The sequence below is a fragment of the Octopus sinensis genome, linkage group LG20 (assembly GCF_006345805.1).
Source record: "Octopus sinensis linkage group LG20, ASM634580v1, whole genome shotgun sequence".
Taxonomy (NCBI): Eukaryota; Metazoa; Mollusca; class Cephalopoda; order Octopoda; family Octopodidae; genus Octopus; species Octopus sinensis.
The window spans coordinates 20,161,657-20,233,745 of NC_043016.1; the positions used below are offsets into that span (position 1 = coordinate 20,161,657).

General features: G+C 37.8%; 1 protein-coding gene across 1 annotated transcript; it reads right to left on the reverse strand.

Moving 5' to 3' along the window:
* Nucleotides 1–9,945: 9,945 nt before the first annotated feature.
* Nucleotides 9,946–30,660, reverse strand: LOC115222647 (voltage-gated hydrogen channel 1-like). The gene is made up of 3 exons (XM_029792966.2): nt 30,422–30,660; nt 14,531–15,035; nt 9,946–11,379 (listed from the first exon to the last, which is right to left on the reverse strand). The coding sequence occupies exons 1-3, from the start codon at nt 30,425–30,427 to the stop codon at nt 10,796–10,798; spliced, it is 1,095 nt and encodes a 364-aa protein (XP_029648826.1). The 5' UTR covers nt 30,428–30,660; the 3' UTR covers nt 9,946–10,795.
* Between the last annotated feature and the right edge of the window lie 41,429 nt (nt 30,661–72,089).

Sequence of the window (72,089 nt, forward strand, 5' to 3'; positions counted from 1 at the left end):
GCGGTACTTACATTGGATCATAGGGCGACCTGCTGTGCTTGAGGAGACCTATTGAGTCAAGTACATTACCATCAACATCAAAAAATCAAATGGAAATTGTAGTTGTGATAACTGGGCTGGTGGCTCGTAAAGTGCACCATCCGTATGTGGCTGATGCCAGTGCCGCCTTGACTGGATTCTGTGCTAGTGGCACGTAAAAAGCAATGACCAATCGTGGCTGTTGCCAGCCTACAGTGGCATCTAAAAAAGCACCATCCGTATGAGGCCAATGCCAGAGCCGCCTTGACTGGCTGCCGTGCCAGTGGCACGTAAAAACACCTACCGATCATTGCCAGCTTCCCCTGGCACCTATGCCAGTGGCATGTAAAAAGCACCCACTACACTCATGGAGTGGTTGATGTTAGGAAGGGCATCCAGTTGTAGAAACACTGCCAGATCAGACTGGAGCTTAGTGCAGCCTCTTGGCTTCCCAGACCCCGGTCGAACCATCCAACCCATGCTAGCATGGAAAACGGATGTTAAAAATGATGATGATGATGATGATGATGCTGTGGTACAATTCAGTTGTACTGTGGAAGAATTCAGCCAATAAGAGCTGCAGGCGTATGAATAAAATGGCAGTGATCTGTCCTAGATAATGAACGCGCTACAGCAATAAAATGGCTGTTCCAAATTAATTAATGAATGAATACAATGCCCAAAAGTAACAGCTCTTTTTTAAAAATGTAAAAAAGTCAACCTCAGAAGAACTTGAACTCAGAATGTAAAGATGGACAAAATGCCTCTAAGCATTTTTCCCAGTGTGCTAACAATTCTGTCAGGTTGCTGCCTTCTTTTTCTCTTTGCTAGTGACCTGAGAAGGATTTGAACACCAAATGTAAGAACTTGGAAGAAGTGCCACTAAGATTTTGTCAAATGATCTGATTCTGCTTGCTGAGAGGACAGAGATGGTTGCAGACTTCTAAATTTTGCCTCTTTTAACGGATACACAGACGTTGTAAAATTACTACAGCAGAATGGTACTGATGTAAGAGGTTTGAAGAGGTGCCACTAAGCATTTTGTCCAATGGTCTGATTCTGCCTGCTCACAGGACAGAGATGCTTGCAGACTTCTACATTTTGCCTCTTTTAATGGATACACAGACACTGTAAAACTAGTACACCAGAATGGCACTGTTGTCAGCAAAGAAAGATGATGAGGGCACCATTACTTCTTGCTTGTTGGAATATTTTACTTTTCAATTTTTTCTTCTTTCCTTTCCATTTTCTCCCTCTTATTCCTCCCAAAGTTAGAGTAAAACTAGGTTTATATGCAGTCCTTGACCAAGCTGAAATGGAGATCCACAAAATTCTGCCTGCTCACAGGAGAGAGATGATTGCAGACTTCTACATTTTGCCTCTTTCAATGGATGCACGGACATTGTAAAACTACTACAGCAAAATGGCACTGAATTCAGTTGTACTGTGGATGATTTCAGCCAATAAGAGCTGCAGGTGTATGAATAAAATGGCAGTGATCTGTCTGAGGTAAAGAACGCCCTACAGCAACAAAGTGGCTGTTCCAAATTATTTCATGAATAAAAGGCTTAAAACTAACATTGCATTTTTTAAAAAGGTAAAAGTCAACCTCAAAGGAACTTGAACTTAGAATGTAAAGATGGACAAAATGCCACTAAGCATTTTTCCCAGTGTGTTAACAAGTCTGTCAGGTTACTGCCTTCTTTCTCTCTTTAGTAGTGACTTGAGGAGGATTTGAACGCCGAATGTAAGAACTTGGAAGAAGTACCACTAAGCATTTTGTCCAATGGAATAATGATTCTGCCTGCTCAGAGGACAGAGATGCTTGCAGACTTCTACATTTTGCCTGTTAAAATGGATACAGAAACGTAAAACTACTACACCAGAATGGCACTGATGTCAGCAAAGAAAGATGGCGAAGGCACCATTACTTCTTGGAATATTTTAATTTGCATTTTTTCTTTCTTTCCTTTCTATTTTCTCACTCCTATTCCTCCAAATTTAGAGTAAAAGTCAGGTTTATATGCAGTCCTTCACCAAGCTGAAATGGAGATCCACAACATTCTGCCTGCTCAAAGGACAGAGATGCTTGCAAACTTCTACATTTGCCTGTTAAAATGGATATAGAAACGTAAAACTACTACGCCAGAATGGCACTGATGTCAGCAAAGAAAGATGAAGGATTTGAACTCCGAATGTAAGGAGTCGGAAGAAGTGCCACTAAGCATTTTGTCCAATGGAATAATGATTCTGCCTGCTCAGAGGACAGAGATGCTTGCAGACCTACATATTGCCTGTTACAAGGGACACAAAGACACTGTAAAACTACTACAGCAGAATGGCATGGATGTCAGCAAAGAAAGATGGTGAGGGCACCATTACTTCTTGCTTGTTGGAATATTTTAATTTGCATTTTTTCTGTCTTTCCTTTCCATTTTCTCCCTCCGCTTTCTCCGAAGTTAGGCTAAGAGTCAAGTTTATATGCAGTCCTTGACCAAGCTGCAATGGAGATCCACAAAATAGATTTACACAAAGAAAAACATTGAACAATGAATTTCTAAAGCTCTAAATGATCTAGAAAGACAGGATTTCTATCAGGAAGTTGAAGATTGGAAAGTAGATCCAAGAAGATGACTTCACCAGACCTAATTAACATTCCAAGTTTAAAAGAAAAAATACCAACTCCATGTTGGATGTCGGAGAATACTTGGAGAAACATCCTCCACAAGATCGATTTAAAGAACAGATGGAATGATAAATTTGTAAAGCTCATATTGAGCAAAAAAAAGAAATTCTCTGGTGCAATATTTGCTAATAATGTAACACGATAGGAGAGTGCATTTCTCCTCATGAAGAATCCGGATCTAAGAAAGGAAATAAAAGTATTTTCCAGAGTCTTGATTAGGTACAAATAAATACATGTTTCAATTTTCATTAAAACATCAATGTCTTCCAATCTTTTTAGTGATCAATTAATGAATGTAAAATTGAGACTGCATTAAAGTCAATGCCTACATAGAATGATTAATACTCTATGGAACAACGTAAAGCAAACAAAACAGTAACTTCATAGATGGAGAGCATATCAGCTGTATGTGTAGGTTCTTGGTGAAGCTCAATCTAAGATCCACAAAATGAACTTGCACAAACAAAAATATTCAATTGGGAATTTGTAAAGATCAAAAATGAGCAAGATAGGCTTTCTAGTATAGTAGTTGCGAGTTACCTATTAGATCAAGGAGCCAATTTTCTCCCAAAAGAAGAAGCAGATTTCTCTGGAAATATAAGTTTCAAAGGGATATGATCCAGATTTAACAAAAGAAATAAAGACTTATTTCGCATCACTACAAGCCTGCACAGGCGATGGCAATCTGCTTCCATTTAGGGGGCTTATTAGAGAATCAGCCACTTCAAGTGGGCTGAGAACCAAACTGACATCCCCACAATGGCTCTGCACAAACAAAAATATTGAAACATGAATCTATAAAGCTCAAATTGAGCAAAGATGACAGATTTTTTAACATGGTAATTGCTAAATATCTAGCCAACCAGGGAGCGGAATTTATCATAAAAATAAGAATGTAATCTCACTGAGCCTCACCAACCATAAATGCCAGAAAACAAAACTGCTTGTTGCATCTAGAGCAAGTATCAATGAGGAAAGATAAGACAACATAGGTCAGGATACATCAAAGAGTGAACCAGAAAACCGTTGAAGATGTCGGCAATGCAAGAGTCAAACTATACATGTGCAGGAAATGCAAAGTTCCTATGCATGTCAAGCGTGCCTCTATCACAGAATGCAGTCTTAGTGAAGTTTTGGGAAGAAGTCCTGTGAATCATCTTACATTACATAATAACAGAAAAGAAAAAGGTTAGATTTAGACAGAATGTATATTTTAATGTTTTGTGATATTGTATTATGCTGTATTACAATGATAATTATAGTTTCAAAGTAAAATCTTCATAAAGGTTTCAATCAGTTCTATAGTTTGTTTAGTTTAATTATTATTTCAAATACTCGGTCATTCTCATCTAATCTCAATGTTAGCTTTAATTTTCACTAATCCAAATATTTTTCCTAGAAATAGAAAGAATGAGTGTAAAATGCTTCAATTTTATTTGAATTAGTAAACATTTTTGATGTAAGATGTTTTGTATAATGATACATTATGTTACCTGTGGCCCACCGTTGCACTAACAAAACATGTACTAGGGCTTGTGTGCTCACTGTTGCATTAATGTAACACACAAATTTGTAATAACTTCTTACCTGTTAAATAAATTAGGAAAAATAATCAAGTAGTATGTATTAAACATAATTGTCTACCATATATGTAAAATATAACTGATTCCTAAGACTTCATTGTTTTGTTTTTTATAAGCACATACGGGTGAATCAAGCCATTAATTATTACTATTTAAATCCACAAGAGGTACATACAGAATCACTGAAAGATGAATTTGTAAAGCTCAATTGAGCAAGAAAGATAGATCTTGTAGCACTGTAGTTGCTAATTTAGCTCATACAGAAGTCAAGTTTATTATAAAAACAATAAGAAGCAGACTCCACGGGACCTCATTGAAAGTCTAAATTTAAGAGTAAAATGTATCCCTATCACCATCAGTATTCATTGATAATGACAATGTAAATATGTACAAATTCTATTGGGTATATAATCATGTTTGTTTTAATTCTAACAATACATTAGACCATCACTAGTGTCTTCACTGAAGACCATGTGACAATAAAAGAATAAACAGAAAATATAAGGAAATGCAAGATCCTGAGAAGGAATGCCAAAAAATGTATGACATGTTGGCAGATTTGAATATATAACAGCCTTTGTGTGTAATGTTAAATGGATATGGAAAACGAGCCACGAACATTTGACTCAAGAACATCTAGGACTTCAACAATATCAAAATGAAACTATCCAAAATGTTGGTCAAGACAGTTCTGATGTATTATAACTTTCCAAGGTCCACGCGATTTATTTGTACAAACAAAAACATAAATGAATTTCTAAGGCTCAAATTGAGCAAGAAAGATAGATCTTGTGCTGTAGTTGTGAATAATCTAGAAAATATTGGAGCCAAGTTTATAAAAACAGTAAGAAGCAGACTCCACTGAACCTCATTAAGAAAAGAGCTTTGTGGATTTTTTGTTAGATGCTTTCCATTGTTCTTGGCTTTTAACCTCTGGCACCTGACGAAGCTCAACTGAAGATTCATAAGATGGATTTGCTCTAACAAAACACTGAAAGGGGAATTTGGAAAGACCAAATTGAGCAAGACTAGCACACTCGGCTTTGTCATTGTTGAAATAAGAGAAAACAGGAGAATTTGAGTTGAGGAAGTTGGAATTAGAATTTCAAAATGAAACAAAGAAAATGGAAATTGAAAATGAATTATAATTGAAAGAAATAGAGTTACAGAGTAGAAAGTTGGACATTCCTCGTGATCAGAAAGATTTTGATGTAGTCCAAATTGAGCAAGAGTGGCTGACTTTCTGATAAAGTATTTACGAATAATCTAGGATGTCAGGCAGCAAACTCTACAATAAAAAATATAAATATAAACCCACTGGGTCACATAAAAGATCCAAAGAACCAGCAACTTCAAAGTGGGCTGAGAACCAAACTGACATTCACAAGATGGATTTGCACAAACAAAAATAATAAATCATTCTTTAACCCTTTAGTGTTTAAACCGGCCATATCTGGCCCAGATATTCCACATGTTTTATATTCAAACTAGCCAGATCCAGCCTCTCCCATCTAACCTACATTGACATTCTTAATATTACATTTAACAGAATAATCTGAACACTAAAGGGTTAAAGTGGAAATTGAGCAAGAAAAACAGAATTTGTAGCGTGGTAATTGCTAATTGTCTAGCAGACCAAGGAGCCAAATTTACCATAAAAATAAAAATGTAATCTCACTTGTCCTCAAAAAAGATACAGATTTAACAAAGAAAATAAAAACATTTTTCCATATTAGTGAAATGGCAACTTCAAAGTGGGCTGAGAATGAACCTAAGATCCACAAGATGGATTTGCACAAACAAAACAATTCAAACATTATTCTTTAAAGTTCCAACTGAAGAAAGAAAGACTCTCAGGTGTAGTATTTGCTAATAATCTAGTACAATAGGGAAGTCAATTTGGCCTCATGAAGAACCCAGATCTAAGACAGAAAATAAGAGCATTTCCCAGAGTCAAAGAGGATTGCTCATTTCATACAACATTGACTAAAAACTAAGCATTTGGAGCAGGCATCTTTGCTTTGTAAGTGCTGCAGAAGTGGCCGTCCACTGTGCCAAAGTCGAAAGAGGTTGGTCCCTTCATGACATGAACAGTCACAGATTGAAGCTTTCAGATTTGAAGGGGTCAACTGTGTAGACACGTCCAATTCTGTCACCTTTGTACAAGGCTGAATCGAACCTCGTAGAACGGCCTTGTTTTCACTGTTGCCACTGGGAAGATGATTGATTCCATGTATAATAATGTGGCACTTCAGTGTACAAAATAGACTTTGCAAAGGAGTCAAGTTTGCATGGGTGAAAGAAGGCTGTGAGAGTGGTCTTTGGCAGAGCAGCTGCTTGTTCAATGAGGTTGTCTTGTGCAAAGTACTTTCACTGTCTATTTCCAACTGAACGCCAAGAGTTCAACAAAAGTTTGGAATCTATTTTGTTGATGTAACATAACTCAGTTGTGCTGTGGAAGATTCCAGCCAATCGCTGTTGGAAGCATATGAATAATAGCACTCACTGCAGCAACGAAGAAGCAATTTTTAACTAGTTTGACAATTTCTACAGAATGGATGTGTTTTTTTTTTCTGTTCTGTTTTGCTAGCTTGTTCAAATCCTAAGTTGTGAATTGTTTTGTATGTTTGTACATTTGTGAAACTGAACTCACTTGACAGCTGAAGTTTCACCAAACATGAAAGGATGACCCCTTTGGAGGTGAGTTGCCACCCCATCAGTATGATGGACAGTCTAACATTTTTGTTCGAAACACAAATAGCATCTGACAACATGGAAACCATGCTGAGAGAGGAATGTGCCTCCACCTTGTGGAGAGAGAAAGGAAGGGAACCCAGCTGTTTCAATAGCTAATACTATCACTGCAAAACTAAACACAATGAACACCAATCACTAACGAAAAAGGGAAAAATACCAAAAAAACATAAAACAGCAGCAGTCGCAGTTTTGCATTGGCAGCTACAATCAACCAGGAAAAGTTAAATATTTACACTGAAGATTTTAAAAAATTTAATAGCCTTCTAAAACGAGACAGTTGAAATGTAAACAACATTCTGCCTTCTGAAATAACGCAAAGAATTGTGTGAAAAATCAATATATAAAACGTATGCCCTAAAAAACAAAAAAAACAATTGAACATGCCAGTGGCAAGGGGGAAAAAATATTTGCCACTGTCGAGGTTTGATTCACTTCAGAAGGAGTAGCCAAAGAACACTCCACAGTGACATTAACAATGACTGAACTACTGCTACTACTAACTTATTTGAGAAGATACATGTAAAAAATAAAAATTGGGGAGGTGGAAAGCAGAAGCAGAGACTGATGATATCCTGTCTTCACTTACACTCTGAGACAGAAAGAACTAATTTGATTCAATGCTCTCAACAAGGACAGATGACGAAATAGGAGGAACACATAGTTGAAAGAGAAATAAATTGGAACACAATACGGAATTGGATTACATAATGTCTAAGTTTTCTAATTCATTCATCCTACGATGTCTTGGAACATATCAGAAAATGAAAAATGTAGATGTGGAAAAGTTGGAACATGGAAACATTCTTTTTAACTATTCACTGGCATTGAATACATGGAGACAGTCTAGTCTTTAAGATCATCTTCAATGCTATAAAAAACTAAATTGCTATCAACAGTAGCAAAAAGCCACTGAAGAACCAGGGATTTCATTATCTTCATGCATTCAGGACAATAGATCCATTTGAAGAAACTTCCTGTAAGCAATTAAAAGTGGAACAGCTACTGGGAGGTGGCTGCAGATTTACCAGGGTGCCAAGGATTCTTTCCCATTCCAGTTACGAAGAAACTGCATATCATATGGTGAAAATGAAGACACAGGCTGGAAAGCAGAGCATTTGCCAATCAAATTCAGATGCAGATGATTCATTGGTTGGACAGTGTGAGGAGACTTGTCACTAGGCCTAACTCATCGCAAAAAAAATATGAATGATATCCAAACTCCAATGGAAAATGGAAGCCACTGGATTTGATTAAAAAGAAATAAATAATGGCTAGAATATCGAGTGAAACCAGATAACCAGTTGATCTAGCAAACAGGACCCCATTGGTTTGCAATGTTGCCATCCAGAGGAAGGTCCTGAAACGCCATGCATTTTCAGATGATACCATGAACTTGCTAGCATCAAATATGCAGAGCTTTCAAGTTGTTTCCAAAAAAGAAAAAGAAAACAAAAAAAAGGGGAAAAAAGAAAGAAAAAAAACAATGGGGGAAAAAAACATAACTGAAATCACCTCTGCAAATGGTTTTACCAAAAAAAAAAGAAAAAAGTCTCAAACATTATCACATTTATAATGTGCTTGTGGAATATGTACATGCTTGTCTAAAACCTTCCAAAAAGAACAAAATAATTGGAAGGATATTTAGATGTTAACATTGCTCCAGTGAGTGAAATTAGCAAGGAGAGTAGATGAAGAAAATGCAGTCAAATAATATAAAGAAAATAATAAGAAAGTAGAAGAGAGATCTGAATCATTCTTGAGGTATTCTTTTGAAAATAATAAAAAAACTGAACTGACCTTTTTTTTTCTTTTTGATTGTTGATATTAAATGATAGAAGACAGCCGTTTTGGAGATCTGATGTATGCTCTCAAATGAAATATATAATGGACTGAATGATGATCAAGATACGGATGAAACTGTTCGTCAGTCAGTCAAAGCAGAGAGTCTTAGAGCACAGAATCCAAGTCTTATTCTTCAAATGTTGACTCCATCACATCTATCTATCTAAGCAGTATTAACCATTTTTTTTTTTAAATAAACATGTAGCTGTACAAATTTATTACCTGTCCAACTGATTGGTTAAATAATGAGACCCCATTGAAAGCAAAAAGAAATGCAAATATAATCAAACAATGGTTATGAAGCAATGGTTAGTTCATAAAGACAAAACAAAAGACAAAACAAAAATCTACAATCTACCAGCACTCACTTGGTCCTCGAGTACTTTTAGCAGAGTCCCTATATCAGCAAAGATTCATAATACAACCCCAACCTCAATATAATTTGGTATCGAAACATACAGCTAGGATAGGAAACCTTTGAGTCATGGTTTCTTCCCTTCCTCACTTCTCAGTTTTGCAGACCTTTCTCCTTTGTCAAGGGCGGGGGTGGGGGACATTGGAAAGTATAAGCATGTATGGGATAAAGACTGACTAGAAACATAAATGCAGGCAAAATAAATGATTGGATGCCTAAATCTCAGTTCACAAAGGACGGTGCATAACGTGTCCAATATTGCACACCATAAGTTATATATTCACAGAGAAATTTATGAGTATCAACCTAGTTTAACAGACTGTCTGTTAAGAAAATCACAATTCTACCAGCAAAACTGAGTTGAAAATAGTTTCAAATACAATACCTAAGTATTGTTTCATAAAAAAAAAGTATGGTTGTATGGTAAAGATGATTTTTTTTTTTTTTTTTACAATCATATTGGCACATTGGTATTTCTACTACAGACTTGGGTTGACCGAAATCTTCCAGTGGTAGACCAAAATTAAATGGAAACCCATCTGAGCATATGGCAAAGGATGTCAGAATCAGTGCATATTTGGTTTTCTCTCCTCTATATCCAATTAACTTTGCTTGATCCTTCACAAAGTTGATAAAAGTAGCAGCGACAAAGTACAGAAGGTAGTGGTGCTGGTGGCATTGAAATGTTCAACACTTGTGTTACATACTCTCACAAAACACACACAAACATCACTTAAGAAACAAGGATTTAAATGTTATTGGGCTTATGGAATTTGAACACTTGGACAATTTGTATATGATGAATACACATGTGCATTTATGTAGTGTGTAAACAGCCATAATATAGTTAGGCTGAAATGATAGATGCTATTAAAAGTAATAAGGACACTTGAAAAAGAATGTGTGTGTGTGTGTGTGTGTGTGTGTGTGTGTGTACTGGATGCCGTTCCTTAATTGGAGCAAGAAAGAGCCTAGTGGCAATTTTTAGTAACTCAAAGAAAATGGGAGATAATTTAAAATTAATTGGGGATTTTATGTTTATGTGCTTAGAGAATGGACAGTCAATTATGTACATGTATACATCCACACATGTATGTATGTGTGTGTGATAGATGGAAAGCAAGGAAAGGATAGCATGAGAAAGAGAAAGTTACTGAATAAAGGATGTGTGTGTGCACGCACATGTGCGTACAATTGCTCAAGAATGAAAGCAAACTGTTGGAAGGGTGAAACAGTAGGGAAAAAAAAAGTCACAAAATTTGGAAACAGAGGACATACAGATTTCATAAAAATAATAATGTAGAGAAAACATTGGCTCATCTACATTACAAAAAATTTTCATACATTTTTGATTAGTAAAGTTTTTGTTTTTTTTTGTTTGGTTTCTGTACAAAGGAAAATCTCGTTGGTGGGAAGTGGATGGGTGGTGGTGGTGGTGGTGGGGGTTAAGGTTTATCACGTTAAGGGAATAAGAATTCACCGCTGTCATCAGCATCACTTAGTTTGACTGAAATTAGCTGTGGCAGTTTTATCAAGGGTTGTGGTTGTTTGTATTGGGTGTGGTGGAGTAGGCGGTGTAGTCATGGCTGGTGTTAGTATACATGTTGAAACTGAAGTCCTTGACGGTGATCTGCCGTTATCTGTGGAAGAAATACTGCTAATTAATATGTTTGGTGCTGTTGTTGCTGTTGTTGTCGTCGTCGTCGCTGCTGTTGTTGTTGTTGTTATAGTTGTTGCAACTGTTGCTGATGTTGTTGTTGCTGCTGTTGTTGTTATAGTTGTATTACTAGACAAATTTTGGGAAATATTACTTCCATTGTTGTTGCTGTTAAGAATCTGGTGTTCCACTGGGTTAACTTCTGCAATGACAGCGATGGTACTAACTGAGGGTGGCTGTTCGTGTTTGTCGGCATCAGTAATCCCGTGTTTTCGCAGGAGTCCTTGCAAGAGTTCTATTTCTCCTTCTTGAGCAGAGCAATATTCACGGAACTTGGACAGTTCCTGTTCACAGGCTTCACGCAGACGGCGTTCTCGCTGCAGCTTCTTGTCTGCTTGTTTCTTCACAGACATAATAATACCTAAACAAAAGGAATTTGAAAAAGATGAAGGAGGGAGGGAGAGAGAGAGAGAGAGAGAGAAAGAGAGAGAAAGAGAAAGAGAGAGAAAGAGAGAGAAAGAGAAAGAGAGAGAAAGAGAGAGAGAAAGAGAGAGAGAGAAAGAGAGAGAGAGAGAGAGAAAGAGAGAGAGAGAGAAAGAGAGAGACAGACAGACAAAGAGAGACAGACAGACAGAGAGAGAGAAAGAGAGATAGAGAGAGAGAGAAAGAGAGGGATGGAGAGGGAGAGAGAGGGAAAGAGAGAGAGGGAGGGAGAGAGAGGGAGGGAGAGAGAGGGAGAAAGAGAAAGAGAGAGAGGGGAGAAAGAGAGAGAGGGGGAGAAAGAGAGATGGGTGAGAGAGAGAGAAAGAGACAGACAGACAGAAGAACTCAGTATATATATATAAAAAAAAAAAAACAATGCAATCTTCAGACTCTTGTACCTGAATTTTTTTTCAATGTCTTACACCTGTTTATTTCCTCTCCTCAAGCTAGCATGGTGGTGTAGCACAAGTATCAAAACAATTGTGTCTGCAGCTGGGCAGATGCCTTTTGCTATCTAGTAAACCATTCAAATATGGTAAATAAAGTCTTGCTCAATCAGCAGACTTATGTATTTAATAAGGAACAAAACTGTTTTTAATTTTGAGTTTGTGGTTGACAGCCAGTGCCGCCTCAACTGGCTTCCGTGTAGGTGATACGTAAAATGCACCAATCCGACCGTGGCCGATGCCAGCCTTGCCTGGCTCCAGTGCAGGTGGCACGTAAAAAGCACCCACTACACTCACGGAGTGGTTGGCGTTAGGAAGGGCATCCAGCTGTAGAAACATTGCCAGATAAGACCGGAGCCTGGTGCAGCCTTCTGGCTTCCCAGATCCCCGGTCGAACTGTCCAACTCATGCTAGCATGGAGAACGGATGTTAAACGATGATGATGATGATTAGGAAGGGTACCCAGCTGTAGAAACCATGTCAAATACTGCTATTGGAACATGATGCAGTTACTTCAATCTGCTGAATCCAGTCAAAGTGTGCAACACATGTCAGCATAGAACTAGATATGCATATGATACAACAGGCGCAGGCATGGCTGTGTGGTTAAGGAGCTTGCTTCCTAGCTATATGGTTTCGGGTTCAGTCCCACTGTGTGGCACTTTGGGCAGGTGTCTTCTGCTATAGCCCCGAGCCGACCGAAGCTTTGTGATTCAATTTGGCAGGCAGAAGTTACTGCCGTGTATGTGTGTGTAGGTGCTTGTGCCTCTCCGAAAGAGAGAGAGAGACTAATCTGTCACCATTCTATGGCCATCATACACATACATACTGAGAAGCAACCATGTTTGAGAAAGAGAAACAGAATGTTGCTTCTTTGTTGGTATTATCACTATAATTAAGAAATTAAATCGTTTTTTGCTTTGAAGGTTTGAAAGCACCCCTACTCAAGTAGTTCAAGAAATAATTCATCTCCACACAATGAAAAGATAAATTTCATACTTAAAATATCAAAACAAATCAAGGTTTAAAAAAAAAACCAAAAAAAAAAACCTTGTATTTTAAACAGAACTCTAAGTTTATATATCTGCAGTTGTTAATTAGATTTGACTTTCTCATTATGGGCATATACCTGTAACCAGTTTGATAACATTTTCCATGGGCCCTCAGACGACTACCTATCTGATTTACTTCATTTTTTTGGTGACAAAGCACACAATTTGGTCAATATTTACATCAACAGAAGCTTCACCGTTATGCAGTAATCTAAAAATGAATTTTCAGCTCAAGCAGTAGATTAGCATAACTTTAAAAGATAAAAGACAAGTCCTCCACCTCTGATATCATTGGAACTGTATATGTATCCCAGCATCCCATGTTGGTTTCCCAGGAATATTTCTGGACTCTCTATCATGCAGAGCTTCAACATACAGCAGTTTTCTGGCATTATGTTTCAATCACTATAATCTCAAAATTGTAGACTATTTTACCTCGGAGACCACCATTCACTTTTAATCAGTGCAGATGTTCAAAGACTTAATGTTGTATGTTCCAAAATATTTCTTGGTTTGCGCTGATGATGCTTTCTGCAAACTAATTCTCACTAATCACTTTAGAAACCTCCTTGTGTACTAAAATCACACAATCTTTGTGTACCAAAATCACACAATCTCTTGTAATTGAGAAACATAACCAAAAGCCAAGATCCTTAAATCTGGCTCATGTGGCAGTTTTTTTTTCCCCATTATTTGACAGCAACAGCTGTCTCCTGTAGGCTTTCCTTGTTTTATTCTTTTAATTTTTTTTACAAGATTACCATCATTCATGAAATATGGCCTCACAAAATGTTACCATATGCATGAATTTCTTTCAACAGTTTTGGTACTGTGTTTTCATTGACTTTTGGATGAATTCCCCTATATCAATCTCTTCCTTCTACTCAATAAGACAGATGACAAGACTAACTCAGCATATATGGTATACCGAGACAACCTGCCTTTTTCAATATTTCAGTGTACTGATGTATAACATACATCTTAAACCCTTCTGGTGAAATCTGTCTTCATTTGTTGATAAAATGACTTATCTGCATACAAGTATAGCAAGAATCATTACAGATACATAGCATGCCAAAGTTTTAAATTCCTGTCTGACCAAATTTAATTCTCTAACATCTCAAATGCAACTGAAACCTTTGAAATTCTTGAGGTCATCTACATATGGTAGAATGTGTTTTTATAAATCATTAAATTTTCTTTATTTTCCGGCATGAATTTACATTCTTATTTGGTGCTATTAGGGTTGGAAGAATTGATGGAATGGTTGGCAAGAGCAAATGGAGTGAGGTGGTATGGACATGTGTTGAGGAGGGATGAAGAGCATGTTCTGAGGAAAGTGATTGCATTTGATTGCGAAAGTGAGATAGACTGAGGAAAAGATGGGGGGGGGACAGGTGGAGGAGGAGATTGGGAGGGCTGGTTTGAAAAAGGATGCCAACAACTGGGCGAGGTGATGTGAGGGCAGTTGCTATGGCACTGAGGTAGATCTGGCCACCCTTGTTAATGGGGACAAACCCCAGATTTAAAACACTGGATGATGGTGATGTATTAAGGTTTTTTTTTTTAACAAATGTAAAATAAAACTTACCATTCAGGATTCTTGTCATTCTCCATAATCTAAGCACAATTAAAAGACCCACACCATTCTCAGGTCCGTCATGCTGTCTGAATACAATATCCAATACAAACGAAGCTATAACGACAACTGCATCAAACATTTCCATCTTATGCCTGAAGAAGTCAAGTCTCAATGCATATAACCGAAGAGCAATTTCCAGCAAGAATATGCCCAAAATAGCTAAGCTAGCATAGCGCAAGATGAAAGCAACAGCCATTTTGTCATAATCATGTACCTGAAGTATTTGAAGGTCTAGCAGAAGTTCAGAAATTACCAGTAGACAATCAAGAAAGACAAGGCAGATAATTCCAATTTGGAATATATTGGTGTTAATCAAGTGGATGACCCGTTCACGGATTGTGCGGAATTCTTGTTTGGTTTCATCAGAATCCGTAGTGACTGAACTGTTGGAATCTTCCTTCTCGATAACCTTCTCCAAGTCATCATGGAGTTTATGGAACCCTTCCATCTTGACCTAAATTTAAAAAATAGCATATTTAAATATACTAAATAAGAAATAAAGAAAGTTATAAAAAAAAATCTACATAAAATCTGCACAATGTTGACAAGGTCAGAGAGATCAAATTCGTCCCCTTTTCTGCAAACACACTATCCTTCCCCTAATCATGTAAATTAACTTGAAAAATTTATCGATTCCTAGAAATTATCTCCCCCTTCTCATAAGATTCAAATATCTGCTGCTAGGATTTTGCCTGTAGCATTCAGTATACCATTCCTTCATTTTACAATGCTTTATATTTCACTTCATACTTTTGTCGTGAAATCCTATCAATGTTGCTTTTGTCTTTAACCCTTTCATTACCAATCCGACTGAAACCGGTTCTGGCTCTGAGTATAAATGTCTTGTTTTCATAAGTTTTGAATTAAAATCCTCCACCAAACCTTAGTCACAATTTATGTTCCTAACACTAGCTTAATGATGACTAAGTTATTTTACTAAATTCTTTGTTATATTTAAAGTAACTGAAAGAAACACAGCATCTCAACAGAAATATGATAACAAAAGGGATAATCCTCTGGAATTAAATTACACAGGCGCAGGAGTGGCTGTGTGACAAGTAGCTTGCTTACCAGCCACATGGCTCCAGGTTCAGTCCCACTACATGGCACCTTGGGCAAGTGGCTTTTACTATAGCCTTGAGCTGACCAAAGCCTTGTGAGTGGATTTGGCAGGCGGAAATTGAAAGAAACCCATCGTGTATATATGTGTGTTTACGTCCCTGTAACTTAGCTGTTCGGCAAAACAGACCACTAGAATAAGTACTAGGCTTACAAGGAATAAATCCTGGGGTCAGTTTGCTCGACTAAAGGCAGTGCTCCAGCATGGCTGCAGTCAAATGACAAAAGGATAAAAGAATAGAATCTGCTTTTAATACTAATTGTTCAAATTTGCAGCCAACTAAAGTTTGAAGCTCAAAAGCATTCCAACTATGTATGACCATCTCAACTTATTCAAGTCACTGCCTGGAATCAAACTTGGAATCTTGAGGTTAGTAGCTTGTGCTCAACCACTACACCATATGCCTGTGGGCAATTATGGAGTGAATTTTAGGGCTTATAAATCTAATATTTTCCTATCTTTCTTTAATACCAGTTCCCATATGCTACTCCTATCTGCACTGGGCCTGCTTAAGAGGTTGCTGTCTTCTAGCATATTTACTGGCTCTTTTAGTTACCATATTTTCCAGTGGTGTCCTCTATTATTTTAACTTTATCCCACAGGGGGATGAAGTTAAAAGGAGATATTGATAAATTGGGAATAGCTGATCATGTACGGAAAAAATGGAGACCACATCCCTCTGTGGGATGAAGTTAAAATAAGAGACAGAACACAATTGGAATATACAAAAACTAAAAGAGGCAGCACAAATGCTAGGACATAATAACCTCCTAAGCAGACTGAGTGCAGATATGAGTAGCATATGGGAACTGGTATTAAGGAAGGATAGGAAACGTTAAACAGGATGAGGACAAATTTCCGTCAAACGTAAATAATGTGTATCTCAACTTATTTTAAGTATACAGTGTACTGAAGACAACAGAAATAAATCTGTTCTACACTGGGTCAAAATCATTTACAAGTTCAGATTAAGTGGTCCTTGCTCATGTTTATAAAAGGGTGTCATTTATGGGGAATCTGGTTGCTATTTCCAGTACAGAAGGCTATCACTTTAGCTTGTCTTGAAACTAATTGCTTAGCTTGTAGGTTAGCCTTGATCAAATTAAGGTATGATTGAAGAATTCAGAATATGACTTAAATATATACACACACACATATACACTCCGCCGAGTGGTTGGTGTTAGGAAGGGCATGCAGCTGTAAAAATCCTGCCAAAACAGTCACAGAAGTCTGGTGCAGGCTTGGGCCAGGCTGACTTGTACCACCCCACCCATGCTAGCATGGAACATGGGCATTAAATGACACACACATGCACATATATGCACACATATACAAACATACAAAGGTGCAGACAATATTTGAGGATAGATTTATGGTTAAAAAAAAAACTTGTATAATAAAAAAAAATTTTTTAATAAAAATAAACGTAAAACCAAATTATCAATTTAATAATTTCATTCAATAAAACCACCATAAACATCAATAACTGTCTCTACGCGGTGTCGAAATCATTTGCAAGTTCAGATTAAGTCATCCTTGTTCATATTGGATATGACTCAAAGTATGGCAGCTTTCAAAAATCTTTGGTACTATGGGGGTGACCATTGATAATTTTCTCAATGATGCTCCATATATAGTAGTGAACAGATCTGGTAGGCAGAAACTGAATGAAGCCCATTGTGTGTGTGTGTGTGTGTAGATGTCCTACCTGACAACCAGTGTTGGTTTGTTTACATTCCCATAACTTAGTTTTGCAAAAGGAACCCGTACCAGACCTTAAAAAAAAAAAAATCAAGTACTGGGGGTCAATTTCTCTGATTAAACCCTTCAATATTGCACCTAGCATGGCTGCAGTACAATCACTGACAAAAGTGAAAGATAAATGTCTGAAATATATAATGAAGCAATTATAGATGTGCGATTCATTTGATATGTTAAGTACCTATTTCAGCAAGGCTGTTTAATAAAACTTGAGAGGGTGTAGTTAACAGAGAGAGAGAAAGGTTATGATGGAAATTGGACACTAATCACTTGAAGATAGTAAAGTGTTGGTTATCTTATTTCTAAAATTTTACGTTTTATCTTATCTATTTTATTTACGCATTTAATTCAACTCTAGCACAGCTGCCAATCTGCTGATGACCTACTATGCTTAACTGAGTATCAGTTAATCAGAAATTTTTCATTCTTTTTTAATCTGGTGTCAGCCAGAGACAAGAGGTGAGTGGTAGATAAAAGACTGAACAGAGAGGTGGATGGACGAATGGGACAGTTCGGTACCATCAAGGATGAAGGAATTATTTAGTTCTAGGTCAGCAGTGCTTGAAACGATATGATTAAAAGGCATTCCAGCCATGACTACCCCATCTTTTCAAAGTGTATTGCTAACTACATTAATGTATCTGCAACAATTTTTATATATTTATAAGAATTCATTGTGGCTCTATATAGAGATAGTACGTTTGATGTCTGGCATGTGCACCTTGCCAGGGATGGTCAGGTGGACTGGCATCACCAGTTCTCACTCAACTCTTAATCTCTCACTCGATGGCTCAGAGTGCAACACCCTGGTACCCCACTTCAGCTGGTGAGGAGATGGTGTTAACACATCAATAAGCAAGATTCTGGGTAAGTCTTCTCAAGGAGTCATTGGCTAGGACAGAGGAACCCGCTTAGGACAACTCTCAGGTGTTCAAGTCCAAGACATGTCTCAGGAAGAGGAATATGATTGTGGATAACATCTTGCATTGGTGACATCATCAACCAATGCCCCAACAACCGCACAGTAAAGGGATAGGAAGGAAGTACATACTCATTCTTCCTTCACCCTTGAGCGGTTAAGTTCATTTTACAGTCCTGAGATCTTGGGTTCAATACCACTACTTTGCTTTTTGAACAAGTTTTTTTTTCCCCCATACAATGACATTGAATGAAACCTTGTGAAAGAAATTGTGTAAGCAGAAGCAGAGAGAGAGAGAGAGAGAGACAGGCAGAGAGAGAGAGAGACAGACAGACAGACAGACAGAGAGAGAGACAGACAGAGAGAGAGACAGACAGACAGAGAGAGAGAGACAGTGACAGAAAGAGAGAGAGACAGAGAGAGAGATAGAAAGAGAAAGAGAGAAAAAGAGAGACAGAGAGAGAGCATTTAAGCTCATCAGAGGGATTGAATCTGTAATTCAAAAGGATCAACTACAGTTTCTGTATTGATTCAATTTTAGAAGTAGCATGTGTGGAATACTCAGCCACAAAGACAATCCAAGTGATAAAACACCTTAATACTTTTTTTTTTGATGATACATTCACTGTTCACTTTGTCAGTGCATTATTTTATTTTATGTACTATACATGCACTATTGGCTACCTTCTTTGATGAGTTATATTTTACCTGAGCACTGTATACAACGGTTTTATTATTTTAAATGTGCACCGTCACAATTGATGGAGGATATCTATATAAAACAGGTGTGTGTGTCATGTCAAAACTTGAGATCCACCCAACTGATTTTAATGAAATTTTACACATGCATTACATGGGGTCCATAAAACATGGGGCAGATAAACTGCATTTTTTTTAAGCATTTTCGCAGCATTAAGGCCTACAACTAGAGTATCCAGTTGCTTCTTCCAAATTTGCAACAAACATTAATCAGGCTCCTTGAATTGCTGTGGACTAAAAAAGATTCAAATGCCACCTATGTATGCCCCCCACCCACCCAAATGCAGATTAATCAGATTTGAGTATACTGCACTGGGTTTTATCTTTGTTTTAGACCATTTTCTGATAATAAAATATTGACACTACTTATGTATTATAAGCAGCATATAATATTTCATGAAAACCTTTCCATCCAATTTGGCTGAAGAAATGAGAACATTAAAATTTTTGTCAGTACCCTGTTGATGCTTAATGTTACCATCCGCACACCACCAAGCCATGTGCATGTGTGGTGTGGTTGGGTAAAAGCACAACAAACCCATTCATCCATTCTCCAAAAGTACCCTGTTGATGTTTCACGTTAACCAATCCTGTGCAATGCAGCATGTCAGCTTTCTATGTCATCCATGTCAGAACTATATAATGCAAAATGTTCATACAAAAAAATTTGCTGTTGTGACTCACAGCTATTTGAGTTTGATTGATTGACCACTTCTGGAAGCTACGCTTGCCACCTGCAATTAGCCCCCTCCCCACTTCCTGTGTTCCCTCCCTCGTTTTGTCGGATGAGTAAATACAGAATTAATGAGGATTTGAGTGAATTCAGATGCATTGTTTTAAAACTCACCTTTATGTATGTTTATCATGTTTTGTGTGTGTTAAAAGTGTATAAATTTGAATTTAAAAAATTCTATTTTCATTCCTGTTGGACACCTTATTTGTCCACGACAGCTTTTTTTCAATTTGGCAGCAATCATTTTCTTTACCCTCCATCCCAAAGATGGAACAATCATTCAGCTGAGCATAAAGAACACATTCAGTTAGCAGTCCAGGAGCTAACTCCTGAAATGCTTCAAAATATGTTTCACAATGCTAAGGAGAGATTTCAAGTATGCAGGGATACAGACATGTTGAAAATTTTCAATAACAGTTTGATGTAAGATTTATAAATCTGTTTTGGTAATAAACAAAATTCTGTCAGTTTTAAAATTTGCTCAATTTCATTGAAACAGTTAATTCTGGAACACCCTGTATGGTGTAGCATTGTTAGTTGTGTTGCTCAAATAAAAATTAAAATCAAAAGGTCATCTCACTGTTAAGAATAAGAATATTGTACCAAGGAGTATATTATTCAAAATGTATCTCCTTTATAGGTGTGGCAGTGAGGTTGAGAAGCTTGCTTTCCAACCATGTCGTCTTGGGTTCAGTCCCACTGTATGACATGTTGGGCAATTCTTTCATTACAGCTCCGTGCCGACCAAAGCCTCGTGTATTATATAATTGCCATTACTGTATTGGTATATTAAATAACACATACAACTCATTGTCATATAATAAACAAATTCATGTATGAAACTGATCTTTTCCTGCTTCAATTATTGTTTTTGTCTTATAAAATACACACATACAAGAGGAGGAAATCTATATAATTTGAATGTGGCCCCCCGAGAAAGAGTAAAAGTAATTACCCGATCAATGACAGGTATTACTGCTATTAAGGCGGTGAGCTGGCAGAATCGTTAGCACGCCGGGCAAAATGCTTAGCGTATTTCGTCTGCCTTTACGTTCTGAGTTCAAATTCTGCCGAGGTCGACTTTGCCTTTCATCCTTTCGGGGTTGATAAATTAAGTACCTGTTACACACTGGGGTCGATGTAATCGACTTAATACCTATGTCTGTCTTTGTTTGTCCCCTTGTGGGTAATAAAGAAATAGGTATTAATGCTAGTATTCCATAGATAACACTGGTGTGTGGTATTTCTACAAAACCTGTGTGACCACACAGAAGTCCTCTTAAGAGAATAAAGAGGAAAAAAAAAGTTACAAATTTCCATTTGAAATAACCATACATACATTATATTTAACAGAAAATATTTTTGTTACACACTGACTGGACAGATGTATTACTTGAAGCTTTTGACAAAAAAGAGGATATAGCATCACAATGTGTAGGACAACTGGAGGTTTCTGCAGGACAATCTGTTGAGGACTACAAGCCAGATCTGTGGCTGGTGCAAAGTCCCCTCTTGACCTAAGGTGACATGATGGAACAATGTAGTTGGCAGGGCCATTGGGGAAAAGAAAATGTTCAGTTTGAATGATTGAAAGGATGAAAATACACACATATATATATATATATATGAGGAGGCAGATTAAGTCAAATGCTCAGTACAAAAAGTATGATATGCAAGAATAGTGGCAGTAGTTGTAAGCAGAATCAAGTGTGTTAGTTTGAAGTGTAAAAAGCTATCTAGTTCCTTTCTCTACCATCAAATACTCTCTTCATAATCCTTTATAAGCAAAAGGATATGCGCCAACAAAGAAACCTCGATACCTCGACACTAGGAAGAAAATTCATTTAGAATATACTTTCATTGTTTGATATTCCTTTTTCTATGCCAGCAGGAATTGGATGGTTTTTCTGAATGTTTTATAGTTGGATTGTCACGGATGATAGCTTTCTAGCTAAGAAGGAAAACCATTGGGGAAGAACGAGTTCTAATATATGCTACTTTTGCCTGTAGACAGGCTCCCACACTTTCCATTAACCAAGATTTACATAGGTCCTTGATTAACTCAAGACTATGGCAGAAAGCACTTGTCCCATCTGATAAGCAATGGAATCAAACATGAAGCTACTTGGTTGGGACATGAACCACAACTCAAACTACTCAGCAATGCTGTCACTGAAACAAAGTCAAACTAGTAAAAGATTTCCATGTCTTTACAGCAGTGGCTGCCATCATTCTACAGGCAGTATATCGTATTTGAGTCCATGTTTTAGTTCCCAGTTACCATTTCACATCAGTCAAGGTTTAAGAAAAACAACATTTCTCTCACAACTATAAATGAAATATATGAGCAACAAGATGCTCTCTCTCAGTAGTCATCAAGCCTGCTGGGAAAAAACAGCCGAATTATACCCTGTCTAAATAACAGATGTATTGGTCAAAATAACTAATAAACAGAAGGTTAGAACAGTGAAAGATGGATTGGTCAATTAAATCAATCTCAGTATTTTATTTTGCTGACCTTGAAAAGCAGCTACTGGAACATGATAAAGTCTTCAGACAGGTTGGATCTTGTCAAACCTTCCAACCAGTGCAAACATAAAATATTACCGTTGTGTCTGGGGAGAGTCATTTTCTTTTTGTGCCTTATAATGTAACACACTCACTAGTAAAATTTCCACTTTTTTCTTATTTTTATTTTCCTAAAATTTTCGTTGCATCTTGCAACCTTTTGTTTGTTTGTGCACATTTGTGTGGGTCAGTGTGTGTGTGTGTGACTATACATGCATGTATGTATATGTTTGCATGTGTATGTATTGTATATATGTGTGTATGCATATGTATATATGTACGTATGTGTGTGCATCTGCATGTACGTATCCTGCATATTTATGTGCTTGCATGTCCGTGTTTGTGTATTTTCTATGCATGTGTTTGTATATGTGTGCATCTCTGTCTCCTTGTGTGTGCATGTGTGTGTTATGCAACTTTGTACCATGTTTGTATGTATGGATGTGCATCTTTATATGTGTGGATCCGTGTCTCCATATGTGTGTTCTTAAAGCCTGTATACCTAGCCGTCTGTATATCGAACTGTTTATTTTCATATCTATATGCTTACATACAGGGAAAAAGTGGAAATTTTACCGGTGAGTGTGTTAAATTATAAGGCACAAAAAGGAAATGACTCTCCCCAGACACAACAGAATATACTTCAACACACGAACTCAAAGAATCTTGCAAACCAAATCCAAAAACAAAATATAAAATATTACTGTTGTATAAGAATGTTGGAAAGTAAAGTCGACCACAATAAGATTAGTAGTGAATTATTTAGTCACTAGCGCACACACATAAAATTGACTGAACTGAGAACAATGTATGATCTATTTTATTGGCCAATGAAATTACAAAGGTAAAAATTAAGCCTCACAGGATTAGGGCTCAGAACTAAAGGATGTCAACCATAAGTTATAAGTGTAACTATTTTAACCCACTGAATCTAATTCAGTGTATTACTAAAACTTAAATTTGTTTATCCAGGAAGGGTTAAATTATCTGAACTATAAAAATGCTGATAAGCACAATACTTAAAACTTAAGCAGTGGTGATAGTCACTAAACAATATATTTCTGTGTGTGTGTGTGTGTAAAGCAAATATTTCCTATTGTGGCCTCTGACCTATATTAGAGGAGTGAATTGATTGACTAAACTCTTGAAAGCTACGTTCCAAAGTTTGCTAGTATATTTGATAAAGTCAATCAAGAATGTTAAAAGTACACCTTTGGTAATGAAAATAATCATTAAATGACTAAGGAGGTGTCTTTAGTAATTGATGACGACAACCACAAACTTTTGTGTCTTACTCAAAGAGTTATAATTACAGTACTGAATGATGTGGTCAACAGATGATCATGTACACAACTGTTGAACTAATCAATTAGCAATTACAAAAAAAAATCTTTCTTCTCAGTTACAAAGACGTCTTAAGTGATTGACATCAATAAAAAGAAAAGACCTTTATTTGTATATAGTTTTACCATTGTTTACTAACAAACACATACAGCCACAATGTTTAGAACTATACAATATACAGAATTAAGAACATTATTTAAATTTTTGTTTTTGTTCTAAAATCTATAACCCATTAACTTGAGTTTTCACAAACCATCGGTAACTAAGATACACTTAGATGTTTACTTATTTTTCTTGGTGGCTGTGAATGCCACACTTACAATCGAGATAGTTTCATCAAATGGAAATCAATAAAGGTATTATGGGTTAATAGATTCACATTACAGTAAACACTTACTAGACAGCTTATATTGTTACAACACAAACACTGTTCCCACTTTTAAGACAATGCTGCTACCACAAACTTTCCTGACCACAAAAAGAATGAAAAAAGGCCACCTGATAGGGTTAAAATTGTTCATTCACACACTATAATCTATCTCTATGGCTAACAAACAATCTAACTAGTGTTCTTTTGTGTCTTGAAACTGGGTGACCATGTCAGCTCAGCTTGTCACCGGGTATTGTGTCTGGAGGCTTTATGGTTACTTGATTTGCTAGAAATAACAAGGAATCATGCCACCCACCCGCTTAACAAACTATCAACAATTAACGAACCATCTAACAATTTAATTTAATGCCACGTGTCAAATAAGTAATCAATCTAAAATACAGTTGAGAGGTGACAGTGCAATACGACTGTCAGTAATTAATGAGGATGTATAAATTTAAAAGTGCATATTATTTTCTTTGAATAATAATTTGATATATTTATAGTGGCGAGCTGGCAGAACCGTTAGCATGCCAGGCGAAATGCATAGCTGTATTTCGTCTGCCGTTACGTTCTGAGTTCAAATTCCACTGAGGTCGACTTTGCCTTTCATCCTTTCAGGGTTGATTCAGTACCAGTTATGCACTGGGGTCGATGTAATCGACTTAATCCGTTTGTTCTTGTTTGTCCCCTCTCTGTTTAGCCCCTTGTGGGTAAAGAAACAATTTGATATATTTATGGTAGAGGTGGTACAGGTAGTGAGTAAAAACACAAAGGATAGTCAAGCTGGAAGTATATGTCAGCTATCCAAATCTACAGTTTATACTGTCATTGATAGTACACTTGGTACTTAAGAATGAGGGACCAGCTACCTGACTCAACATTCCTTGGTAGATAAAACAATTAAGGATATGAAGACAGGGAAAGCCCCAGCCCATCAGGAATCACTGCTGAGATACTGAAAACATCTGGCAGCGTGGGTTATGGTCTAATCACCTGTATTATAAATCAGGTGGTTCATGAAAGAGTCATACCCAATGACTGGTGGAGCAATACCATAGTCAACTGCTACAAAGGTAAAGGTGATGCCATAGAAAGAAATAATTACAGAAGTATCAAGTTGTTGGATCAGGTGATGAGAGTCCAACTAACTAGGGAGAGAGTTAGCCTAGATGAGATGCATGGAGAAGCACCACTGATGCTATATTTCTGGTAAGGCAGTTGCAAGAGAAATACATAGCTAAAGATAAATCTCTGTAGTTGGCCTTTGTTGACATGGAGAAAAGCCTTTGACAGGGTCCCCCAATCCCTTTTCTGGTAGTCAATGCAGGAACTAGGGATAGATAAGTGGTTGGTGAGAGCTGTACAAGTCGTGTACAGGGACGCTATCAGTAAGGTGAGGATTGGCAATGAGTACAGTGAAGAATTCAGGGTACAAGTCAGGGTTCACCAAGGATTGGTGCTCAGCCCCTTTTTATTAGTCATAGTCCTCCAGGCAATAACAGAGGAATTTAAGAAGGCTCCTCTATGCTGATGACCTTGCTCTTATAGTCAAGTCACTACCAGAACTAGAAGTTCCAGGTATGGAAGCAAGGTCTAGAATTGAAGTCTTAAGAAGGAAGGCAGACAAATCACAAATTCCTTCAGATAGAGGGCCCTGCTTGATCTGTGGAAAAGGAGTAGGTAGAAACTCCATAAGATGCAGCCAATTACAGCAATATCAGAGGAAGAGTAACAGGGAAACTAGCTGTTGTATGTGGAAGATGCACATGTACAATAAATGCTGAAAATGTGCAGAAAACAGACTGCATCAACTGCCAGTGGGGCAAGCTAGAGATAGTAGATAGCTTCTGTTATACAGGTGATCAAGTTAGTAGTAGAAATGGACGCTCTGAGAGCATAGCTGTGAGAAAATTAGGTTGGACAAAAGAACTACCTCTGCTGGCAACAAAGAGCCTCTCTCCCCAGAGTGAAAGGTAGATTGTATGATGCCTGTGTGCGAACAGCTATGTTACATGGCAGTGAAATATGGGCTGTGACAGCTAGGGACATACATAGGCTCTGAGAAATGAAGCCAGTATGCTTTGTTGGATGTGCAATGCCAATGTGCATGTTCGACAGAGTGCAAGCATCTTGAGAGAAAAGTTAGACATAAGAGGCATCAGATGTGGTGTGCAAGAGAGACGACTGTGCTGGTATGGTCATGTGATGTGTATGGACAAGGACAGCTGTGTCAAGAAGTACCAATCTGCAACTGTGGAGGGAACCTATGGTAGGGGTACACCCAAGAAAACATGGGACAAAATGGTGAAGCACTTCAAACTGAGCTTCACAAAGGCAATGACTAGTGACCAAGACCTTTGGTTATATGCTGTGCTTGAGAAGACTTGTCAAGTGAAATCCTAGTCATGGCTGATGTAGGTGTCACATAACTTGCACATGTGCAGGTGGCACGTAAAGAGCATCTATCGAGTGTTGGGCCTCATGGAGGTAATGACCGAGACCTTTGGCATTGTTATGCTTGAGAAGACTCAAATCAAGTAAAATCGCAGTCAGGACAAATAGTGGTGTCACGTAAATGGTACCTGTACTGGTGGTATGTAAAAACATCCATTACACTCTCAGAGCAGTTGGCACCAGGAAGGGCATCCAGCCATAGAAAACCATGCCAAATGAGACTGGAGTCTGGTGCAGCCTTCCAGCTCTGGTCGAACTGTCAACCCATGCCACAATGGACAATTAAATGAAGAAAAGTTGGTGAAATTCTACATTTTTCCAAGCCATTACATTATGGTTTTACAAAGTACTTTATATAGCAGTGATAGTCGATTAACCACTTATGAAATCAATTCAGATAAAACTTCTTGTAACTCAACCAGCTCGGTAAGACAGTGACCCACCCCCCACCCACTCCAAATTAGCTGTACTGTAAATGAAAACACGACTACAGTGAACTGTCTTTTACCAAGAGCCTTTTTTAAAAATTGAAAGGTTTTTGTTAATGGTGCCAAACATTTCTACTAGCCAGCATATATGCTTTCTTTGGTTTTATATATATATGTGTGTGTGTATGTTCTTTGGTTATATATATGTCGGCCAGTATACTATTGGTTATGGAATATGTGACAGAATGCCAGATGGTTTTGCACTGACTACTGCACCTGGCAATATTGATGACCACTCAATTTCTTTAAGACTGCTTTGTTTCTCTGCCCCACCAATCGTGGACATATAGAACAATTACAAATCACTAGTTTTGCCTCAGTGTAACAGTTGACATGAAATTGTTGGTAACATTCAGTTCATTTATGTTCAATAACCAGTAATATACTGCTTGACTGCCTGTCATATATATATATATATATATATATATATAAACTTATAAGCGATCACAGTGCAATGACTAAAAATAGTCTATTAAAAGGGTGTATAAACCCCTCGACAGAAGAAGGGTTTCCCTGTATGCGTGATATTCAAATCCACATGTCCCACATGCATTGGAAAACTTTTCCATTGAAGGCTTACACACCCCATTATTAGACTATTTCCTATAGTCATTGCATAGTTATAAGCTTATAAAATTCTACAACTTAACAGAATTGTAAAAAAAAACCCCAATGTTGCTTACTATAACACATATCTATTGATAGCCTTTATGGCAAAGCTCTCAGTTCACAGATGCAATCCTAGGAATTTTTCGAAGGGAAGGCACAAGGTCAGAAAGAAATACAGTTCCAGGAGAAAAGGGCACACATGCCCCTCAAGCACACCCTTGGGTCTGCCCTGGTTCAGTTCACTGGGTATTGTCATGACAAACTGTGCTTCTGAGCATTTAAACCGGAGTGCAATTCTCTCATATATATATATATACATGCATACATACAGAGAGAGCTGATATGTGAGTGATATTAAAACATGTAAGGTGGTGAGCTGGCAGAACCATTAGCATGCCGGGCGAAATGCGTAGCCGTATTTCATCTGCTGTTATGTTCTGAGTTCAAATTCTGCCGAGGTCGACTTTGCCTTTCATCCTTTCGGGGTCGATAAATTAAATACCAGTTACGCACTGGGGTCGATGTAATCGACTTAATCTGCCTGTCCTTGTTTGTCCTCTCTATGTTTAGCCCCTTATGGGTAATAAAGAAACAGATATTAAAACATGAATTAGGCTTCATAACCTGGAAGCTCAGGTTATGCATAACCTGGAAGCACAGGCTGTCGAAGAAAAACCTAGTGCCAGCGGCAGCGGTCCAGAAGGCAATGAGTGGAAGAAGAAGTGGTCGTGGTGCTCTTGGAAGTGGCTATGCATGGGGTAGGGTTATGGCTGGCAAAATGAGTGGTAGCTGTACTGGCATCCGACCCTCATCTTGTGACAGGAATGTACCAGACAACTAAGTGGGTTGTGTCGACACTGATTTAAAGAGTTTTTGGTGCTTCATAAAAGTTTGCGAGTCAGACAGGAAAGAAAAATAGATTACAAGGTGCCTATGTCGAAGTTGTATCGTCTTGCATGTCCAAATGCCCACCAAAGAATCTGGGTGTACGTATTTTGTATCAACTTGTGGAAACCAAAATAATTAGTTTCGTATGCAAGTTTATGTGAATTAGTATATTAATAACAAATGAGAAAAAAACAAAACCTTACAATTTTTTTTTTTTATTAATACTCAACAAAGGGTCGGTCGTTACTCAAAGGCTGAAAGTTTCGTTCTTTCTACCGATTATTCAAAAAAAACAAAAAACGTTTTGAGTTTTATTTTTTCCGTCTGCATTACCAATTATATATATATTTATATACACACTCGCATACCAAGTATATGTTTAGTAAACTTGTAGAACGCTGTGTTTATTTTCATCTCGGTGACATTCCATCTTTCCTGTGTATTACTGTCCTGGTGTCAAAATTGAAACCTCATATAGGCTGTACTATTTATTTATAAATGGTCAGTCGACCAGTATAGTTTGGTCGCAAATTGATTCATCAGGCAGGAGACAACGTAAATAAATCCGAATCTTAAATATTCAGCAGTTTTGTTTACCATAGTCGGAATTCTCTGCATTTTAAATTGATTCAATAAAAGGAAAAATTGTTATTCACTTAGCTGTCCCATTCATGCAGATCGTGAAGTATAATGGTTTATATATATATATATATATATATATATATATATATATATATATATATAGAGAGAGAGAGAGAGAGAGATATATATATATATATATATATATATATAATATATATATATATATATATATATATATAGGTTCGTGGTAGAATTCGAACCTATATATAATGTATTGGTTCGGAGTATAATATATATTAACATTTAGCAGAAGTATGCGTTGGCATATGGGCATAAAAATTATCATGAACAATTTATTTTTTAAAGAAAGTATTATTCTTGTTAACAAATATCCGTTTTCTTTTTAAAGGAAAAGGCTTCACCTCATAAAAAGCATTCACAGAAATACAATTTTGAAAATAAGTGTGTGTGTGTGTGTGTGTGTGATTACACAACACAAATAGGCGTATTTGGTTAGTGGCTTGAATGGAATTCGAAAACTGTTCCAAGTTACCTATCGCTCAATTAAAGTAATTATAAAGAACTTTTTCGAATTAGATTATAATTTTAGGTCATAAGAAATAATACTATATACATAACGCATATTATATACGAAAGCTTGGTAAATAAAAAAAGTCAAATTTTTTATATGCGAAACAAACGATATAGACATTTAAAAAAAACATTTAGCAAGAACCCGACAATGTGTCGGATTAAAACACCCACAGCTTTAGTGGAATGTTACAAGCAAAACAAACATTTACCAATATTTACTAAATTGTAGGTACTTGTGTACATACAGAAATGCATATTATTTGCTCCATGAACCTATTACAAAATATTTAAAAGAAACAAATAGCAAAAGAATTTAGTCATATAAATAAAACAGTGAAATACAGAAAAAGAATATAAATATACAAACACCGTTTCTCTTTTTGGAAAGAGTTACGAAGTAATTTGGAAAGCAGCAAAATTATATTCTTCAAAAAAAGAACCAAAATTTTTGGTAAATAGCTTTTATAAACAGGAACCAGTCTAACTTTTATTTATATATATATATATATAAGTAGATAAATGGTACAACAAGGCACCAATATTTATTTATTTATATATATATATATATATTTCATATGTTGTTCGTTTCGAGGAATTTACAATGTAACATTTGTCTATTTTAAAAGTAAATAAATATTTACGCCTTACCTTCATTTGGGCAACTTTGAAGGGAATAATTTCGTAGTGGAAAGAGTTAGCAAAATGAACATTCAGCTTAATAAAATAGATAAGCTCTAGATAAGTGTGTGTATATGTATGTATGTATAGTTGCCCGCTCTGATGCCACAACAACAGCTCCAAGTGAGAACTGACGGAACGAAAGAAGTGCGTATATCGTTAATGGAAGAAAAGAATTAATGCCGTGGTGATGATAGTGATGGTGGTTGTGGGGGACATGGCCATAGACGGAGGGGGGAGAGGAAGCGGCGGCGGAATTGCAGCAGACGTAGAAGAGGTGACGGGGTAGCACGCAGAGTAGTGGTGACGGTATATACCGTCACAAACAAGGGGAGGAAAGAGGAATGGCTTACACACACGAGAAGCAGGCGGTGGCGGCGGCGTGGCCATACAGCTTTCACACGCACATGCAAAATAAAAGCGTGCACTAACATGTTCGCCGGAGTTTACAAACAAAAGGAGGGGGGGAAAAAAATGTAGTTTATTTATTGTAGATCTGACTCTATCACTTATCAGATATTACATATTTTCATTTAATTTACAAAAAAAATACAAAATACTATATATATACACTTAGATATATTTATACAAATACACATGGCGTTTAACCCCCGGTCAGGCCCTATTAATCAGAGTACCTCTATGATCAGACAATCCAACGACCACTGCCTGTGGGTTCCATAACCTCATGAGTACTTCCCATATTTTTTGGTGAGGTAAGGTATATTATTATAACTGTTTAAAGACGGTATGATATATACTGGACTACCGTTTTTAGCATGTGTTAACCTCTAAAGCAGTGGTTGTTAACCATTTTTTTTGCCTACGGGCCCCTTTGATTCCTATTTTACTGAAGGGTGGATCCTCATAGCCAGTCGATGTCTAAAAACTCCTATTATATTTTTACGATTAAATATTATTAGGTATTATAGAAAATGTTTAAATATTTTGTGTAGAAATATTCGTCATGTAGGCAACATAAGCGGTTTATAGCACATAAATTTTAATAATAAAATCATATATGGACCCCGGATGAGAACCTAGAATCTGCAGACTCACAGCGTCATACGCAATAAACCTTCGAGTCAGCTGCAGCAAAAGATTTATGTATACGGGAAGAACAATGGACGATAAATATTTCTTGTTAGAAATATTAGTATTTTGCTATATATATATATATTGGATATTTTCGCTTATATAATTATATTTGTTAAAAGTCTGAGGTTCTAATGGACTTTAATAAGTTAATTTGTAGTATTTAAAACATTTCCCATTTTATCTGCCAAGTTTCAATTTTCACATAACTAATTGCAATTGTTATAGTTGTTTAGGCTGCTACACGTCAGCCCTAAAATGCCTCCAAGAATGCATTATTCAATGTTTTCGTCTTTGTTATTCACCACTACCCCCTTTTTTTTTCGAGGGGGGCGATAAAATAAAGTATCAGTCAAATACTTGGGTCGATGTAATTGACAAACCTCTCCCCCGCCCCCCAGGTTTCAGGTCTTGTTACTATATAAGAAAGAATTATTATTGTTAAATGCGATAGGGTGAGATTTGAAGATAAGATTGCTGTTTTTAATAGGTCGAACGACCATCTGGAAGTCTCTTCGTTTGTACTTACACACATTTCCATTGATAACAATAAACTTTTAACAAATTGTGAGAAATCATTTCTATCATTGGCTTTATAAAGAATAAATAAATAAAACAATTAAAGTTATTGGTGTTTTTCATTTATATTTGTTTTGTAAAAAAAAATTTGTGTGTAATTTTATTAAATTTATTTATTCATTTATTTCATACCACAATTTAATAATTTTTAAAAATCTTTGAAACTCAGAGTTTTATCTTGACTATTGAGTAATGTAACATTATTTTATAGATAAATTTCCTCCATTTACATAATATTGAGGTCTCTTTCTTTCTTTTGTTATCTTACCGTTTTACCAATATATATATATATATATATATATATATATATATATATATATATATATATATTATATATATATATACACACGTACACACGCGCGCACCTACATACAAATACCCTATCTAAATTCGTGTTATCGGCACTCTATATATATGTGTGTGTGTGTGTGTGTGTGTGTCTATGTATGCGGAATATCTATTGTGTTTGTAAATATAGGGTGCCGCTTAGTTTATTCGTCTACGTGTAACTTATCTAGTAGCTTACCTTGACAATTGTTTACGTGGGTATGCCTTAATAGATTTTGTACCGACAAATCTTTTGCAAGAGATAAAACGCAAAAATAAATTTTTTTCTTTTTTTGGTTTAACTGAAAATTGCTGATATATTTTAAAATTAAGTTGTTCGTATTGCAACTTTAGCGAGTTTTGATGTAGGAATTGGAGATTTGTTTAGGCTGTGTGTCGTTCCCATATAAAACCAAGTTTTCAATTAATCTGTTGTTGCTCGTGTTGTCATTTTTCTCACTGGAAGTCATTAGACCATAGAGCGCTGGGATTTGCACTTACATAGCAAGGACTGTTGAGCACATTTTATAAAAATGAAACTGCCATGCACACATAAAAAGCAAAAATTAATCCAAATATATTCTTAGTATATATAATGGTGGCAAGTTTTACATCATCTGAAAAGTCATTAGTTGAACTATTAGTCCTCTTGCATTCTGGGGGGTATCGGAGCGTTTGAGTGACATTAGAACCCAACAAACGCCCATAAATTAAATGCATCTGTCTGGGCCATGATCGTGACCCGTCGCGCTTTACGTGCTAATGATTACTAGGGAGTGTTTATGTGCCAATGTTCGGGTAATAATTTCGCAACACAGAGCAAACATTTGAACATGATTTATTGTACGGTATTAGTATGGAAAGATGTTCAGGAGTGGCAATTAATATAAAGAAACAGTTGGGTGGAGATAAGTATGTGACCTGCAAAGAAAATGTTTGTTCAAAGTTTAACATCTGGACTGGTTTGGAGGGCTAATGCAGTTTCGCACCTCTCCTGGGAAAATGCTTTTTTTTTTTTTCTTGAAAAAATTTGCTTATTGAATTTTAAAGTTTCAAAATGTGGTTTCATGCATATCCGGAATCTCGTTCATCTAAAACATAGGGGGGAAAAAAATTCCAAAAAGGTCAAATTTTTAAATGGGTATTAGGAGTGGTGGTTGTTGGGTGTAATAAAAAATTTTTTTTGCACATTCATAATCTCCAACATCTAAAACGTAGGAAACTGAAAAAAGAAAAAAAAAAACTTTTCAAGGAGAAGCGCGAAGCTGCATTAGCCCTCTGGTTTTAACATATTAAGCAAATATACAGGTGCCGTGTCATGTCTGCCTCAATCGATATCCTGTTAAAACAGCTTGGGAGAACATGCAGTTCGAAACTTGACCCAAGACACTCAGAAATTGATGAGAGATGAGTCCATCACACTGGTTCAAACATTTCGAACCTAATAGATGCCTGTATTGATTTATAAGCCTTGCTCATGGAAAGTTCAGTAAATGATTGCGACAGCTCGTTCTAAAGTGGCAGAGGTAAAACTGAATTTCTCAAGAGTTAGGATTGTCCGTGGTTATGGTCAAGTGGCAGTACTACTAAAACTGATGTTTGGAAGTACCAAAGTGGTAGTTGAGTCAATATGTTGTCTACTGACAATGAGACAGTGAGTCTGTAACATTTTCAGCTGGCATAAAACGGTCGAAGTTGGTTGAGCAGCAATTTGTTGAATTCAGCAGGTTACAATGACAGACTTTGAGTTCCTGTTGCGTGTCTTGGCTGCTATTTCTCAGTTGATTAATAAACGCTGTCTGGAGATGGTGTCATAGATGATGAAAAAGTGTGGCAAATTGAAACCCAGTCAGAGATTAAACTGATTCTAATTTCTGACAACAGAGCTTTCCAGGTGCTGAAAAGATGACTTAAAATATAAGATTAAGGACTTTTGCATAAGTGAAAAAATCATTTTTGGGAACTACACCTGGACTGCAAGACCTTTCACCTTCACATTGGTTGATTTATGAGACTGGGCTAGATTGAAGGATGTCAAAAATAGAAATGAGGCAAGTGAAGATGAAAAGACACTGGCTGTTATTGAGTTTGTCAAGGTTGCTAATTATAGCCAGGTTTTTCTGAGTCTTCTGCTATTTCTTCCATTCTTTTACGTTTGGGTTCAGCAAATGTAACTTAGGTTATATGGTTGGATATTCCTTTCTACTCTAGGCACAAGGCCTGAAATTTCGGGGAGGTGCCAGTCGATTAGATCAACCCCAGCATGCAACTGGTACTTAATTTATCGACCCCAAAAGGAAGAAAGGCAAAGTCGACCTCGGCGGAATTTGAGCTCACAACGAAATACCAATTTCTTTATTACCCACAAGGGGCTAAACACAGAGGGGACAAACAAGGACAGACATAGGTATTAAGTCGATTACAATGACTCCAGTGCGTAACTGGTACTTAATTTATCGACCCCGAAAGGATGAAAGGCAAAGTCGACCTCGGCGGAATTTGAACTCACAACGTAACGACAGACGAAATACCAATTTCTTTATTACCCACAAGGGGCTAAACACAGAGAGGACAAACAAGGACAGACAAACGGATTAAGCCGATTATATTGACCCCAGTGCGTAACTGGTACTTATTTAATCGACCCCGAAAGGATGAAAGGCAAAGTCGACCTCGGCGGAATTTGAACTCACAACGTAACGACAGACGAAATACCAATTTCTTTATTGCCCACCGGGGGCCAAACATAGATATGGACAGTACAACTGATGGGATCAGTGAATCGATATGATTTTACATAAATGTGACATCAAAAATAAAATACAATACATAAAAATCGAATGGAATACACAGTACAAAAACAATACAAATGAAGCGATGATCAAGTTACGCTCCGATCCCACAAGCCCCGATCTACCGCTGATACCTTTTTATTTTTCCTTTTTTTTTTTTTTTCCTCGTCTATTCACACGGTTCCTTGCACGCACAACACTCGTGCAACATACTTCCATCTCTTTTGGAACGTACACTCTGACAGACACCTCTTCTCCAGCCACAGTTTCCTTTTCAAATGAAAAGAAAAAAGGATCGTAAATTGTCACCAGAGATAAAGTTGCCTGTCTTAATTCTTTTATCCTAGTATTCCATACAGCCTCTTTTGCTATTGCTACAACCGTGAGAAAACAATTCTTACCTTCGTTCGTTAGAACTCCCGGTGGGTCAACAGATGTTCAGCATAAGCCCACATTTCAGTTATCTCCGGACACTGAACAATAGCGTGAGGGACGGTTTCCCTGTCCCCACCGCATCTTGGACAGGTCGGCGACTGACGTTTACCATGTCTTGCGAGCTTATCCCAAACGGGCAAGGCACCTCTGTAGCATTGCCAGGTTAAGGACTTTTGGAAGTTGTCCAACGTTCTCAACCCGAATGTACGATGAAACAAGCTGTCCAGTTGAATAAATCCGAGACCTAGAGTCGACCCCAGGCCATCGTCGCATTCAGACTCTACCAACCACTATATAAAATCCGTGTGGAACCCCCACCGCTGGCGTTGCCGAGCGCCGGAACAGCAAGAGGGCCTTACGGCACTCTTTATGCCACTCACTCGACCTCGGTCTACGAGAACACCAGGCTTCCTGTTCGCAAAAACTCTTGAACTCAGGGAACATTTGTCTGGCCAGCGGAGACCACACCCGTTCACTATCCAGGAGAATCCAGAGGTGCCTCAACCTCAACGCATGTCTGCGCATCATTAACCAAGGCATCCCTAAACTCCATTTAAAGGCTTTTGACAGCAGACAGAGCGTTTCACAAGTGGCGACCTGCCCTTCCACAAAAAGCGAAAGAGCTGTCTCTCCAACCTGATCAACCACGAATCCGGACAGGGCACGACAGTCAGGCGGTAGGTAATGACCGATGCGATAAACACATTGGCCACTTCCGCCCTCCCTTTCAGGGATAGCCACCGCCAAGACCAAGTCTTGACTACTGCAGCCACCCTGCTCAATACCTCCGTCCAGTTCTTCTCTATCTGGAGGCCTGGTCCAAACCAGACTCCCAGCAACTTAACCGGTCCCTCCGTCCAGCGCCTAACAACACTGTCTGAAGGCATCGACTTGCCAACCCAGGTGCCGAGCTGCAAGCCGACCGACTTTTCCCGGTTAATCTTTGCTCCTGCTACCTCCTCGTAAGCCTCAATAGTCTTACCTACTTCACGTAGGCGTACCACTGTGGTTACACTGATAGTGATATCATCCGCGAAAGCCGTAACAAACTCCTCTAGTCCTGGTTCTCTCGGGATGTCACTCAACCTTTGCAGTAATGGCTCGAGAGCCATCACATACAAAAGTGGTGAAAGCGGACATCCTTGACGAACCGAGCGTCTGATGCAGAACGGCTTCGAAAGGAAACCGTTCACCCGAACTATCGAGTCAATGTTGTGGTACAAAGCGATAAACCACCTGAGGAAGCCAAGGCCCAGGCCAAACCGCGCAAGTACAGTCGCTAGGTATCGATGGTCAACCCTATCAAAAGCTTTAGACTGGTCCAAATGCACCAATGCCCCACCTTTGCCAGATTTATTACCAAACCTCTCTATGGTATAGCGAATAAGATGGAGGGTATCCTGAATGGTTCTGCCTGGGATGGCACATGTCTGTGCCTCCCCGACTATACCATTCGCGACACGCGCCAACCTTTTTGCTAGAACCTTGGCCAAAATCTTCACTTCTGCGTTTAACAGAGTGATGGGCCTGAAATTCTCTAGAACGTCCCCCTTGTCCGGGTCCTTTCTGACCAACGTCACTACTCCCCGGCGCACAGATCTGGGGATAAACCCATTCTGTTTCCAGTTCGCGTACACGTCAGTCAGTAGTTGCCCGAACAAGTCTGGCATACATTTATACAGCTCGTACGGAAGACCATCAAGTCCCGGTGACTTACCCGCTTTACAATCGGCCAAAGCCTCCATCACCTCCTCAAGTGTGATTGGCCCTTCGCAAGACTCCGCATCCGACCCCGAGAGGCACGGCAGCCCGGTAAAAAGTCCTCGAGGGCTCTCCCACCACCAGGACCACCGTCACCCCCGAACAGCTGGGCGAAGTACTCCCGAAAGACCTCACACATTTTCTCGGGTTCGTTTATCAAGACACCATTTTGATTCGTCAAAGACCGAATAGAGGAACTATTTCCTTGCCGAGCTTCCACCACTCGGGCCCATCCAGCGGCTTTGATTCCTTCACTTCCCATTGCACGTAACTTAGCTCTGGTAATACTTCCCATGTGGTGGGCTTCAAGATGCTGGTTTAACTCCAGTCTTTTCACCCTCGCTTGGTCTGTATTACCAGTCCTCCAGGCTTCTTCTAGTTCCTTAACTAGACCATCTCCTATTTTACGTCCCTTCTTAGCTAAACTTATGCTAACCTAATAGACTCATATTTGATGGCTCTTTTTAGGGCGTACCACCATTTGTTATTAATGATGGTACCTGTTAATGCCCTCTGTATTAACATCTTGATCCGCTTTCTGTACTCCTCAATCGCCAAAAGGGACGTATTGAGTTTCCAGTAGCCAGATCCCTGTCTATGCAACTTATCTACCGTCAGTTTACAGGTAACCATCTTGTGGTCACTGTAGCTGACTAGAAAAAACTGTGGACACTCAACTATGGACTTATCTTTTTCTCTAATTAAAATCCTATCTAGATATGTTCTGGTAGACCCGTCACTATTGACCACGTCCACTGTGGAGTGTTCGGGTGCTCCAACCTATATGGATCTGCTAGCTGAAATTGACTTAGCAGATCCCGAAAGCCTGTGTTACATTTTCTGTTCATGTTCGAGTTTGAGCCAACACAATCTGTGTGTGCTGCACATATTGTATTAGAGTCTCCTAACACTACTAGTGAATGCGACGTGGCTAGGAACTTTCCTAGGCCACAAAAATATTCAGTTTGCGGGCCAATAATGTTTGGTGCATAAATAGCGACCAGCCTGATTGTCTTGCCACAACTGAATGTCAAGTCGAGAACGACCAGCCTGCCTTCTGGGTCAGAAAAAACCAACTTTTTCTCGGCTACCCGGTTTCTTTTTAGTAGGACCAACACCCCACCCCCACCTCCCGCCCGACTCGGAGAAACGTATTTCTCGTAGCCGTTCAGGAGGGGAGCAGATCTCTTGGCCCCTTCACCCGGGTTTCCGTTGCAACAATTACATCCAGATTTCTCGACCTGATGTCATTCAGAAAGCGTCCTTGCTTCCAGCTTGACAACAGGCCATGAACATTTAAACAACCAATGTGAATAGCCATCACTTACCTGTTTAATTAGGATTGTCCGGTGGAGGGGGACCCTCCACCTTTTTTTTATCCAGGGTCGGAGGTGGACGGTCTTGGGAAATAGATTTGTCAAAATCCCGTCTCACCACCGACACAGAATTATCAGGTGGAGGGGGAATCTCCACCTTTTCCTTTTCTCGCGGGATCGGAGCTGGTAATCCATGAAATATCGACTTGTTAAAATCTAATCTCAATGAAGATACAGTCTTTCTGTACTTATTTTGTAGAATTCTATAAGTCTTATTTGAGACTTCATATATGTCGTAATTGATAAATTCCTCTGAAAGGTTATCAATTTTTTTACAGTCTTTATGAGTTGAATGTCTCTCATGAGCTCAGTATCTTTAGTGTATACGGCTATTATGCCTTTTTCTTCTTTTTCTCTTCTGGCAGTCTTTTTTGGTCGTTGTTCTGTAGTAGTCGCCGCTCTCGGCTGGGTTGCTGGTTGTATTTTTCTTTTGTTTGTTGTTTTTTTTCTCATCTGTTTCTTCTTTATCTTCTTCCTCTTTGTCTTTTTTCTCCTCTTCCTCCTCTTCTTCATTTTCCTTGCAGTTCCTTCGAATGTGGCCTAATTGACCACATAAAAAACATCGAGGTTTTCGGCCCTCAACAAACACCACGAGGTTCTCCTCCCCTACCTCAATTGTCTCAGGAATTGTTTGAATTATTTTAGGGTCCGCTTGAATGAGAAGATTAATTGTTTTACCATCCCAGCGTGGGTTTTCCGTAGCGGTAGCCTGGAGGAGAGTAATTTTTTCTACCTCTTTGATTAGGACTGCCGCCAACAACCACATAGGTTCGACCTCTGGCGGGACCCTTGTAATTTTTATTCGCGACGTCCTCATCCCCATATAATAGGGTATTAACTCCACGTCGTTCGTTTTCAACGTTTCCACTGAGTTCTTGTGTGCTATTTCTTTATTGGTGAACCTTACTTCCACCGTTCCGAATTTTTTTCCTCTCTCAAAATACTACGTCGCCCAATATTGGCTTTAAGCACTTTTCTATTTTCTCTTCTGACATTCTTTCAATTTTTCTATTTTGTAGACATATGTTTTGAAAATTATTGTTTTTTGCTTTTCTTCCTGTAATAACTTTTGCGGAGGTTCAATTTTCACACTGTTGTCATTTATTTCCATCATTTTGCTGTATTTCATAATTTCGCTTTTATTCGTCGACAGTATCTGGGTTCCACCCCCAGCAGCCAACGCAAAACTTTTTTTTCCATTTTTTGGTTCTATCTGGATGCTAGGCACATCAATTATTCTCTTCGACACAATGCCTTTGTTCTCTGGCAAAGTCGGAAACTCTTCTGGTGAAAGTTCTGACGAGCTCTCAGACACATCTCCAAAAATATCAAATATATTATCCTCTCTGCTATTCCTTCTTGTAGCGGGGGAAACCCCTATTTCCTTGTCTGTAGTTGGCTCCTCGCCGGACATGTATTTCCTCCTCTCAACAGGAGAAACAAGTATTTCTGCTCCAACGGTAGGCTCCATGCTAGACGACATTCTTCCCCCCAAAGGGGGAATGAACAACGCGTGCTACCACAAGCACTAAGTGTTTTCAATTGAAAACTCCAACAGTTAAGTTATTCAACAGTTTAACAAGAAACAACAGTTGTTAACAATATTAACACCACGAAACAGCAATTCTTACTTCACGAACACATGTGCGACAGACGAAATACCGCTACGCACTCCACCCGGCATGCTAACGTTTCTGCCAGCTTGCCGCCTTTAGATGGTTGGATCTTGCCAAATGTAACTTAGTTCACCAATTATGGCAAGATTTTGCTAGGTGCTTGAATATTTGTTGTTCCCATATAAAATCCCAAGTTACCATCTTAACTTTCCAATGAATCTGTTGATCCAGCATTGAAAGTCATTAGTGATTATTAGGTGTGGTGGTGGTGGTGGTGAGGTTGTGTGCCAATGTTGCTGGATTATGTTGTTGAGCAGAAAAATTCTTGTAATTACTTCATAACATTGAGCAAACATTTGAACATGGTTTATTGTGCTGTTTTAGTATGAAAAGATGTCCGTGTATTGCAATTAATATACAGAAGCAGTAAGGTGGGAACTACTTTTAATATTCTAGCATTCTGTACCTGCATTCGTCATTCTGTCGTTTCTTGTACTGTACTTTTCTAGGTTCAAATAACTTAACAATATTCTAGGATTCTGTACTCTTTTACTCTTTTAGTTGTTTCAATCATTTGGCTGTGGCCATGCTGGAGCACCGCCTTTAGTCGAGCAAATCGACCCCCAGGACTTATTCTTTATAAACCTAGTACTTATTCTATCGGGTTTTTTTTTGCCGAACCGCTAAGTTACAGGGATGTAAACACAACAGCATCAGTTGTCAAGCGATGTTGGGGGGGGGGGACAAATACACACACACACATATATGTGTGTGATGGGATTCTTTCAGTTTCCATCTACCAAATGCACTCACAAGGCTTTGGTCGGCCGAGGCTATAATAGAAGACACTTGCCCAAGGTGCCATGCAGTCTTAAATTTTTTTTCCAGGTAATCCTTCTTTTTATTATGAGTAAGTATATTTACCTTTATAATTTGGGGAAAAAAATGATACTATTGTAAATAGTTTTTAAATAAAGATTTTGTTCAAACTTAGAAATTAACTATGGATTAAAAGCAGCTTCTGAACACAAATATATATATTTTTTTAAACATTTTTTTAAATATTCTAATTAACTAATTAATAATTATTTTGTTTTTAATGAGTGAATATGTTAATATTAATATGTTTTTGATATGTACATATTTTAATACTTAAACAGATTGCTAGTTTTAGACATGGTTTTCCCCCAAACTATTTGTGTCAATGAACTTTTTCTACAAATAACAAAGGATTAATAACAGTATCTGAACACAAATATATTTTTAAACATTTTTTTTTTATAATTCTAATTAAGTAATTTATAACTTTCTTTTTAATGAGTAAATTTTTCTATTTTAATATGTACATATTATAATGCACAAACGAAACAACAAAAATGATTACAAAAATACAGAAAATCCCAATTTTCCAGATCAGTATTTGTTGGTGGGGGTTTTCCCCAAACTATTTGTGTAGATAAGCTCTTTCATTTTAATTTCTTAGAACGAGCACGATTTTTCTGTCAGTTAAAACACGTACCTTTTCTGTAGCTAATATTTTTTGATAAGATTTTCATCATGAGATTTCATCTCATAGGGCTCTTTCACTTGAACACAATTGTGTAGTTTGCCTTTACAATGGCTGAAATATTTTGATTCATAGTTAATTTTGGGGGTTACTTACCATTTTCTTGCTACCTAAGAGCACCATACGAGTGAGATCATTGCCAGAGCAACAAGCTGGCCTTTGTGCCGATGGCACATTAAACACACCATTCAAGTATGATCGTTACCTGCGTCGCCTTACTAGCACTTGTGCTGGTGGCATGTGAAATATTCGATCGAGGTCATCGCCAGTGCCGCTGGACTGGCCCCTGTGCAGGGGGATCATAAAAAGCACCATTTGGGCGTGGCCGTTGCCAGTACCACCAAACTGGCCCTCGTGCCGGTGGCACATAAAAGCACCCACTACAGTCTCGGAGTGGTTGGCATTAGGAAGGGCATCCAGCTGTAGAAACTCTGCCAGATCAGATTGGAGTTTGGTACACCAGACCTCAGTCAAATCGCCCAACCCATGCTAGCATGCAAAGCAGATGTTAAATGATGATGATGATGATTAAAGCCATACTATTTCTTTTGTAATTCTTTTTAATAGAGTTTCCATCAGAAGATTCTTTTCAATGAGCACATTCTTTTAAACCCAATTAATGTATAGTTTTTTTTTTAAATAACAGAGATATTTTAATATTTAAAGTTGATTTTTTGCATTACTCTCCCATTTTTGACCTCCCTTTTTTTATGAACCAAATTTCAATCATTTTACCTCCAAATGTAGTGTGGGACTGGACCATCACTGCTAAAAAAACCGTCTTTGATTTGGTTGAGAATGGAATTAGTGGTGAAGCCTAGAAGTGCTTGTGAGTGATATATCCACCCTCTACCATGGATAGAGGTTTGGTGAGCTAGGAGGTCATGTGTTTTTAGAGAACATAATCATGAAGATTGGCATGCATCCACACTTGGGTTGACCTAACCTTATGAGATGGCACAGAATCTTGTTGGAAGACATGTGGTCTTCCATTGCATACCCTGTTTATCCAAGGCCTCACAACTTTCTCCAACACGTCTATGTAGACAGTACCATTGAATCTTAAGCCCTAAAAAGGTGAGGAGAAATGACATTTCCCTCATTGCTGTTGAATCTCAGAACCATCAGAGTTGCTGGGAACTTTGTATGGCCATTAGGAACCTCATTTGGGTCTGTGCACAACCATCTGTTCTTCATTTGGTTTACCTTTTGGTCCTGATTAAAGTTTTATTCATTGGAGACAAAACATTCCTTTTTAACTTGTTAATCAAGGGCTTTGCACTAATCAGTTCTCTCTTGTCACATCTGACATAAACTGACCCCTCTGCATCACGTATGACTTGTACCAGAAACCCTCAAGCATAACTCTTCTGATGCAGTACTCTGAAACTTTGGGGCCCATTGCAATGGCTCTGATTGACTTACCAGGGTTTTTTATCAGTTATTTCTAGGGCATTTTGTATACATTTGTGTGTTCTGATGCTATTCGAATGCTGTGCATGTATTTCATGTTTAGCTGCTGATGTTGGATCCCTATCAGCAGCTTCTAGCCCCTTTCAAACTTTGACAATGAAAGATCATATTCTTTGTAAGCCTAGTACTTATTCTATCAGTCTCTTTTGCCAAAACGCTAAGTTACGGGGGACGTAGAGACACTAACATCTGTTGTCAAGTGATGGTGTGGGGGACAAACACACACAAACATATACAAACATGTACATACACACGCGCGCACACACATACACAACAGGCTTCTTCCAGATTCCATCTACCAAATCCACTTACAAGGCTTTGGTGGGAGACACTTGCCCAAGGTGCCATGCAGTGGGACTGAATCTGGAACCATGTGGTTGGTAAGCAAGCTACTTACCACACAGCCACTCCTAAACATATTTTAAAATTATTTTGTCTAGCCCCAACTTTCAGCATGTCTGAAACTTTAATATTGGTTTGGAATTCTGGCATAAGGCCTGCAAATTCAGGGTTTGGGTAAGTTGATTACACCGATTCCATTGTCCGCAATACATACGACAAAAACAAATGAAGAGCTTCCTTTTATTTTAAGTCTAGCAAGTTGTAACATTTGTAGAACTTAGTACAGGGCAAGAAAAAATGAAATGAAATGAAATAATTTCAAACAGGAACCAAAAGCGAGTTGCAGAATTCACTTGGTGAAGAACATGAATTCAAAAACTTCAATAAAGGACTACTCTCTTTTTACTCTTTTACTTGTTTCAGTCATTTGACTGCGGCCATGCTGGAGCACCGCCTTTAGTCGAGCAAATCGACCCCGGGACTTATTCTTTGTAAGCCCAGTACTTATTCTATCGGTCTCTTTTGCTGAACCGCTAAGTGACGGGGACGTAAACACACCAGCATCGGTTGTCAAGCAATGCTAGGGGGGGACAAACACAGACACACAAACACACACACACATATATATATATATATACATATATATGACAGGCTTCTTTCAGTTTCCGTCTACCAAATCCACTCACAAGGCATTGGTCGGCCCGGGGCTATAGCAGAAGACACTTGCCCAAGATGCCCCGCAGTGGGACTGAACCCAGAACCATGTGGCTGGTTAGCAAGCTACTTACCACACAGCCACTCCTGATTTAAAAAAAAAATATCTTTTATCCATTTTATTTATTTGTTTGTTAGTCCAGCTGTTAGGTTTTGAATCACTGCAAGAACTTATTCAAGATACACAATTTGGGTTTTTCCTTTTTTTCTTTTTACATGCATATCATTAAATGTCGTTAGGGCATGGAATCTTAGCTATGTTCTGTCAATTAGTGACTTTAAAAATATTCAATTACTTTTCCTATTGAGTGGCGTGCTGCTTTTTTTTGTTTTTCAAGAGAAATTCCTGGCATTTCCCCCATTCACCTATACTATATATCTCATATTTCTTCTGTTTTTTTTTTATATGTATGTGTGTGGTGTTAACGTCACTATCATATTAAACATTGTCAAGGGATGGTTTTCCCCCAAACTATTTGTGTCAATCAACACTCCCATAACACCATACAATTTTTCAAGTCAGACATAACTGGCACTATTCTATTATTCTTTTATTGATAAATTTACCTTGTAGGCCTCTTTGTAATTAAATACTCAGTATAAATCTAGAACTTTTTTTTTATAAACAATGTTATACATTTTTCCAGATGGAACTTAAGCAAAAATGATATCTAACTATGCCTTGTAAAAGATGAACTTTAATCCCAAGATTTATTAACAAACATAAAAAAATTGAGTTTTACTGAAAACTACCACTCTTTGAATATGAAAGGTATCAGGTTGTCTGTAAAGTTTGTGCCAGTTTATAGTAGCTTACCTTTCAACTTATTTTAGAACATGGTTGAGTTCATAAAATAGAATTTGACTACACCTCCATTTAGAGCACAGTTTAAGCTATCTTTTTGTGGAAGAAGGTTTATGTTCCTATAACCTGTGTTAATTCTGTAACCCTTTAAAATAGAAGATAAGGAAGTTCATTTTTGGCACTTGATGCTTTGGGAACCAGACAAAACTTGCTGCAGCTCGGCTGGGATGTGTTACCCCACCCTCCATATTCACAGATATTGCTCCTTCAGATTTCCACTTATTCAGGTCTCTGCAGAATAGTCTTAATGGTAAAAATTTCAATTCTTTGGATGACGTAAAAAGATACCTTGATGAATTCTTTGCCATGAAACCACCTCAATTCTGGGAAGATGGTATTTTCATGTTGAAGGAAAGATGAAGACGCATTATGCAACAAAATGGTTCATATTTGGTTGATTAAAAATGTAATGGCAAGTATTTATTGACCTTTTTCTTTCCTTTAAAAATTGGCACAAACTTTCTGGAAGACCCAATATTTCTGAGTGAGATGATATCATGGCTACTTTAGGTGTAACAACATCTTCTCCAATCAAAATAGGAGTCTGAATAATATGATGTATTAAGCTTTTAATGGCCAGCTTGTGCAGTTACACAACTGAAGTGGATGAAATTCACATATTACCATAACAGTAGCTTTATTTAGATTCTAAAGAATTAAAAATCTCAAAAATATAATTGACAGCCTCTACAGAATCTGCAACTAAATGTGTAGATTTAAGATTGTATCTTTTGAAATATGATCCAATAATTTAACATTTATGGTGTAATAATGATATTTTTGGTGCCAGAATTGACCTTTCAATGATCATGAAAATTTGAGAATACTAATTAGAGGTGTATGTAAATGATTATTATTATCAAGAGGTACCTCTTCCAAGTTTCAATAAATTTTGAGCAAATTCTTCAAACAAATTATTATCCCAAAAATGGTTCTCATATTTTTAGTTAGTTGCATCATTATGTGTCCCAACAAATAAGGTGAATTCAAGCAATAATATTCATTGGAATTACAGGCAAAATACTGTGAAATTCTTATAGTGGTACTCAACCCTCTAACTCTTGTGAGTTTCTTAAATTTTGTCTGTTTTATTTCAGAACTCCATAAGCTGTCTTGTTTGCCATTGTGCACACACCCCAAAACAATGATGTGACACTTCTTTAGTATTTTTCCTATCCCAGATGTTTTGCTAATATTGGTTTCAAATTTTGGCACAAGGCCAGCAAATTTGGGGTAGGCAGTAAGTTGATTACATTGACTCCAGTGCTTCACTGGTACTTATATTATTGACTTAAGTGCTAGACTAGTACTTTGGAATTTGATCTTAGAATGTAAGGATAGATGAAAAGCCACTAAGCATTTTTACTTGGCATGCTAACACCTTTGCCAGCTCGCCACCTTATACTTTGCTAATATTACAAACTGGTGTGTCATTGTCAACTAGATTCATGGTCAGTTTGAATGGGTTTTTCTTCTGCAAGTAAAAAACAACAGCAAATACCTGAACAAGCAGAAGCCCAAATTATTTTTTTTCCTGTTGTTTACTTTGGCAAATGTTTTGCTTGTTCTTGCTGATGCATCAAGGAAAAAAATTTCCTCCCCTTTGATTAAAAAAAAAAATCTTTCTCAAGTATAGTTTTGTAGAATGATTGTTTTTCAGAAGAAGTTTGGATTCAGTTCACATGTCTTTACAGGTCTTCAAGTGTTGCATGAAAATTTCTTTTAATAGTTCTGTTGTTAAATGATCAACTTCACAATCATACATTACATGCATACATACATATTATATATATATCATACATTACATGCATACATACATATTATATGTATGTATCTATATGTATATATTCACACACACACATTATGTTCATGAATTATCTTTACAACTTCCACTACTTACTCCTGAAACTATTAAAGTTGAGATCCATCAATCAACTTTTACTAGAAACATCAGAACATATGGAAGTGGTCTAATGTTTCTCATAAAACTTTGTTTTCCAATAAACTCTGGTGATTTATCTTTATTTTGCATTTTTCCTTAAGTTTTCAAATTGTAAAGGTAATTTAGGGACACCCACTATATACATATGTAGTGTGATGGAGGAAAAGGACAACAGAAAAAGAAGCAACGGAAGAAAGAAATACAAAAAGCCTTACCTCAGCGAAATCAGCGGTCACTCTCACGAATTCAACACGTCTGATCGCTCTGCACTCTTTGCTGGAACTGACCACACATGCTTGCTAACCACACGTGCTTCCTGCCCATGCACGCCCCTTTCACTCTTCCGCCAGCCCCTGCAAGCCTTACTTCCGCCCACCTCATCTGTCATCCTCTCCACCAACACCACTTAGCTCATCACAGCCCATAACACCGCTAACACCACAACATACACAGACACACATGTACATATATATATATATATATAGATGTAAATGGCCTTTATAGACCCTTCGAGGGTGATGTAGTGAACCCATAAAATGTTTTAATCAGTTATTAGTGAATGAAAATTTGGGTTTTTTAAGAAAAGGGAGGGAACTCTGAAGTCCAAATTGGTTAAAACTCGAATGAATTTGGATATCAGTGGCAGAATGAGTTTGAATTTTGGTAACTAAGATCAGAACTTTTGGTAGATTTCTTCATTAAGACAGTCTATTTCACATTTATAGGACTTTGTTTTGGTGTCTATTTTTCTGTATATGGGTTGGACAGAATTTGGGGAGGCAGATTTTGTCTGACTGGATGCCCTTCTTGTTGCCAACTCTTACCCTTTTCCAAGTAAGTTAATATTCCCCATGACCAGATATAATTTCTCAGAATATTGGGAATGAAGGACACTGCTTGCATGATGGTGAAACTCATTTACAGCTATGATGCAATGTCAACGAAAGGAGACTCTAACACACACACACACACACACACACACATGATGGAGTCTTTCAGTTTTCGTCAACCAAATCCACTCACAAGTCTTTGGTTGGCCTGGGGCTATAGTAGAAGATACTTCCCCAAGGTGACATACAGCAGGACTGAACCTGGAACCATGTGGGAGAGAAGCAAATTTCTTACCACACAACTATGTCTTTGCTTATAGTACAGTAATACTCACTCATTTTGTAATTTAATATAATGACATGGAAAATTACTCAGGGATATCTTCTGCATGAAGAGCAAATAGTTAAATGTGGGCTAATGTAATGTAATCTTCATCATCATCTATCATTATGATAAAAGAAAATGGCCATGAGGTTAAGAAACTTAGTTTGGAACCACATCATATTGTGTGGAGTACTCAGGCTGATGAATGCTTTGAGTGTGAATTTCATTGCAATGAAATGGTGTGGAAGCCTGTCGTGTGTGTGAGTGCATGTGTGTGTATGTATGTGTGTGTGTGTGTATATATATATATAAAAGCAAAACATTCAAACACTGAGATTTGAAATCATATATACATGTATATATATATATATATATATATATAATGTAAAGTATAGAAGCCATCTTATCATGGCTAACCACATTGGGGAGGGGGTGTTACTGTAGCTCTATAGCCCCAAGAGATCGTCGTCTCTAGCTGGCTTTAGACACAATATCAGTGCCCTTGGAGTATTTGCAAAGGGAGGCCATCCCTTCCTCGCAAGCCTGAGTGATACGCTCGAACTAGTTTTGGGATTTTTGTCCCTCGTCAACGGACGGTAACCACCAGGTCGCGATGAAAGTGAAGGCTGCTTTGCAAATATATAAGTTTTTCTAGTGGCATCTGCCACTGATGTCGAAAAAACGGACAGTAAGCATAATTAAATCTCAGAATGAAGTAACACCCCCTCCCCAATGTGGTTAGCCATGATAAGATGGCTTCTAAACTTTACATTATCGAGCGATTACTGTTTCAATCTCATTCTGAGATTTAATTATGCTATATATATATATATACTTGGAAATGGATGTGTTGCTTTCAATTAAATGAAAAAATATATATATACATACATGCATATATGGGTACAGGACGTCACCAACGGTTCAAACAACATGAAATACATAAACAAATGAGAAAAAAATAGAAATTAGGACAAGTTAATACATCAGTTGTCAACTGTCTCTCTACTCCTCATTTCGAGCATTCAATGACAATATGAGTCTTCAAAGACAGTAGCGCCCATAAATTCTAAAATAAAATTTTGGATTTATAGAGGGTCAAAGTTAGGGACAAAACCAAGACAGTGGAGACATACAAGGAAACCAAATGAAAACAAATATGGAGAGTCATTAGACCAGAATGAGAGGAAAATAGTGAATGCTGGTAGAAACATTTATTTTGAAAAGAGAAAAGTTAGAAGAGAGAGAGAGAGAAAAACGCATCAGCTCTTTTAAATATCTGTGAAAGAAAAGATGGTCATATGAGGAAAAGAAAGATGGACGATAGTTACGTGTGAGCAACAAGAGAGAGCGGGAGCAAAAAAGAGAAAGAGTAGAGAGAGAGAGAGAGAGATCGAAAATGAAGGAGGGAGGGAGGGGGAGAAAAAGAGTATTAGAGAAGAATGGAAGAAGAAAACAGTATAGAATAGAGAGTTGCAGCAAAAAGGGGAAGATAAACTTACTTGGAAATGGATGCATCACGCTCAATTAAATAATAAATAATATATAACACACACACACACATATATATATATGTGAAAGCGAGTTTGTATATGTGTGTGTTTGTGTGCATATATCTCTTATGCATTCCAAAACCAAGTTGCCGATTTCGATGTAAGGGGTGTCAAATATTTGCATTACAAAAATTTAACATTGTCGTTTTTCTTTTAGTCACCTATCATAAACGACATTTTATATCACCACCACAATGACAATGACGTCACGTTTTTGATATGAGTGCATTCGTGTGTTTATTACCTACATTAGGCTGATGACAGACAAGTATATGCGTGTGATGGTGTATGTGTCTGTCAGTATACATACATTTTTGTGATGACTGATACACACAGGGACAGAAATAGGCTTACGGTGTGCATCAATGTATGTGTGCATGTGTGTGTTAGTTTATGTTTGTAACTTTCTCCTGCCCAACAGTGAAGTTCACCAATATTGAATGTTTCGTTGTGGCCAGAAATTTAAACAAATAACAACGTTGACTTTCAAGTACTACCAACATGAAGATTTTTTTTTTATTTAAGTCCACTCGCAATACTTGCAAATATATCAGTAAAAAAGATATTATTCTGGTTATTATAATAAATTTGGAAACTTGGCAAAGTAGAAAGCCTCTTCCAATATAATTGCAGAAATGTTATTCCACTCCTTCTAACCAGTTTCAAGATAATTTTTAACAGTTCTCCTAAGCTTCTTCACCACTGTGAGTATCAACGTCGCACAACCTTTTTTACTGCATCAGTCAGTATTTATTCTACAGCCTATAATGTTACACAGTTAAAAAATATGTAGTAATGTCAAATGAATTTATATTTTGCTACATACATCCTTCAGCAAATATTTGAAATTAACGTTCACAACAGTGTCTTCCTTTCTATACACATGGTTCAACGTTCATTTCAAAATTGTAAAATAGATTATTTTTGTTTGAAAAATTTAATTTTTTTTCTTGGACTTTCACTTTCTTCACCATGATATTCAATTGTTCCAAATAAATGTTGATTTTCTATACTTTCTTACATTGGTGACATATACTAACTTTTGCTAAATTGATGACTTTCCATTTTTTTTTCTTTAGCATAACTATGTTACAGAAAGTATGTCTTGCACCTGTATTGACTACATTTAGTAACTTTTGCTAAATTGGTGACTTTCCTTTTCTTTTTATAGATTTTGTTTCATTTAAACTTCATATGTATACATTTTGCTGTTTTCAGTATTATCAGTTCTATAAGTATATGTGTGTGTGTGTGTTTCTGCGTTCCTTATGTCTATAGTAAACTATAGTAATGAACATTTTACGCTGTTTTAATTTTTAATTTTAATTTTTATTTAAATTTAATTTTTTGGCTCAAAAAGCAAAAGCAAGGCCATGTAGGGGGACAGGGAGTTATGTACAGGGAGGGTGGTCATACAAAGAGTTCAGGCCATTTCTGGTCAAGAGAGACTTTGAACCGAGCGGTCGTCGGCATCTTCACTATCTCGTCTGGCAGCTTATTCCACGGATCCGCAACCCGGACGGAGAAAGCCCCTCTCCTTCGATTGAGATGAAATTGTCATAGATAGAGTTTTTCGGAGTGACCCCGCAGCCCATGCTCTGGAGCAGGAGTGAAGAACAGTTCTTTCGAGAAGTTACACTTTCCGCTTATGATGTTGTGAGTGAGAATGAGATCACCACGGCGGCAGCGTTTATCAAGAGAAATGATCCTACATCTAATGAAGTAGCCATCCTTATCGTTGGTGATCTCCATGAAAATCATGATATTCTTATTTGTGTTCAAGATAACAACCTTAAACATGTTCCAATGACTCATCCCTCTTATCATGCTCTCCAGTATCCTCTTATTCTGTGGAATGGTCAAGATGGGTATTATTTCAATATTCCATGGATTGAACCTGCAATAGGGTAGCCAATTACAAGCAAAAAGGTGTCGTCGTCAAATGACTTCTATTCTTACCAACTGATTTTAAGACCAGAACAATCAAATCAATTTCACGTGTCAAATAAACTTTATTTTCATTTACATATTTTCTATGTTACCTTAACAACTAGCTAAATTTATTTCAAATACACTTCTCTAAAACGATCAGGTTTCATTAGAAAAAGGAAAATTGATTTACTTTCGATTTACCTAAATTACAAAATGTTGCATTACGAGAGTGATGACGTGGGAATAAGGAAAGTAATGTTTCTCTGAATTAGTCACATCTGCTTATCTATCTACCAAATAAACTATGTTTTTGACTCAACAACTCTTTTTTACAACTAAAATAACCTTGGTAACTAGATTAGGTTGCACAATTTTGAGGTCATATTCAGTCAATATTTCGATTTGCTTCTAATGTTTCACTTCTTCTTCTTCTTCTTCTTCTTCTTCTTCTTCTTCTTCTTCTTCTTCTTCATCATCATCATCTCCTCCTCCTCTTCCTCCTTCTCCTTCTCCTTCTCCTTCTTCTTCTTCTCTCCTCCTCCTCCTCCTCCTCCTCCTCCTCCTTCTTCTTCTTCTTCTTCTTCTTCTTCTTCTTCTTCTTCTTCTTCTTCTTCTTCTTGAGTCTTGTTTTTTACAACATGCTTTCACTGCACTACTGAGTGCAACTCTGTGTACCTTGGGTATGTGCTGTGAGTTGTTGTGGTGCTCTTATTTTCACTGCATTGAAAGTGCTTTACGTAGGATGTGCATGGTGCCTAGTTGTGCTATTTTCTGTATGTTATATATATTCGTAAGTCCTGGTGTTTTGGTTATGTATTTGTCTGAATGATTTTTAATCATTATTGTTATTATAGGGATTGTTTCTGTTTTTAGGCTCCAGATTCGACTTAGCTCTATTTCCAGATCTTTGTATTTTGAGAGTTTCTGTGTTTCTTTTAGAGATACATTGTCATTTTTTGGTATTGATACACCGATTAGAAGGCATTTTTTCTTGCTGATCTCTGACAACTATATCTGGTCTATTAGCCTTGACTCCTCTATATGTATCTATTGGCATGTCCCAGAGTATGGTTCCTTTGTAATTTTCTGGGGTGTGCCTGTACCAACTTTTTTTATGTTATCATTCCATAGTGTTGATATAGCTTCCAGTGCATATAAGTCCCAATTCTGTTATGCCTGTGGATCTATTCTTTCTTAGCCAGGTCTGGGCAGCCAGAGGCAATATGATTTATTGTTTCTTTCCTATCACCATATATTTTGCAGTTACTTGTGGTATTTTTCTTCATCATGTGTTTCTGATGATGTCTGGTAGATAGGTTTTGATCTTGTGCTGTAATGAAAAAAATCCTTCTGTCTCTGCTTTGATTCCTGAACTTCTCAGCCATTGTTGGAACTTTGTCTATTTCTTTTCTGTTTAGCTTTCTCCAATAATTGCTCTGTAAGGGCTTTTCTTGCCATCATTTTATCATGATACTTTGTTGTCCCAGTTTTAGTTTGGATTCCAATTGCTTTACAGTTTTTGTTGTTTCCTATTCTACTTCATAGTTGTCAGGTACTCTGACTTCTTCTTGTATTTTTCAGCTTCCTCAAAGACAGAAAACAGTGTTTTGTTTTGCTTCTGTTTTGTGGCTATTTGTACCAGTTTACTTTGCTTCTGAATTAAGTATTTCTGTAATCCTATGGTGGTAATTCTCTAAAAGTTTTTTTTAGCTGTATGAAACCTCTACAACCTTCAGTACATTCCATATATAACTGTTCTGTGTCAGATTTTGGGTGGTGCATCCTAAATTCTGTCATTATTTTTCTTGTTTTCCTGTCTAGTTTTGTTATAAGAATATCATACAAATTTCAGGTCTTTATGTCTATAGTAGAAAGGCTTATTACCAAGGTGGCAAACTGGCAGAATTGTTAGCATGTTGGGCAAAATACTTAGCAGTATTTCATTTATTTTTACATCCTAGGTTCAAATTCCACTGAGGTTGACTTTGCTTTTCATTCCTTTGAAGTTAATGAAATAAAAATCCGTTAAGCATAAGGGTTAATATAATTGACTAGCTCCCCACCACTAATTTCATGCTTTGTACCTATAGTAGAAAGGATTAGTGGTATTTCATCCATCACTAAGCTCAAAGGATTAACGGTATTTTACCTGTCACTACACCAAGGTTGACTTTGCCTTTCATCCTTTTGGGGACGATAAATCAAGTACCAATTGTGTATTGGGGTCAATCTAATTGATTGGCCCTTTTCCCCAAAATTTCAGGTCTTGTGCCTAGAGTAGAAAGGATTATTATTGTTATTATTCAGGTGGCAAGCTGCTACACAAAATGCCTTGTGGCATTTCATTTGATATTATATTTTGAGTTCAAATTTTGCTGAGGTCAACTTTGCCTTTCGTCTTTTCAGAGTACCAGTTGAGCATTGGGGTTGATGTAGACTATACCTCTCCTCCAAAATTTCAGACCTTGTTTTCATTTTCCAATTGTTTATCCTTTGTTCTTCATCTTATTTTTAAAATTGTTTATGGGTGCATCATATTTTCGGTAGGTATTGTATTATTTCTAACAGTGGCAAGCAAGGATTAACCCTGCTGTTTGACGTACCATCCCAGACTGCTCTTCTCATTGGCAACACAGATCTTGTATCCTATGAGGTATCTTTCTCCCTTGTTCCTAGGCACATGCAGTCTATCAATATTGCACTTTGGGAGCAGTTCCTTATTACTATTATTATTATTATTATTATGATTAGTGCAATAAAGTTTTGTGGTTTCCTATTTGCAACCAAATTATTGTTGATTTTGTCTTAGGGGTTTGTTAGTTACAATTGTAATTGAATAGTTTATGGTAGAGCTGACCTGGAACTGAGGGGAGTGGGGCTTTTTTGTGTTGATCCCTATAAGCAGTCAAATTTGTAGAAACTTTTTTGGATAAATTTTGTTGAAAGAGAGAGAAAAAAAAAGAAAACCATAAAAAAAAAAATGTGTACCATAGAGCCAAAATCACAGTCAATGAGGATGAGAGGAAACATTTTTTCAAGATTAGAATTGCTGAAGCTTGGAATAAACTACCCACATCAGTTGTTAGCTGTCAAGACACTACATCCTACAAAACTTCTATGCTTCCTGAGATTCGCCAACAGTACACCTAATGCCTTTTTTTTCAGTTGTAGTGTATCTGAGCACTGTATACAATAATTTCAGTTGTGTTTGTCCATGAACAAGATATCTCAAGAACCGCTGGATTTGGATGAAACTTTCAGGGATGTTTGTTCTTGTGACTGGTGTGAACTGATTAGATTTTGGGATCAACCTGGTACCAGACAAGGATTCTGCATTATTTTTCTGGGGGTTTTTTTTGCTCAATTTTTGAGAGCGGTTGGGTTCATTTTTTGTATTCTTGTTTGTGAGAACATTCATGTTTATTTCAAATATTCTCATTCTAAAAATTATCTCTGGCTAATCGTTGAGAGGACATTAGTATTACCTTGGTGGTGGTTTGTGCTCTCTGGGTGCTCTTGTTATCATCATCATCATTAAGGTGGCGAGCTGGCAGAATCATTAGTGTGCCAGACAAAATGCTTAGTGGCATTTCGTCTGTCTTTATGTTCTGAGTTCAAATTCCACCAAGGTTGACTTTGCTTTTCATCCTTTTAGGGTCAATAAAATAAGCGCCAGTTGCACACAGGGGTCAATGTAATCAACTAGTCCCCTCACCCAAAATTTCAGGCCTTGTGCCTTTAGTAGAAAGGACTATTGTTATTATAAAGGACGAGGAAAATGAAGTACTGAAGAAAATTCTCTTCACTGAGAGAATGGAAGAGAAGCTAGCAGTAACAACAACAATATCAATATCTCCAGCAGTGGCAGCTGCCAGTAGCAATAAGCAACGATAGTGGCATATCCACTACCAGCAGCACCAGAAACATCAACATTACTCCTGAAATACAAGTAAAGTCAATGACCAATAGGATTACTAACTCTGGTATTGTTGCCATGAAAACTTGTGGCATTAACAGCAGCAATGAAGGAAATGCAACCTGCTCTAATGTTCCAGAGAAGAGCTGTGAGCAATCAATACTGTTGTCATGAATGGCTGTAGTAACAAGATCGCCATCAAACACAGCAAATAGACATCAGGACAAAAAAAAATTTTGTGTAAAATAAGTGCATTTCATTTTATATATCATCATCACCACCAGCACCAGAATGAGAACCGCTGCCACCAATGCAACTGCCACCACCGCCGCTGCCACCACCACCATTGTCGTTTCAATGCCCACTTTTTTCACGCTCACTTGGGTTGGACGAAATTTGCTAAGGTAGGTTTTCTGCAGCCAGGTATCTTTCTGGCTGTTCATCATCATTTCGTCATGGTTCGACCGTGGTCGAGACAATGGAATTTGCCATGCTACGCCAGACTTTACGGTCCATCATAGCATTACGGAGGTTCTGTTGCTGGATGCCTTTATCCCTGGAGATTACATCAGGGTAGGAGAGTGGCTGTTAACACTTACCTGTTCTTAGATAAAGCAATATTTCTTCAAGGCCAGATATGTTTTAATGGAAGTTTGGAAATGAAGAACATCACTTGTATGATGGTGGCACTCATTCACAACAACTGTGCAATGTTAAGCAGACATTATCTCACACATGCACACGTATAGATGACAGTATCAGGCTTCTTTCAGTTTCCGTCTACTAAACTCACTCACAAGGCTTAGGTTGGTCCAGGATGATGGAAGTAAGCACTTGTCTGTCTCTCCATCCATCCATCCACCCATTCATCCATCCATCCATGCACCCATCGTCCCATGCATGCATAAATATGGAGTGAGAATGAGAACATTATTAAAATAATGCTCTCTCTCTCTCTCTCTCTCTCTGCTCCCATAGTTGCATAGATGGACTGTTATGGCTCTAGTTAATTCTTATTCAGTATTTTCAACCTTCTTAGGTATTTTCAACCTTCTTATTTTCAACCTTCTTAGGTTGAAATTCAAGTCTTACTTGTATATTTCATGCTAACTATTCTGCTAGCTCACTGCCTTAAATATTACTATTGTTATTGTTATTATTATTATTATTATTATTATTATTATTATTATTATCAATTATTGTTGTTGTTGCTGTCAAAGCAATGAGCTGGCAGAACCATTAGCATGCTAGACAAAATGCCGAGTGATATTTCACCTGTTGCTATGTTCTGAGTCCAAGTTTCAATGAGGTCGACTTTGCCTTTCATCTTTTCAGATATGATAAAATAAGTACCAGTTAAACACTGGGGTTGATGTAATCGACTCATCTCCTCCTCCAGAATTGCTGCCCTTGTGGCAAAATTTGAAACCATAATTATTATTATTGTTGTTGCCATTCCACTGAGGTCATCTTTACCTCCATCCCTTCAGGATCAATAAAATAAGTACCAGTTGAGTACTGGGGTCAATGTAATTAACTTCTTTCCTACCACGAAATTGCTGGCCTTGTGCCAAGATTTGAAACTATTATTATTATTGTTATCAATAACCTGTTGGATCAGGTGATGATGGTGTTGGATCAGGTGATGATGTTGGATCAGGTGATGAAGGTTACAGAGAGGGTCATAAGCCAACTAATTAGAGAGAGAGTTAGTTTAGATGAGATGCAGTTTGGTTTTGTGCCAGGGAAAAGTACCACTGATGCTATATTCTGGTAAGGCAGCTGCAGGAGAAATACCTAGCCAAAGATAAGGCCCTGTACCTGGCTTTTGTTGACATGGAGAAAGCTTTCGACAGGGTCCCCCGATCCCTCATATGGTGGTCAATGAGGAAACTAGGAATAGAAGAATGGTTAGTGAGAGCTGTGCAAGCCATGTACAGGACGCTGCTAGTAAGGTGAGGGTTGAAATGAGTACAGTGAAGAATTCCGGGTAGAGGTAAGGGTCCACCAAGGCTCAGTCCTCAGCCCCCTCCTATTTATCATAGTCCTCCAGGCAATAACGGAGGAATTCAAGACAGGATGCCCCTGGGAGCTCCTCTATGCTGATGACCTTGCTCTAATTGCTGAGTCATTATCAGAACTGGAGAAGAAGTTTCAGGTGTGGAAGCATGGTTTAGAATCGAAGGGCCTTAGAGTCAACCTAGCTAAAACCAAAGTCCTAATAAGTAGGAAGGTAGACAAATCACAAACGCCTTCAGGTAGATGGCCCTGCTCGATCTGTAGAAAAGGTGTAGGTAGAAACTCTATAAGATGCACCAAGTGTAAGCTATGGACACATAAGAGGTGCAGCAATGTCATAGGAAGGCTAACTAGGAAGATGGTTTTTGTATGTGGCAGATGCTCGGGAGCATTAACCTCTGAAAATCTGCAGAAAACAACTTCCGTCACTTTCCAGGGGGAAAAACTAGAAGTAGTTGATAGCTTCCGTTATCTTGGTGACCAAGTCAGTAGTAGGGGTGGGTGTGCTGAAAGTGTAACGGCTAGAGTAAGAATAGCCTGGGCAAAGTTTAGGGAGCTCTTACCTCTGTTGGTGACTAAAGGTCTCTCGCTCAGAGTAAAAGGCAGACTGTATGATGCATGTGTACGAACAGCCATGCTACATGGCAGTGAAACATGGGCCGTGACTGCTGAGGACATGCGTAAGCTCGCGAGAAATGAAGCTAGTATGCTCCGTTGGATGTGTAATGTCAGTGTTCATAGTCGACAGAGTGTAAGTACCTTGAGAGAAAGGTTGGACCTAAGAGGAATCAGATGTTGTGTGCAAGAGAGACGATTGCGCTGGTATGGTCATGTAGTGAGAATGGATGAAGATAGGTGTGTGAAAAAGTGCCACACCCTGGCAGTTGAGGGGACCTGTGGAAGAGGTAGACCCAGGAAAACCTGGGTCGAGGTGGTGAAGCACGACTTTCGAACTCTAGGTCTCACCAAGGAAATGACCAGAGACCGAGACCTATGGAAGTATGCTGTGCGTGAGAAGACCCGGCAAGACCAGTGAGAACAATCAAAATCAAATCATATATCAGAAAGCAGGGGTTAAGTGACCCATCCGTTCGTGTCCGCTGTCAGCCTCGTCTGGCACCCGTGCCGGTGATACGTAAAAGCACCATTCGCTCATGGCTGTTTGCCAGCTCTGCCTGGCCCCGTGTCGGTGGCACGTAAAAGCACCATCCGTTCGTGTCTGTTGCCAGCCTCGGCTGGCCCCCGTGCCGGTGGCACGTAAAAGCACCGTCCATTCGTGGCCGGTTGCCAGCTCTGTCTGGCCCCGTGTCGGTGGCACGTAAAAGCACCATCCGTTCGTGTCTGTTGCCAGCATCGCCTGGCCCCGTGCCGGTGACACGTAAAAGCACCATCCGTTCGTGGCCGTTCGCCAGCTCTGTCTGGCACCTGTGCAGGTGGTACGTAAAAAACACCCACTACACTCGCGGAGTGGTTGGCGTTAGGAAGGGCATCCAGCCGTAAAAACACTGCCAGATCTGACTGGGCCTGACGAAGCCTTCCAGCTTCACAGACCCCAGTTGACCCGTCCAACCCATGCTAGCATGGAAAGCGGACGCTAAACGATGATGATGATGATGATGATGAAGGCAGTGAGCTGGCAGAATCATTAGCACACTGGACAAAGTGCTTACTGTCTTTACATTCTGAGTTCAAATTTTAGAGGTTGACTTTGCCTCTTCTGCTTTCAGGTTTGATTAAATAAGTACCAGTTGAGCACTGGGGTTGATGTAATTGATTATCTCACTTTACCCCAAAATTTTGGACCTTGTGTCTATAGTAGAAAGGATTATTATTGTTATAAATTGTCATTCTATCAAAATTTGGTGTTAAAGTACAATAAAATAAAGAAAAATATATTTAATAATTTTTAAGACCAATGCTCTTTATAGTTTAGAAAAGTGAAGTGATACTTGTTAACTAATGTGAGGAGTATGGTTCAGTATTTGGCATTTTCAAAAGGAAATTTGTGTCTTTAACAACAATCACACATGAAATGTAATAAAAATGCTCTGAATAGAGGAACATCAGTGGCTTTATAAAAAATAATTGCATTAATATTTAAAAGAACTTCAAATATTATATCTTAATGTTCAAATGTTATATTAGGAAATCTAAGAATATTTTTTTGTCTTTATAGTTGTTATTCTGGAATAAAAGAGAAATTTTTTGGTATTTTAAAAGGAAAATGTCACTGATTTCTGTAAAAAAATTTCTTTCTGAAAACTGTTTTGTATTGACCAAAATGCTTCAAAAGCATTTTTCATTCCTTTTTTTTTTTTTTTTTGCCTTTTTTTTTTTTATAAATATGTAGTGGACACACGAAAGCAGCAGTGTTGTGTATTAAACAAACTTTTAAAATAGTTCACATATGCTTGAAATGTATTTAACCATTGAAGTTTGCTGTGGAAAAAAAAAAAATTCTTGCTTTAGTCAACAGTGTTGAAACACCAACCGTCATCTCAGGGTGCCCTCTGTTGACTGTTGAATGCAATTCTGCTTGGTTATCATCAGCACCAGGTACTACAAGAATAACAGAGACAACCCTGAGACAAATTTGGAAGCTATGATTTCCTGATAGAAATTCAGCTGAAATTATCAACTGACTGACCACCTGTAATCTGCTATGAGGCTTGAAGAAAAATATGTATTTAGAAGTGACCAAGTCAGTCAGTTACATTCAGTTTTAGTTGTTGTTGACCTCCTCCTCCTCCTCCTCATCATCATCATCATCATCGTCATCTGCTTAAGCATGATTTCTATGGCTGGATATCCTTCCCAATGCCAACCACTTTGAAGAATCAACTGGGTGCTTTTTATGCACCATCACCAGTGATATTATGTGGCACCAGCATCAGTGCTTTATATGATGCCAGCACAGGTGCTCTTTATGTGGAACTGGCATGAGTGCTTTTTATGTGGCACTAGCATGGTTTTCTCTCTTGAGATGATGATGATGATGATGTGGCTTTTACAGGTGACTTTTACATGGCACAGGTGACTTTTACATGGCACAGGTGTTTCTCACATGGCACTGAAACAGTTCTCCCTTTTTATATGGAACCGGCACAAGTTAACCAAGTTGTATATCTAAACTTTTTCAGACCACAGATTGTTTTTATGAAATTAATGGAGTTCTTCATAATTACTTCCTATTTTTCCTTCCTTCTTTCTTTTTCTAACTTTTTAAATTCCATTTGGAATATGGAGAAAATAGTGTATATAAGAAGTGTGAAAGTGCCTCAACCAAAAATTCAAATTTGCTGTAATTAATGTTGCCAACATGAAATTTATTTTATACTAATAAAAAATAATTAAAGCTGACACCCACTCCTTTTTTTTAATTAATATCTGATAATTTAGGTTTTAATGATTCTACAAGTTTTCCATACTGTTTGTGCTGTTTTATTTCACTTCTTTTTTCTTTCACATAACGTCGGTGATTGTGTTTTTTTGCAGGGCCACCAAGATTGGTTGGTGGGAGGGAAAAGATCCCCTTTGGTCATGAATGACCATGAGATTGTGTCTAGAAGGTTCCCCTCCCAGGCAAAGTCTGGGCAAAATTGTTTATGGAAGGCCAGCAGTCGCCCTTGCATACCAGCCTCCTCTCTCCACACCACTGATGTTGTCCAAGGCAAAGGCAAAAGCTGATACAGCTTGGCACCTGTGACGTCACAACTCATTTCTACAGCTGAGTTAACCGGAGCAATGTGAAATAAAGTGTCTTGCTCAAGAACACAACACACAGGCTGGTCTAGGAATCAAACTCACAACCTCATAATTGTGAGCCTGATGCTCTAGATAGCCTTAAACCAAACACCTGGCCTAGATCTCTGCAAAAGAGTGAATTTCATTTAAGATCTCCAAAGATGATGAAGTGGAGTTAACCCGGTCGATAAATTAAGCCTATCAACTAAAGAGGCTATAGTGGGTCTTGAACTCAGGAAGTAAGAAACCAGAACAAATACCTTACATGGGGTTGCCGTAAAGTTCCTGGCTTTGGGTAAAAGAAAATACAGGAGGATCAGTTAATTATGATTTTATTAAACATATTCCACTCTCAGATTCACATAATTATTGCAATGGTCCTTCAGCCCTGGAAAAGAACTCGGAAAGCTGGGCCTCCAACCAGACCTTTCATTATACCTTTAAAATCAGGAACTTTCCAGCAACCCTCATAAAGTATTCCATCCAATTCCTGCCAATTTACTCTCTGAGACTGGTATTTTATATTATTGACCCTGAAAGAATGAAAGGGGAAGTTGGATTCAACACTGATTATTACTTATTTCAAAGACAAGGATATTGAACCAAAGAGATTTAAGAGTCTTGACCACTGACATACTGTAATGCTGACTATTAGATACAAACAATTTATTTCTTTAGTTTTTACACAGATTTCCAGCTGAAGGAAGCAGATGTGATTTTAATAAATTGAAGACAAACACTTTTCATCAATAATTTGTCTGCAAGATTATTTACTCTCAGTTGTTCATTATCATTCCTGATAATAGCAGACCTCTCATCAAAGGTATTCCAACCATGACCATCCTGTCTTTTTCATTTTCTTTATGTGTAGAGAACTCAACCCAGAATCACATTATCAAACATATCCTTTTTGAAGAGAGCTGCATGTGATCTGAAGGCAATTTAGCTGCTATTTCTAGCAAAGCAAACGATCATTTAGAGCAGAAGTACTTGACTAATTTTTGCCTATGAACCTCTTTAATGTTTAAAAAATACAGTAATTATATTTTAATAACCATGTATTAATAGGAATTCTATGAAATATTGTTAAACTGTTTTGCATACCTTAGAATTATTACCAATTTATTGTTGTTAAATTTTGACAACAGAATCTTATAATTGAACCCCAAGGTTGAGAACTCCTGATTTAGAATTTCCCTCATTGTCCCATGAAGATAGAATTAGTTGTTGTTTAGCTTCAGCTCAGCCTAGATCCAGCAGGATTACCATAATCTCTCTATATATAAACAGCAAAATGTCTGTGTGTGTGTGCGTGTCCTTTATACAAATCCACAATTTTTCAGTTAGAGGGCTCGCACTTTCTATGGTCATTCAAAACTGTCCAAGGGTGGATCGTGCACATCTTTACATTTCCCCAGTCACCCCGCAAAGCCATTAGAAAATCAATAGAAGTGACTTTTTTGTGAATTTTCTATCCCAAACCCAATCAAAATGCCCAAAACCTGATACATCAATTGAATGTCTGCTAGCTGTATGTGATTGGTCGGAGATTTGGACAGTACTCGTGTGTATGTGCACACACATGCAGCTGTATATGCATGCACTAGCACCTTGATCCGGCGTTGCTGGGTCATAGTGCTAGTTTATAAATATAATACTTCATTGTTCCATGTCTCCTTCTCATTTTATGGGACAGAGAGGTATGATTTGAGAGATTCGACTTGCTGTTTCTACCGTTTGACCGTCTTTTCTTTGTATATTATGGTCTATATTGAACAATTTAACTAAGAGCAATTTAACTATTGTTTCTAATGGTCTTTGTATATTTAGAGCTACATTGTTAATATAGGCTTATTTTTTTTAGGATGATAAGATGTAATTTGAGGGAGAGAAACAAAAAGACAGATACTTTGACTGCTGTTTTTAGCTGGTTGACCATCCTGTCTTTGTGTATTTAGGACTACATAATTTAATGTATCAGTCTTTCTTTTTAGAATGGTAGGATGACAGAATGTGGTTTGAGAGGAGAGAGAGAGGGAGGGAGGGAGGGAGGACTTGACTTTGATTTTTAGCAGGCTGATTGACTGCATATAAGCTACTTCTTTGTTGGTTCCAGCTTCTTCTTAAAGATGGCAGCCACCTGGCTTTGATCAGACAGGTGGTTGTAAATATACCTGAACATTTCTGCTGTCAATTTTACAATCAATGATAAGTTATCTGCAGTACACTACAACTGGTGCACTGCTGCATCAGACATAATACTCATGTGATTCTCTGCATCAAAGACTGCAGTGATATTGCTAACAGGGATGTTTGCACCAAATTCAGGGAATCTATGTCCACAAGGTGACTAATTGACAGCTTTCTGGTTAGAGTATATTTTTAAGATTTTTTTTTTAAAAAAAGGAAAATTTTAGGTGCAGGTGTGGCTGTGTTAAGCAGTTTGCTTCCCACACCACATGGTTCCAGGTCCAGTCCCACTGCACAACACCTAGTAGTGTCTTCTACTATAGCCTTGGGCTGACCAAAAACTTCCGAGTGGATTGGATTGGATTGATGGAAGCTGAAAGAAGCCCACCCTGTGTGTGTACATATATATATATATATGTACATACACATGCACACACTCACACACATTAGATAAATATAATCTACTGACGATATACATATATATATATATATATATATATATATATATATATATATATACAAAGCACCATCCGGATGTGGTCAATGCCCCCGACTGGCTCCTGTGCTGGTAGCATGTAATAAGCACCATCTGAACGTTTGGAGTGCCGCCTCCTGTACTCCTGTACCTGTGACACGTAATAAAGCACCCACTACACTCTTGGAGTGGTTGGTGTTAGGAAGGGCATCCAGCTGTAGAAACTCTGCCAGATCAGATTGGAGCCTGGTGAGGCCTCCAGGCTTGCCAGTCCCCAGTCAAACCATCCAACCCATGCCAGCATGGAAAACGGACGTTTAACGATGATGATAATGAGGAGGATGATGATGACACACACATATATATGTATGTGTGTGTATCTTTGGGTTTGAGTTTATCCCCTGCCACCACTCACTAGTTTTGATTAGTTTACATGCCTGTAACTTAGTGGTTCAGTAAAAAAGACTGTGGTCTCATGGATGACAGAAATAAAGGAAGACCTGCACATGGTTCCATTCACTTGCAACCATTTGTAGCAAAGCCTTGTGTTACAGATCTCCGATCATCACAACAATATTATTGTAGCTGTTGTTATTGTTTGGACCAGTGGTTCTCCCCTGAGGGTCCATATAAGGTTTTTGGGGGTCCATGCCACAAAATATTAAATTGGTGATCCACAGTAACATTTTAAGGTCCCTGAAACAATTTTGCTTTAGATCAAAAATCCAAATCCAAATCCAAATCAAATTTGATGACTGGCGTCCGTGCTAGCGGGGTGCAAAGAGCACCATACGAGTGTGATCATTGACAGAGTAGCTAACTGGCTTCCGTGCCAGTGGCACTTAAAAGGCACCATTTGAGTGTGATCATTACCAGCATCGCCTTACTTGCACTTGAGCCCCATGTAAGTAGGATATTAAGAGCACCATCCGAGCGTGATCGTTGCCAGAGCGGCTATCTGACCTCCGTGCCGGTGGCACGTAAAAGACACCATTCGAGCGTGATCGTTACCAGCATCGCCTTACTGGCACCCGCGCCGGTGGCATGTGTAAAAAGATTCGAGTGAGGTCATTGCCAGTGCCACCTGACTGGCCCCGTGCTGGTGGCACATAAAAGCACCCACTACATTCTCAGAGTGGTTGGCGTTAGGAAGGGCATCCAGCTATAGAAACTCTGCCAGATCAAGATTGGGGCCTGGTGCAGCCATCTGGTTTGCCAGCCCTCAGTCATTCATCCAACCCATGCTAGCATGGAAAGATGTTAAACTATGATGATGATGATGATGCATGTATTGCAAGAAACAGGATTCTTTCTCTAACAATTTACATAGTTCAACCTACACAAGTTAATTGGATGAAGAACAAAATAGGAATTTTGGAAGAAGTTTCTATAAAACTAGCTTTTAAACATCAAATAGCTATGGGGATATATTCTCTTTACTCTTTTACTTGTTTCAGTCATTTGACTGTGGCCATACTGGAGCACCACCTTTAGTCGAGCAAATCAACCGCAGGACTTATTCTTTGTAAGCCTAGTACTTATTCTATCGGCCTCTTTTGCCGAACCACTAAGTTACAGGGACGTAAATACACCAGCATCGGTTGTCAAGCGATGTTGGGGGCCAAACACAGACACACACAGGCATACATATACATATATATGATGGGCTTCTTTCAGTTTCTTATTTCTTTATTGCCCACAAGGGGCTAAACATAGGGGGACAAACAAGGACAGACAAAGGGATTAAGTCAATTATATCGATCCCAGTGCGTAACTGGTACTTTATTTATCGACCCCGAAAGGATGAACGGCAAAGTCGACCGCGGCGGAATTTGAACTCAGAACATAGCGGCAGACGAAATGCCGCTAAACATTTCGCCTGGCGTGCTAACGTTTCTGCCAGCTCACCGCCATATTTTCAGTTTCTGTATACCAAATCCACTCATGTGGTTGGTAAGCAAGCTACTTACCATACAGTCACTCCTGTGCCTATGGGGATCCACCAGGATAAAATAGTAATTAAAGGAGTCCATAGATAAAAAATGGTTGTGAACCCCTGATTTAGATCATCTCTGATTCAACAGACACAGAGTTAAGGGCATTCTAGCCACGACCATCTCTTTTTGTCTATTAGAGACTAAATTATTGATTTATCCCTTTCCAAACCATCCTGCCTGAACCCCCCCCCCCCAGCTAGTTCCAAGATACAAATTTCATTTTCAAGTCATTTCTTTAAAACCTTTAACGAAAATTTCATGTTTAGTTTTATGTTCAAAACACCATATTAATTAATGACAGTTATTTCAATAAATTCTTCATTATTTTCAAAATTACTCGGAACAACAGAGGCACAAGCACTTTCATACAAACACACAGTAATGCCGCGATATCAGGGTTTATTTGTTCTTGGAGACTACTCATAAAGGAAAAACTCATAAAGCAGAGCAGTAATTTCCCATAGTAGTAATGTTATAAATTGTAATTCATTCCCAGAAAAATATTTTACCTATAAAATTTATAATACTCATAAATAAATGGCAATAAAACAATAGCAGAGTGTAAAGAATATTTTATGTAAAGTAAAAAGAATGTCAAGATCATTTATGATAAAAAATATTTTTATTATAATCATTTTCTGAATCACATTTTTGAATCATTTTTTTGTATCACTTGCACGAGATTCGTGCACACTGTCACTTGTAGATGCGACTGCCAATTCACAAGCACTTGTAGATGGACTTACTCTTTACTCTCTTTTACTCTTTTACTCGTTTCAGTCATTTAACTGCGGCCATGCTGGAGCACCGCCTTTAATCGAGCAACTCGACCCCGGGACTTATTCTTTGTAAGCCCAGTACTTATTCTATCGGCCTCTTTTTGCCGAACTGCTAAGTGACGGGGACATAAACACACCAGCATCGGATGTGAAGCAATACTAGGGGGACGAACACAAACATACATGCACACACACATATACATATATATATACATATATACGACAGGCTTCTTTCAGTTTCCGTCTACCAAATCCACTCACAAGGCTTTGGTCGGCCCGAGGCTATAGTAGAAGACACTTGCCCAAGGTGCCACGCAGTGGGACTGAACCCAGAACCATGTGGTTGGTAAACAAGCTACTTACCACACAGCCACTCCTACGCCTACGTAGATTTCTTTTAAAACTTGTAGATTCCTTTTAAAAAAAAACAAGCCAAGAGTTGTTTGCTTAGAAGGAGCTTTTTTTATGCTCTCTATAAGTTTTATACCATCATTTTACTCCCTGGCTCTATGCAGCTGTCTAGACATGTCAGAACCAATGTTACCACATGTTGCGACGTTGTCACACACACAAAATGGAGTTCAACCTTTTTACATCTATTATAAAATGGAACACATAAACCTGGGGTCTCATAAAGTGGATCCTCATAAAATGAGGTGTTACTGTATACATATGATGGACCTTCCTGTTTATCAAATCCACTCAAAAGGATTTGGTCATCCTGAGGCCATAGTAGAAAACATTTGCCTTAGGACCCACACTGTGGGACCCAATTCATGAAACCAAAGAATTAAGGGAGAGTTGGTTGTTATTTCTAGTAAGTTTATACAGCCATGTACTGTATCAAATCCACTCACAAGAATTTGGTCGTTCTGAGGCCATAGTAGAAAACATTTGTCTTAGGACCCACCCTGTGGGGCCCAATTCATGAAACCAAAGAATTAAGGGAGAGTTGGTTGTTATTTCTAGTAAGTTTATACAGCCATGTACTGGCACCCACATAGATAAAAAAAAAAGTTGAATATAGCTGTGGTGTATCTTTATGTCACATAAGACTGTAGATCTGCATCTGAAAAAGTTCTCTCTTAGCCAAGATACAGACCTGGGTATGTTTTTCTTTTTCCTTATGCAAGACAATACCAGCAGTTGATCATACATGGCAAAAATCCTGTCTAAAAGAGAAGTAATAACCACAATAACTACAATGCTTTTCATATATTATTTTATTTATTTATGTAGGGATAAAGGAAGAGTTTGTAGCAAGACAGGAAAGATCTTTTGGTGAAGGGTATCACCAGTCTAGTGAAGGGGTCACTAGTATGGTGAGTTTGCTATCTTCATAGCTAATGTGTAGCTATAGCCCAATGGAGTGTTCACAGTCTGGTTGAAGTGACAGCATCAGCTGTAGTAGCTTGTCGATACTGTGTCTGTGTGTTTGTTCAATAGTAATTGGCATACAGAGACAGATGGACAAAACTCAACTTGTTCAATAGCAAAGTTTTATTCACAGCAGTATAATGTAAGATGCCTTGTATGAGATTCCTGTAAAGAAGTAAGTTGTGTTTTGTAGAGATGTCTGTCGTGTAGTAGCAGTGAATGAATGCATGCATGAGGACATTAAATATACTTTGTGTATATAGAAAGAGACTCGATAGAAGTATTTCTAGTAAACTATGAGAGATGATGGCACTGAGTTTGGTCGATTCTGCTGGCGCACGTGGAAGAAAGGCTGCTCTGGTGTGAGAGACGCCAATGCAAATGTGATAGATCCAAACTACAAGCCGGGATTACTTAGAGAAATGAAGTAAAGGACCTCAATTAAACATGGCTGGAGTCATATTATATAAGCGACAATCAGATATAGTAGAGTGAGCTAGTTTATTCTGCCAATCACAAACCGAATAGAGCTGTAAACTTACAGTGTCATTTGAACCTACTTGAGATTAAAAATGTATGTTTTAAACTAATGCTAGTACAGACATGCTACAATCTATCTTGCCGCTGTGACATAGTTCAGTTGCACTGTGGAGGATTCCAGCCAATCAGAGCTGGAGGTGTATGAATAAAATGGCAGTGATCTGCCTTAGCTGAAGGAACTCAGTGAAGTGTCTGTTTCAAACTAGTTGCAGATTTCATGGTATAGAAGCAATATCTCTTTCTTTGACATGTCACATTTTCTGTGTCTACTGCCAACTACATGCAATTCATTTGATTAATATCAGCTTCCATTCTGCTTCATATAAACTGTAGTGTGATGGAGGAAAAGGACAACAGAAAAAGAAGCAAATGGGAGAAAGAAATACAAAAGGTTTTACCTGTTGACCTAGGCAGAATCAGCAGTCACTCTCACGAATTAAACACCTCTTGTCTCGCTGCTGTCTCTGCTCCAACTGACCACACGTGCTTCCTGCCCATGCATGCTCCTGTGACTCTTCCACCAGCCCCTGCAGTCTTCACTTCCCTTTTACCTCATCTACCATCCTCTTCACCAACACCACATAGCTCATCACAGCCCATAACATCACATAAACCTCAGTGTATATAGTAAGTCATGTCATTTTTCCTGTCTCACATACATATTTATTTGGTTCCAATTCATATGCAAGATTAATTCTTGTTACCATTTGCTAGCACTCATTACTCTACCAAAATAAATTTCAATGTTTTTGTTTCATAAACTTGCCTTCTAAATATTCTTTATTCATGCCTCTTTAACAAATCACTGAAAATGGATTCTTTCAATGGACTACACACATTATGTTACAACTGGAACACATAGGAGACCCAATTTACATAAGTGACCATATGTTACAAGTTATTCGTAATTTTTGTTGGTCTTCCTCCTCCTACAACAGTGCAATCAATATTGTTCAGTTTGAACTTATGAAGGTTGGAGGCATTGTCCTCAGAAGACAAAGTGTCAAAACTGGTATCACAAGGTACCTCAAGGTATCTGGACTGGCCCTCCATTTATGGGCCCTGAAATGTTGAAAGCAAATTTGATCTTGACAGGATTAGAACATAGAACATGCAGGTATATGTGTGCACCTTCCCCACACATACACACACATGTACATGCATGCAAACATACATACATACATACATGCATACACACATACATACAAGCATACATACACACATACATACACACATATACATGCACACGCATGCATATACACATACATGCATGCATACAGACATACATACATGCATCTATACATACATGCATGAAGGCGGCAAGCTGGCAGAAACGTTAGCATGCCGGGCGAAATGCATAGCCGTATTTCGTCTGCCGTTACGTTCTGAGTTCAAATTCCGCCGAGGTCGACTTTGCCTTTCATCCTTCCGGGGTCGATAAATTAAGTACCAGTTATGCACTGGGGTCGATGTAATCGACTTAATCCCTTTGTCTGTCCTTGTTTGTCTCCTCTGTGTTTAGCCCCTTGTGGGTAGTAAAGAAATATATACATACATACATATGATGATAGCTATCCATTCGTGACTGAAGAAGACTATCACTGACCATCAAGAACATTATTTGCTCTTATAAATTTATATTTTACACTTATGTATCTACTGTGACCAATGAGCCCAGCTCTTGATAAACATACCTGTCCACAGAGATAAACACACACACATGCAGATGCATACATATGTATATACATACACACATACATACATGCTTATATGTACACACTTACATATATGAATTTATATATGTATATATATATATGTGTTTGTGTGTGTATATATATATTATATATATATATATATGTATATATGTATATATGTATATATATATATATATATATGTATATATATATATATATATATATATATATATAATATATATATATATATTATATAGAAAATAAGTAAGTGGAGAAATACATCTTAATCAATAATCAACTACCAGATAATACCCAATCAAATAATTTATTAAACCACTACATATGAACATTAAGGTCAAACATAATAATATCGCAGTCAAAATCATGGCTGGCACCCATATATACGCTCGTGCACCGGTGGAATTTAATATGATGTAAACCAATGTTTTTCATTTTTCGTTATATATGTATCTGCCGATCTACAATGCTTTGCATGGTACTGTATTATTGTTGTTGTTGTTTTTGCTATTATGTTGCTAACCGCATGATGCATATATTGTTTTGCTGGTATTAGTGTTATTAATAATAATAATAATGACATTAGTAGCAATAGTGGCAATGATAATAGTAATGATGGTAATATTAATGGCATTTTGTAACTTAATATAATGAACTCTTGACTTTGTATATCTGCATTTGAACATAGATATGTGTATGTTTCTATATTGTAATATTCTAATATATTGTTTTGATCAACTGTAACCTTGAATATAGAACATCATCATCATCATCATCATCGTTTAACGTCCGTTTTCCATGCTAGCATGGGTTGGACGGTTCAACCGGGGTCTGGGAAGCCAGAAGGCTGCACCAGGCTCCAGTCTGATCTGGCAGTGTTTCTACGGCTGGATGCCCTTCCTAACGCCATATGTATGTATATTGCTGTATATTATTATGTATATGTATATATATATATGTATAGGGGTATGGGTATATGCACTCATATGTATGTGTATATTATATATTATGGGTATGTACCCACTCTTGTATGGGTGTACCTCCTCTGATATTCATATTTAATTTAGTTTGTACTTCATAATCTCTGAAGAGGCCTTGGGATATTTTTGTAAGTGTCTCATTTATAACCACATATTAACTTATCACACCTGGCTAATATGAGCATAATGAGACACCCATATCTGCATGGCCGAAACAGCTGTAAGATGTAGTTTATATTTATATTTGTATTTATTTATATTCACTTATACATACTGTACTTTATTTATATTCACTTATACATACTGTACTTATTGTATCATATTACTCATTGATGTACATTGTTTTGTTCTATATTATTATGTTTGACCTTAATGTTCATATGTAGTG

Coding starts and splice junctions, on each gene's coding strand:
- LOC115222647 (XM_029792966.2), bottom strand. Junction 11,380..14,530: donor AATGACAAGAATCCTGAATG/GTAAGTTTTATT, acceptor CCTTTTGTTTAG/GTATTATTATGTCTGTGAAG.